General features: G+C 39.5%; 2 protein-coding genes across 2 annotated transcripts; one reads left to right on the top strand and one right to left on the bottom strand.

Annotated features, from left to right (window-relative positions):
- Window positions 1–31251: 31251 nt before the first annotated feature.
- LOC131515414 (probable fibrosin-1) lies at window positions 31252–42530 on the top strand. The gene is given in 7 exon segments (XM_058736154.1): window positions 31252–31357; window positions 31360–31449; window positions 31452–31781; window positions 31784–32104; window positions 32107–32459; window positions 32461–32539; window positions 42364–42530. Coding segments are annotated over 7 exon segments (1446 nt in total).
- Window positions 42531–51436: 8906 nt separating this feature from the next.
- IL17A (interleukin 17A) lies at window positions 51437–54721 on the bottom strand. Its single transcript, XM_058732606.1, has 3 exons — window positions 54695–54721; window positions 53382–53584; window positions 51437–51908 (listed from the first exon to the last, which is right to left on the bottom strand). Exons 1-3 carry the CDS (start codon window positions 54719–54721, stop codon window positions 51671–51673), a joined length of 468 nt encoding a protein of 155 aa, XP_058588589.1. The 3' UTR covers window positions 51437–51670.
- Window positions 54722–72089: the final 17368 nt, after the last annotated feature.

Raw genomic sequence — 72089 nt, 5'->3', positions numbered from 1 at the left:
ACTTGGTTCCCAAAACTTTGCGTAAACCTCCAAACTCTGTTTCCCCTTGTCACCATAAATGCAGCCGGTCCCATGATTGGGTCCCTAAGCTACATGACAAGGGGGGAATGAAAGGGCGGGCCTACGCCACCCGACTCCATCTTGTTCTGTGTCCTTCACCTTGACCACACCTCCTCCCCTTGAGTAACCCCCCCCCCCTCACCTGCCTAACAGGACTCGGACCCTTCCCCAGCCAATCGGCTGAGGCCACAGCCATTACCTCACCAACTGCCCCTAGGCCCCAGTAAAACCTTTGTGCTTTTGAAACTCGCTCTCTCCCCGGTATCTCACCACTGCATCGGTGCAGGTAGGGGATTGAGCTCGAGCTAGCTCGAATAAAGGCTCTTTTTCTTTTACATCGGACTCGGCTCCCTGGCGGTATTGGGGATCACGAATTCTGGGCATAACACCAACCAGGTGCCCCACTTTAAATTAATTTGAAAGGAATAGAGGAAACTACATATTTAATACATTAAAAAAAATCCCCTTGGCCCCAAATATTCATTGTAGCCTACTCCACTGATGTCAATTGGAAGAGAAGTATTTTTTGATCCAGTAAGTCCCAGGAGTTGTACATGTTCAGCTGGACTTCCCTCAGGGTACAAAAGAACACACATTTTCTCCAACACTGAGACATTTTTTCTGGCACCCTGTTTGGTGCTAAAAGAATCACTGAAAAAGTGGTAGTTTCTGACCCTTGTTTGTGCATCTCCAAGTGACTACAAAAACCCAATCCCTCCTCCTTAAAGAGTAGCCAAGACAACAGAATTCCTTCAGTTAGTGAGAGAATTCAGGTTTGTGGTGTTGGCCCGAGGGTGGTGAGAAGAAACATTCATGTATGGGGGATTTTCCTTCATTTGTTCCTTATATTTGTGAATATGGCAATCAGGGGGGTTGTACTTACCAAGTCATAACTCTGCATCTTCTTATATTTGTGGGAAGATTAAATTGCATTTAAAAGTAATAGAACCTTACTTTTCATGTCTGGAGTACTAATGTGGCCCTGGGTGCTAACCTCAATGACAATTCCATTGAGGGTTATTAAACATAATGATAATAGCAGTTCATATATGCTGAGCGTTGGCTGTGTGTGTCAGGCACTATGCTGTTTTATGTGTATCTTAGTCTTCACGTGGCATGAGTTTGGAAATATCATTATCCTCATTTGACAGATGAGGGAACTGAGGAGTTAATTACTTGCCCAAGGTCACAAGAGCTAGTAAATATTAGCCCCAAGATTTAAACTTGCAGGGGGCGCCTGGGTGACTCAGTCAGTTAAGCAACTGACTTCAGCTCGGGTCATGATCTTGCAGTGTGTGAGTTCGAGCCCTGACAGCTCAGAGCCTAGAGCCTATTTCAGATTCTGTGTGTCCCTCTCTCTGCCTCTCCCCCACTTGTGCTGTCTCTCTCTCTCTCTCAAAATTAACATTAAAATTTTTTTTTTAAATTAAACTTGCATTTCTTGGACTAAAGACCCGCCACTGCCTAATCAATCATCTTATCACTCCATCTGCATGAAGTTGGATAAGTTACCTATGACTAAATGTTTCTTACATAGGTCACTGGAGGTTCTCAAGATTAACTCTTGATTTATGAAGAACATTGGAGATCCACTACTTCCTGCCTTTCCAGAAACACACATCTATTTACTAGTACCAGATGCATGATTTTGGTCTTGTTAAAAACTGTGATGTTTTTATCTCACTATCTCACTAACAGCACTCAGTGGGTGCTGATTTTGAGAGTTCTGCTCAGCGGTGAAGAGAAAATATTTTGAAACGAAGATTAAGTTAAAGAAAAAAGGATGACTCCAATTTGAGCATAAAGGTGTTCATGCTTTCTCTTCTCTTAAAATGGACAAACATCATGGCAGTATCAGAGATCACAGTGTCATGACTGAGCATGTGACCCTGGAGCCAGATGCCAGGCTACAGTGCCGGCTCTGGCATTACTAGCTGCACTAATCTTGGGCAAGTCGCCTAATCTCTCTTTCCCTTCCTTTTCTCTACTGTAAAATGGGGATCATGACAGTACCTACTTCACAGCATTGTTGAGAGGCTGGAATAAGGTAATGTATACAAGGTGCTAAGACTAGTACCTGGTATGGTACATGTGTTGTCCAGTATGTTATTAAGAGAGAAAAGTCACCCAGTATCATGCCACAATTACATATTGTTTTTCATATTTTGCTCTCTCTTCTGCTCATTTCATTTGCTGTCTCATTCTGCTCATATAAAGCTCCTTATACTGCTTTATACTGCTGTAACCACAACATGAATGCAATTTATATTTGTAATTTCTTACTTAACTTTACGTTTTATACATTTTCTGTGTTTCCATGTAGTGTTTACAATAATTTTTCGTGGCTTCATACTATTCTTTTAGGTTGATGAACCAAAATTAACGTAGTTATTCCTTTATTTTTGTACCTTTATTTCCACTTACAAAAATTAGATAATGCTTGTAGCTGTTTTAGTTGTTTTTTTTTTTTATTGTGAACTATATAATGTAGACAGAGAGTATATATATGTCTTTATATATTTACAGTTGCCTTCCATGTTAAAATTCTGTGTGTGTGTGTATTTTTTATCTAAAGCCTACCCTGGGCCAGTTATATAATCTCTTTGAACCTTGGTTTCCTCAACTGTAAAATAAGGATGACAATAAATAATACTTGTGTCATAGGATTGTGGTGTTGATTAAAAGAAAAAATGTAAATCATTAGAGGAATTCTGAGTTGGAACTAGCTGTTACTGGTCTTACTTGTTTAATACACCACCTTAAGCAGGGCCTATGGGTAAATGCTCCTACCTTTTAATTAATTAATTTATTTTGAGAGTGAGACAGTGGGGGAGGGGCAGAGAGAGAGAGGGAGAGAGAGAATCTCAAGCAAGCTCCACGCTGTCAGCACAGAGCCTGATGCAGGGGCTTGAACTCATGAACTGTGAAATTATGGCCTGAGTCAAAACCAAGAGTTGGACACTTAACTGACTGAGCCACCCATGCACCCCTCCAACCTTTTAATTCTTGTTTTCATAGTTAAGTAAATCAATGCATTTGACAAAGATGGATTTATGAGTTGGTCTGGGGTTGTGGCTGTCACAAAACTTACAGACTTCCTACTCCACTGGCTTACCTCTGTGGTTTCCTTACATGCTGTCTGTAGGTGACACACCACAGCCCTTTGCATGGCCTGAAGGCAAGGACCAGCCCTTGTTTATAGTGGTGACAACACCAGAAGCCATGTAACCATTTCCCACAACCACATTCTTGTGAATTTGACAGAGACCAGACCTGGGATGGGCTATGTGTGCTGGATGTTGGAGTGGGTTCTGAGTGCACCTGCCTTCCTCAGATGGGATACTTTGCTTGTGGAAAATTCCTAGTTTCCTGTGGTCCCATGCATCTGCCAATTCTACACTCCTGGGCTTTTCAGCATCTAAGGGAAAAAAGACACAGATTTCTCACAGAGCACTTGTCAATTGCCTAATTACCTTCTGTGATCACCCCAAACCCCAAGTGGGATCCATTAAGAAAGCAAAGTTTGCTTCCGCCGCTTGTTTTTGACTGTGCCTGCATAGGGGATGCCAAACTTCTCATTACTGTATTTGAAAATGTATAGAAAATATAATCCAGTATAAAGGGAAACAAATCCTTTGGATCTATGCTGCTTAGCTTTTGAAATCTACTAGTATAATGTGGGCTTAAGAATTTAGATGAGTCGAAGTTGTCATATGACAGTGAGTTTACTGGATGAAGAAATGATTGCATTACTCCTACTATACAGAAGGTGTACTCCTAATTATTCTCATTAGTACCAGAACCCCTTTTATAAAAGCTAAGACTTGTTGAGTGATTACAATACAATGGAGTCTCTTCTAACACATGCATTTTCTCATTCAATTGTCATAATAACGCTGTGATTTCAGAACTATTAATCAGTGTCATTGTACAGAGGAGAAAACTGAGGCACAGTTTGAGTGAGTACCTTTATTTTTTTTTAAGTTTATTTATTTATTTTGAGGAAGAGAGAGAGCGAGAGTGAGAGCAAAAGAGAGCAAGCAGTGGAGGTGCAGAGAGAGAGGGAGAGAGAGAATCCCAAGTAGGCTCTGTGCTGTCAGTGCAGAGCCCCATGTGGGGCTCAATCCCATGAACCATGAGATCATAACCTGAGCCAAAATTGAGTCAGATGCTTAGCTCACTGAGCCACCCAGGCACCCTGGGTGAGTACCTTTCTTGAGGTTATGACTCTTGCCTTTGGTTGCTAAACTACATTGTCTCTCTATCAGAGATCTGCCAAGAATCACTTGCCTGTACTGAAGTCTCTCAACCATGGAATCTTCTCAGAGGATCATTCTCTGCGAGTGGTCAAAGAGAGCATGTTAATTTCAATATTTGCTTACTCATACAATTATAGAATTTTTATGGGAAGCTCACTGAAAATACAATCAAGAGATCCTTGACTTCACCAGTTTCCATAAATACCTCAAACTGTAATGGCCTCTATCTTGTTTGTGTGGAGGAAGTGGATCCAGTCCTTTACCAGGGCCTCTTCCTCAGTGGTTTCTGGGAATCTCTGGGCAACATTCTCATTTCCCTCTAATTTTTCCCGAGGTTGCTTACTACCTTGGTGAATTGTTGGCTTTTGGACAACCAATCCCTGCCCCATTCCAATGCCTACAGGAGGAAACTTCTTTCAGGCTTTATCATTTTCTAGGGCTAGGCTATGAAAGGTTATGCAGCTTCCAACTGGTTCTCTTAAAATGCTAATTCTGGTGGAAGCCATTTGCCATGCAAGAAGCCCAGCTACCTTCAGAATGCCATGCTGGAAAGGCCGTGTGTAGATGCTCTGGTTGACCATCCTTGCTGAGTTCCCAGACAACAGCCAGCACCAACTTCCAGGCATGTGAAAGAGCCATCTTGGACACCCAGTCTAGCTGAGACTTCAATTCACTGCAGCGCCAGCCAATATCTGAATACAACCTCATAAGTAGAATCAGCCTCATTATTCATGGGGCCCAGTGAAAAATTAAAGCACACAATTCCTTGCCAAAAAATCATTAAGACTGTCAAGCAGTGCACTAAGCCAAGTGTGGGGCCCCTTTAAGAAGAGGGTCCTATGTAACTTCACAGTTTGTACCTGCACGAAGCCAGCCTGCTCACAAGATCTCAGGAGAGAACTACTCAACTGAGCCCTTCCTGAAGTTTTGTGATCAAAATAAAATGGTTGTTTTACACCAGAAAATTTGGGGGTGATGTATTACAGGGCCACAGTAATCACATCAGCCCCAAAGACAATTATTTCTGACTGTACCAGCCCAGCATTGTCGCACTTTCTAATCATTCATTTAGCCTTAAATTTGTGGGTCTAGGTATGCTGGTATGCTGGGCTATGCCTATGGTCCAATTCTATTTATTGTTCTGTCCTCCAGCAGGAGTTGAAAATTGTGTCTTTGTATCTTTGCTGCATGTTTTACTATCTCAACACCTGCTAATTAAAAACTCATAAGCACACACTTGTATAATCACAAGCAACAGTGCACAACAACACAGTAGATCAATCGTTCAAAAGGCATTTTTTTGCTGCAAAAGACAGTCTGCAGAGATGTGACTCTGCCGACAGTATAGACAGTATAGGTGACCTTTAAAATCACCTTTTACAAAAAACAATTTTATCCCCAGGAACCACATCTTCCCAAGTTGCTCCACTTTATATTTGCATAATTGAAAGACCTAATTGTGTGCATTTCTTAGAAAACAATGGGGAGTTCAAGACATTTGTGCAAGGCAAAATAAAATGCTTGCTTCTTGGAAATGCAGATTTTTTGGGGTAGTAGGCTAATTAATGACCCCCAAAGATATCCATATCTGAATCCCTGGAACTTGTGATTGTTGCCTTAAATGGCAAAAGGGCCTGTGCAGATGTGATTAAATGAAGGCTATTGAAATGGGGAGATGATCCTAGATTTTTACGGAAGACCCTAAATGTCATCACAAACATCTATATAGGAGGGGGGCAGAGGGAGATTTAACAACAGAAGAGGATAATGTGATAGGTGGAGGAAGGGCCACCAGACAAGGAATGTAGCTCTAGAAGCTGGCAGCAGCAAATTCTCTGGAGCTTCTGGAGGGAGCACAGCCCTGTTGATAACTTGATTTTGGCCCCATAAACTGTAAGGGAATAAATATATGTTGTGTTAAGCCTCCAAGTTAGTGACAATTTCTTGCAGCACTGGTAACAAACTAATAGAGTGCATATCTGATTGTTTATTTCTTCTTTGAAAATCTTTCTTGCATGGGAAACTCTTCATCAACTTGGGTGTTTGATTAGCCTAAAGCACTGTATTCCCGGGCTGGAAGAGGAATTATTAGGCATCACCTATTGGTGATCTCTGGGCCACTGTCCTTGCTGCAGAGCAGTAATCGAGCTTCATGGTGTCCAGGCCCCTTTTTAGCCCATTCTGGACAATTTGCTTAATCTCGTGGCCAACCCAGTTGAACACCATCTTCAGTGGCAGCAGAAGGGGCAGGTCTGGCAAGTGCCTCTGACTCACCCCTGTGGTGGGTTGGAAAGGAGACAGAAGGATGCTGTTTCGGGTTGACTGCTGTGTGCCCCATGTGGGAGATGCACAAAGAGCATTCTGGGACACAAAGTTGGCTTCTCACCATCTGACCGAAACAAGCAACTTCTTACAGTAACCTCGGGGGAAGGAAGTCAGTGTTGGTGGAGGACTCCTTCCACGAACTTAAGCCCAGATGTCTGACCTAGATTTTCATCCTCCAAAATGACCTTCCTTCTTTTGGTGGTTCAGGGTTAAACACAGTGAAGTAAACACTGCATGGCAATCATATTTGATGTAAAGATTATTTTAAATCCTTTGGCTTTATTAAACTCTTTGAATTTGATATATTAAAGGGCAATAGGGCAAAAAAGTTTGGGTGGGTCATTATTGTCTTTGCAGATGTGATATTTTTTAGGAAAAGCTGCCTGCTCCACTTCCAGAGCCTCTCACTCTTTGTTTCCATCCTCACGTGGGATAGTCAGCCACGGCTGGTTCTCAGGCTTAGCAAAACAGACCATTTTCTATGCGCTGTGGTTTGTGGGGGCACTGAGAAGGCATTCTGCCTCCAAAATAGGTCTTTGTGCTCTGCTTAAATCCTCTGTTTAAAACATCACTTTGGTTTTTTTTTTTTTTTTTTTTTTTTATACACACCTGTAGGAGGTTGACACATTGGGCTGGTAAGGTAGGTAAAATTTTCATGACATCCTCCCCAAACTCTCGTATGGGTCCAGCATTGTACCAATTACTGGGGAATCAAAGATCAGTAAGTTGTGTCTGGTGATGTTTTCCCACCTCTGGAGACTATTGCCAAAACTGATGTGAAAAAGAGCTAAGTTTGTTTTTTTTTTAATAAACCACAAGAAATAATAAGAATGAAAGAACATGACTATATATGATATGTAGGTAAGGAAAATAGATGTGGGGTTTTATTTGGATAAGGAAAGGTATGAAGGGTGGATCTTTCTTTCTTTCTTTCTTTCTCCTCATTTTCTTTTTTTTTTTTTTTGTAAAGAAAAAAAGAAGAGTAAAAAATTGTTCCAGGATGAAAAACATATAGAGGGCAAAAATTCAATGGATATAGAAATTGGTAGAAGGTTTGTGGAAAATGAATATTGAGAAAAGAATTTTATGCAGTCAAGCAAAGATTGGAATGGATTTATGTTAAGAAGAAAAAAAAAGAGAGTTTTAATACCAAAATTACACAGGTGCAAAATTAAAATTTGGTTTTCTCTCTGTTAAAAGGACAAAGTTTTCTTAGATTATTGGTCGGTTCTTGATAAGAAACTGTATATGAAGTTTTTCTTTACCTTTAATGTAATCTACCTAGAAAACAAAGATTCTGTTTTGTCTTTATCCAGTCTTTGATTGCTTAAGAAACTTAATAATATCTATTAAAGGAGCTAAGTTGTTTTTTTTTTTTTACAACAATGTGACTTTTTGTCTATGTTAAATTTCATAGGAAGCGTTGTAAAATAAGAAGTGATGTAGACTTTCTTTAGGGTATATTTGTATGAATTTTCTGAATCTGATATGCCCTGGTATCATGCTATCAGTCGTCATTTGAAAATGTATGTCAAAGAAATAACTAAATTCCCTTGTCAATTGCATTATAAGGAACTTTCATTAGATCCTTAACCATGGATGTTTTTAAGTCTTTTGTTATTTGCAGTTATTGCTTTACTCTGATGCTTTCACAAAAACTATTTCTGTAAAAGTGCTTCATCTTCAAGGAGATTCATGGAAAAGACTTTGACAAGTACAGGTTTCTGATAACTAAGATTGATTTGCCTTCGTGTAGGAGGGACACTAATGAACCTTTCAAGTGCTTCCCCAAGGCTACCTGCATAGTCTCATAGTATGTCATGGGATGGTAGCTCAAGATGTGTCCCTGTTCTCCATCCTGCATCAGTCAAATGGACCCATTGCATTGATGATGTAAGGTTAACATGTGAATATTTGCCTCTGTTGCAGGACAACACCCTGCAGACTTTGCTGGAACATCTGCAAGGGAGAAAATGTGCCATGAATCCGTAGAAAATTCAAGGTCTGGGCACTGCCAGTAAAGTTTAGGAGTTGTTTGGTCAGGTAAGATGCATGTTATTTCAGAAGCTGTGTTTGATAAGGTGCAAGCTTGTTCAAACCCTAAGAACATAATGGAGATACAAACCTTTTTAGGGATTTTAGGGGTTTATAGGTCTTTTATTCAATCAGGAAGCTGATGCCCTTGCTTGGATACAAGCTCTAGCATCTGACCCTTCAGAAGATATAGCAGACTGAGTTAATAGAGAGAGTGGCCACCACAGTGCCTGGGTGGGATGGTGTCTTTCCAAGGAAGCGAGACTGCTCTTGAAATACAGTGACTTGATTAATGCAGTAACAATATGTCCTGTATGTTCTAAACAATGTACAAGGCAACTGTTGAAATGGTCTGGGTTGTCCACTAGAGTTCCCAACTGGTGAGGGATTGGCAGATTGATCATATTGGTCCCCTGCCCACCCTGTGAGTGAGGATTTTAAATATGCCTTGGTTTGTGTGGACAAACTATCCAAGCTATCTCTTGCCACTGTGCAAACCAGGCTGCCACTAGTAGAAGATGGGTACCGTCATTGAATAGATAGCAATCAGAGGTCACATTCCAAAGGTCCTGATGTACAAGACTGGGAAAAAGAACAAGACATCCAATGGAGGTTCTATCTTCCCTATAACCAGCAATCAGGAGGGTTGCAGAAAGGACAAATGGGATATTAAAGTAGCAGATTAAATTACTAACATGTACAACCCCCTTGGCCTGGTGGATTAAAGTACTGTTATAGGATTTAATACATTTGAACGATCAACAAGTAGGGCTTGTCACCCCATATGCCAGATTTCAGATCCCTGGTAAGGCACCCAATACCATAAAGGCATGGAAGCCATGGAAAACAGCCATTGCCCTGAGTCTTACCTTGGATCAAGGTGCTATGCTGTTGAGAACAGCAAGCCCCATCATGCATGGGAAAGGCATAATCTACTAGAATTTGCATGGGATGTCCTGCTGGTATGGATGAGTTACTTCACACCCATGGGTGAGGGGGGACTACTCAGTCTCACTGGGATTCAGTTGTCCTGCTGCAAATTGGGCCTGTTGAAATGTACTATGTCAGGAATGGAGCACACACCATTGGAGGAGGAGAGAAAGTGGGGGTCCTGTTCTGACATATTCCACCCCCAGTCTATCTCCTCATGTCTGACAGGCTGCCTTCTCCATCTAACATGTATGGTGTGTACAACGAGGGCAGATTCCTAAAGCTGCCAACTTCCCTCTCCTCAAGGCCAGGTGGTCATGCTCTGTTTTCCACTGGTACTCTTTCTCTACCTCTTTCTCTTCCTTCCTTTCATTACTTTCTCTCTTTCTTCCTTTTTTGTTTACAACTTCTTTGAACTTGTGATCTTCAGTGTTTGAAGAAATTGAGAAAAATTACAACTGTAGTAATAACTTCAGAGTACTTCAGGGTAAGCCATGATTGTGAAGTATTTTAGTTTTTCTAGAAGTAGAGAAAAGTTTTTTATGTTTAATTTTTCTTTAGCTTTGGACTTGAAACTGATGCTGAGGGCAGGCAAAATGTCTTAAAAGGAAGGGGAAAGGTCTCCAAAGAGACTAGAACTGGAGTAGCTCTCTTTCTCACTGCTAGATTCACTCATTATTATTCAAGATGAGAATTTCAAGTTCATTGCAATAAAGAAAGCACATACATTTTTTTCTTCCCTTTCTCACTGGATATGAGAATTCCTGTGGTAAGCATCACTGTGGCAAGCCATCAACTAGTCAAGAGGGTATAGACAGTCTGGTTAACCACATAGCTTGCTAAGACACAAGCTAGACAGAGCCTAGAGAGGAGAGGGCTTGTGGGAGGTGCCTTGGCTGTGACACAGAGATATAGGCTAGCTTATCTGGGACAGTGAGGAGCTTTATGGATACTTTACTCAGCAACAATAGCTATTAAATTTTTTTTTAACGTTTATTTATTTTTGAGACAGAGAGAGGACAGAGTGTGAATGGGGGAGGGTCAGAGAGAGGGAGACACAGAATCGGAAGCAGGCTCCAGGCTCTGAGCCATCAGCCCAGAGCCCGACACGGGGCTCGAACTCGCGGACCGCGAGATCATGACCTGAGCCGAAGTCGGCCGCTTAACTGACTGAGCCACCCAGGCGCTCCAACAATAGCTATTAAAGGACAAAAGTTAAAACTTTTTAAGTTTAACTTTTTTTTACTATAATGTGTACTCCTCTGTCATTTCAGAAACTTTAGCAAATAATCTGAAACCCTTTGTTTTAAAAAAATTTTTTTTTAATGTTTATTATTTTTGAGAGAGAGAGAGAGAGAGAGACAGAGCACAAGTGGGGAAGGGGGAGAGAGACAGGAGACATAGAATCTGAAGTAGGCTCCAGGCCCCCAGATGTCAGCACAGAGCCCGATGTGGGGCTCCAACTCACGAGCTGTGAGATCATGACCTGAGCCGAAGTTGGATGCTTAACCGACTGAGTCACCCAGGCGCCCCTCAAACCCTTTGTTAAAGAAATATTAAACAGAGGCCTAAGCCCAGCTGTAGATACTGTATTCCTGATAGAAAAATATAATTTATAAAATAAAGTACAACCTGCAAATATCTTTGTTCTTTTCTAAAATTTGGCCTTGGGCAGGATGCCTGAGTGGCTCAGTTGGTTGAGTGTCCGACTCTTGGTTTCAGCTCAGGTCATGATCGAAGGGTCATGGGATTGAGCCCTGCATTAGGCTCCATGTGTAGCCTGCTTGAGATTCTCTCTCTCTCCCACACTTTGCCCCTCCCCACAACCCTGCTCCTGCTCTCTCTCCCTTTCAAAAAAAAATTGCCCTTAGACAAAATTGTTTGCTAATCATGGGCATAATGAAATGGTAGACTGAATGCATGGTTTTCAAATATAGATACAATTTCTTGGACACTGGGTGCTCAGTTGGTTAAGCATCCGAATCTTGGTTTTGGCTCAGGTTACGATCTCACAGTTTGTGGGACTGAGTCCTGCATTGAGCTCTGCGCTGACAGTGCAGATCCTGCTTAGGATTCTCTCTGTCCGTCTCTCTCTGCCTCACCCCTACTCGCATGTGCACACAGATACTCTGTCTCTTGCTCTCTCTCAAAGTAAAAAATAAACTAAAAAAAAATAAATATAAATACAATTTCTTATAACATAGATTCTGTTAAAATTTTAGCAACAGGTAATTTGAGGGTATATTCTCTAGCAATTGGCTTCTTTCATGTTAGCATGATGTTTTTAAGATTCATTTATATTGTTGTGTGTTAGTGGTTTGCTCCTTTTTATTGTTGAAAAGTATTCCATTAGTATGGATATGCTAATATTTACTTATTCCTACACCAGTTAATGGGCATTGAGTTATTTATAGTGTTGGCTATTATGACTAAAAATTTTACATTTAGGTCTTTCTGTGGACATACTTTTTCATTTTTCTTGGGTAACAACCACCTTGCAGTAGGATTGTTGGGGCTTATGATAAATGTGTTTTTAACTGCTAAAGTATTTTCCTTTTGTTTTAAATATTTATTTATTTTTGGAAGAGCACAAGTGGGAGAGGGGAAGAGAGAGGAGGACAGAGGATCTGGGCTATGCGCTGACAGGCCTGATGGCAGCAAGCCTGATGTGGGGCTCAAAATCATGAACTGTGAGATCATGAGCCGAAGTCAGATGCTCAACCGACTGAGTCTCCAGGTGCCCCTTACTGCTAAACTATTTTCTAAAGTGACTGTGTCACTTTGCATTCCTGCCAGAAACATGTGAGAGTTCCAGTTGCTCCCACATTCTTGTCAGCACTTGGTATTGTCAGTTTTTAAATTTTAGTCACTCTAGTGGGTAAGGGCATCTCAACATGCTTTTAATTTGCATGTCACACTATATTGATTTAAATATTGTGACACCAAAGAGCTCTGTGCTTTCAGAGGTGTTACTGCTTGCAGGGGCTTGCATGCATGAGTGGCCAATCCCATGTACCAGCAGTTCCATTTTAGATAATTCTTTGTCAGAAAAGTTGATTTTTCGGCTTTTATGTCAACTTGTCCCAGTCTTGTGAGGGTTCCTTTGAGCCTCTTCACAGAATATATGGCGTCTTGTCATGTGTCCTTCAGTGAGCAATCTGGTTCTGGTTTCATCCTTTATAAGTACAAGTCTGCCTTTCGCCTTTGTCTTTCTCCTGGTAGACTGGTATTAATCTTTATCCTGAACCCACCCCAGGTGATACAGGGTTTTGCTGGCTTCCATGTTTGTGCCACAATCACTCCACCATAGTCCTATATTGAAAGCTTCAGTCACTCATCTTTGATTCTCCTTACTGAAATGGTGCTATTCACAACGCCCAGTTACTCTGATTGATCTGCTCCATTAAAAAAAAAAAAAAAATCTTGGGATGGAGGTCTGAATAATAGGGTCCTGGCCAGCTGTGGTCAGATAATAGGGATTGGAAATGTAAATTTGAATGCTATCTTTATAAAGATGATGACTGATGTCACAGATCTTAGGAACATGTCCATATTTAGAGCACGAGACAAAGAAATGAAATTGGCATGGAGACAGAAGAAATTAATAGGGAGTTGAGGTAGAATGTCACAGAAACAAATCCAAGAGAGAGTTTTAGGAAAGAGAGGGTGTTCAGTAGGGTCAATGCTGCACCGAGGCTTAGAAGGAGAGAACGGAGAAGATGCTGCTGAATTTGAAATTGGGAGATTATTCGAGACTTTAGAAATTGCTGTGTCAGCAAAGCAGTACAGTCAGAAGCCAGAATTCATAGGATCAGGTAATGAGAAAGTGGAGGGAACAAGGACAGACATGTCTTTAAATATGCATGGCAGACATAAAGATACCTGCATCTGGGTCATCCTTTCCTTCTTTCAATAGGGGACAAAGTGGACATCTTTCTGTGCTTTAGATTCTAACTGCCTTTGCCTGAGGAACCTTATTCTCCTGAACTCTTTCCTCCGTTTTCAACCTCTGGTCATTTTCTCTGCTTATTGCTCAAGAATCTTCAGTCTTCAAAAAGCAAAACCATAAAAACTACAAATAAGTCACGGGTTCCCATGGTTACTACTCTATCACTTTTCTTTTTATAGCCATGCTACTTCAAAAAGACCCTTTTCTTGTGTTTCCACTTCTTCCCCTTCCATCCTTTCCTCAGACTCTTCTAATATGATTTTGGCTGCCACCACACCAAAGATACCTCTCCTTCTAGGGCTCAATGACTTAGTTTTTCATATCTAATGATGCTTTTCAGATCATAACTTAATTGACGTTTCTTGGCACTTGATTCTGTTGACTACTTCCTCATCTTTAAGTTCTCAATTCTGTGGGCTTCTCTCTTTGATTTTGCCTTTGTACATCTTGGGTTGCTCTCCTTCATGGACATCAGGTCCAGTTTTCAGCTGTTGGGTCCTTTCACTCTGTAACTTCTCTTCCAGAGACACCAATGAAAACATGGTCTCTGGTAATCATTTACATGCTCACGCTGTGCTTCGGATGCAACTGCTGTTGCCTGAGGGGCTTTGCTGTCCAAATTCCTCAAGCTCCGACCTTTGCTCAACTCATTTCTCCATTTTCCCACTGGACATTCTATGTACATGTCCCACAGATATCTCAGACCCAATATACTCAAAGTTAATCCACTGCTCCCATTGGCTCTTAACCTAATATTCTTCTTTCTTCCATTGCTTTTCTTACTGAAGGACATTACCACCCACCCCAATAACCAAGTCAGAAATCTGGACCCACCCTGTCTTTCTCCACTCCTGCTTATTTCTCCCCAGCTTCCCCATCAAATCCTACTGATTTTATCCTTAATGTTTCTCAAATTCACCACTTCTCTCCATTTCCACAGCCACTACTTATTTTCTCCTTCAGGAAAACAATATCTTTTTAATTACTTCTTCCATGCTGTTCATTTACTCACTTGATTTCATTCTTTAAACATATTCTGCAACTATGTTTTACATACAGAGTACCATTAAAGGGTGTAGTATCAGCTTCTAGTCAAGTGTTCTATCTTGCACACTTACTCTTGCCTGCTTCCTCACTAAAGCACATATTAGGAGTCTAAACCTTAATGTTTCTTTCCCCCACTCCCACCCCACCCATCCCTCAAACTGGCTACCCTGCACGTTATGAAATTCATCACTCTACAGGCTGGATTAGAGTCAGATATGTCAATCAGAGATTAAGTTATATCTCAGTAAAGTGCAGGTGGAATGGAAAAATTAATAGTCACTGGTGACTAAATGTGAGTCATGTACCCAACTCCAACAATCGTCAACACCTGTTCCCTCACCCCCTCTAAACTCTATAATCAGTTTACTGTCTCTTGCCTTTATGTCATTATTTCCCTTTCTACAAAGCTTAAATCCCAGGCCAATTATTACAGTCACTCCTTTTGCACATGACCTTAGTCCCTTGCCTCTCTCACTTGGTCATATTCAACTGGTAAAACCCCACCCACAGTTGAATTCAAGTCTCCATTTATTCTGTACTTGAACTTACACTGCTGAATGTGGGTGGAGAAAAATCTGCAATCCTGCTGACTAATCTCACTTTTAATTTATGAACGCTAACCTCAAATGGGTCTGTAATGCTGCCCAAACATCTGTTTGCTACCCTCTCTTCTACGTGGCTATTTTGTGTTTTCTCTTATCTCCTGGTGCCAGTTACCAGTTAATTGCCTCTCTTCTCCAAGTCTACCTTGATTGATATATTCCTCAAATCTCCAATACCTCCTCTACTGTCTTCCCTCTTGGTAGATAACCTTGCCTCTTATTTTATTCAGAAAAAAAAAAGCAATCAGAAGAGAATTTCTTAAGTCCTATACACATACCTGCCGACCTGCCTACTTTATTATTCCAGATGACCTGACCGTACTCCAGACTAAGACTGACTGCTCCCTTTATTCACTGGCTTTTGTTCTCTCACCCCTACTCAGGCTCACAGCTCTAGAATTTTTCCCACCAAATGTCCCTTTGTAGTTCTTGCTTTATTCAAAGTTCCATAGATCCCTTCCAAAGGGTAATGCCACTTTGTAAGATTCAATTAATTGAATGCAATTTAACATATTGTTGTATAATTATTTGATGTCATTATGACCAATGCTGCCATATTACTAAATCATTGTGTTTTTTTCTCAATTAAAAAATAAGGTTATTATTGCTTCTTTGATATCCCATAGCATTACCTCCAAAAATGGGGTAATGGTTGTACTGACTTTTTATAAATGGTACATGATTCAAATTCAAGACAAAGATTTCAGTTGGGCACAAGCAGGACGCCTTGCTTTTTGGAAGTAATGAATCATTCACTGGATTGTGATATTTCTGTATATGAAGTTCTTTAATATTATCTGATTTCCTTCAAGAAGTCAAACCACAGTCTGGCAGCCAAGACCTTTGTAAATACTTGTTTTTTATTCCTTTCTATTTCCCTAAAATTATTGGTAATAAAATCCTTTAAACAAAACAAAACTAATATTATACTTTTTGCTTATGCAGAATATCATTTTCTCTTTATCTTTTGACAGAGAGACAGACTGGAAGGTCATTCAAACTTTCTTCCAGCATAAGCTTTGATAATAATTCTTGTAATCATCCAATAAGATTCAGCCAAGGCCCTACTTCTCCAGGAAGGTACTGGGCAGATAAAGGTGAATGAGCCTGGGGTGCCTGGGTGGCTCAGTTGGTTAAACTCCAACTCTGGATTTCAGCTCAGACCATGATCTTGCGGTTTGTGAGATGAAGCCTGGAGTGGGGAGCCTGACTGGGATTCTCTCTCTCCTCTCTCTCTGCCCCCGCCCTGCTCTCTCTCTCTTTCTCTCAAAAAATGATAAATAAACGTTAAAAAAGGTGAATGAGCCAGACTTTTTACCTTTGTCTTCACAAGTAAATAGCACAGGATCAACAACACAGGTATCCTCAATAAATGTTAGTTTAAGACCAAATCTTCATTGTCATTATTGTCACCATAACAATCACCTACATTTGGCACACATCTGGGCATGTTTAAACCACTGTGCACTGTTACTCTTTCCAGGAACTCATGACAGTAAACTACCTGTAGCATTCCAGCATGCAACCTTTGATATGAGCCTTTTAAGGCTGCTTGCTTTTAACCACAGATAAGTATGGACTTCCCCTACATCACCATCAATGAGCTACATGCACTGAAAATTAACTTTGTCACCTCTGCTGTAAATTGCACACCTGGTGAGATCTGATGCTTGAGAATGTGAGGAAGCCTGAGGGCAAACAACCACCCTTGAAGTGTCCAGGCCTGTCTTGTTAGTAGTGATAGCACTATCCTTTCTTATTGCCTGTTTGTGACAGGCTCTGAACTTCTGAACCTGGGTTCTAAATGTGCCTTTGTAGTCTAAGAAACAGGAAACACCTGTACCATGACCCTGCTCACTGGCTCCCTCTCTCTCCTTTTCCCTCCCTCCCTCCTCCTTCTCTGTATCCTAAGCCTTTGATTACTTTTATCACTTCCTTTTCCAGATTTTCTGAAACTTTCCCAAGCACAGCTCAAATTCTTCATCCTGGGTGAAGATTTTCTTGGCCATCCCATCCAAAAGCGAAGTGCCTTTATTTTGAAAGTCTTTGACACTTATAATCTGTCCCACTAATTTAGTCTATATCCTGCCACAAGACCTCAATTCTTTTTTCACACTTAGCCTTCATCTCTACTCTACCTGACCCTATCAGACTACAGGTTCTTTGAGGATGGGAGTCTCATTGTTCATCTTTGACTATCTCTATAGCCCCTACAATGATGTTTTGCTCCAAATAAGTGCGCAACACAATTGGGACAGTAAAATACTTGATCCATATTGCTTTTTTTTTTTTTATCAGTAGGCTCCCCATCCATCATGGTGCTTGAAGTCACAACCCTGAGATTAAGAGTCATTTGATCTACTGACTGAGCCAGTCAGGCACCCCTCATATTGCTTTTGATCCGTGGTTCTGTGCATCACAGTTGTTACATCTGGGGAAAAAATGTCAACTGTGTTTGGTGACGCAGGTTTGCCTTCATGGAGAATAACCAAGAAAAGCTGTTCAGACGAAGAGGCCAACTGTTCTCTGCCTCTTTGTAAGCTCTACTTCACCACTGCCACTCTGAGATGCCTCCATTTGGTTCCAGCCCTTGTTGCCTGGGCCCCTCTGTGTGACTCTCTTATTCACCTCTCTCCCCACCAAGACATAAGAGCACAAGAGGTCCAAGATTTGGATCTCAAGGATGGATATTCCCCATGAATGTAAAAGGAAGAGCCACTGTTTTGCTGCACAACAGAGAGCCCGGGGTTTGAAGTGTGAGGGTAGGAATGAACAAAAGCAAATATAAGAATGTTTCTTAGATAATCTGTCATTCCTTCAGGACAGTCCATTTGAGGTTCTCAGGGACTAAGCCTTGGAACTTTAAGGAATGAGGTGCTATATTCACATAGGCCCTTTCCAATTTCAATCTATACCATACTTTGTGTTTAGGTCTGAGTAACTTGGCTGGGGACTGTGTGCTTTAAGACTCTGAGTGAGAAAATTTGGAAAAACAATTAGTTGTTGAGCTGCTTTTATACAAAAGTAGTGGGCTTGGAGCTTGCTAAGTTATGTCTGAATGGGTTCATTTGACTGATAGGGTGATTGAGGCTCAGAGAGCTTAAGTAGTTTACCTGAACTCATACAGCTAAATAAAGATAGATCTGGGCTAAAACTAATCAGCCAGGACTGTTTGTCCTTTAAGCCCTAGCACACAGTGCTCAGGGTTTATACACTTTTCTAAAGCCTAAAAAATGTTTGAGATGTGAAAAAGGGAATTACCTGGCTCCAAAATGCCAACTGGTATCTGGAAACTGATACCAGAAAAGTGAAGTTAAATTATATGCTTTCTTTAAAAAAAAATTATGTCTTTTTACAGATTCAAGTATCATGTCAATCAATCACATTTTATCAACTCAAATAATTATATATAGATTATGCTTGGTTGGATACAGATGAATTTTTATGGTTGGGTCTCGTGTGTGGTGAGCCTTCAAAAGGAAGGATGCCCAAGACTTAGGAAAGTTGTAAAATGGACCTATCTATGCACCCTAACCTCTGAAGAAGCTGTATCTTTTGCCCTTTTTGAAGAACTTTTACTTCAGACAAAGAAAAAGTGAGCAAGAGGGAAAAGAAGGAGAAGGAGAAGTAGGGAAAGGGGAGGGAAGGAGAGAAATAAGGGGAGGAGAAAGAAGAGGGAGTGGTAGGCATGATCTCCTTTAGGGAGGTGGTCTTATATTTCTTTTTTACTGCCATACATGCTTTGTTCAAAAACAGGCGCAGATTAAGCATCTAACAAATACTCCAAAGAATGAGAAAACTCATCAAACTGGTAAAAAAAAATTGTTACATTAAATATCCCATTCCTCCTATTGGAGTTTGATAGGGGCTGAGTAGAGGGCAGCATGCATGCTACAGACTGACCTCCAAATGGGACCCACATCCAAGCAGAAGGGAGAAGATGGGCCTTTGCAGAAGAGGAAAACCACCCCAGCAACAAGACCAAACATACAGCGGCACACGTTGACTCAGCTCTCTCTCAGTTTGGTCCATATACTCCATCACAAAGTTTGTGGGGGGCTCAGGATTTTCTGTTGACCACTTCTATATATAGTATAGCCAGTTGCCCAGCAAATATAAAAATAAATGCAGTAACAAGTCATTTAAGTTTATTGAGCCTTTTCCACACCCTAGGCACTATCACCATGCTAAGAGTGTAACAAGCATTATTAACGACATCCAGAATTACTAAAGCTGAAGCTAGGTGTTGACCAGTGTTGTCAAAAGCCAGTTCATGCTCATTATCATATGCTCCACTGCCTCTGGCTTTTGGGGAGTGAGAAAAGGCTTTTTTTGCTCCATTCACTGATGCCTGGGTGCCCACTATTTGATCATTCTTTTGGACTAATAGGGAAATGATGAAAATGTGGGAGGAGTGCATTAATATCTGTCACTGATATCTTAGTATGGATTAGAACCCCCTTTTAAATGCAGCTGAGAGAAGGGTAGAGAGAAAATAGAAAGGGAGCTTTGTTGGGAGAGTAAAACAAAACAAACATGGGAAGAGCCTCCGTTTGTTTCACGTTCTATAAGCCAGTTAGGATTTTAAATATTCTTCCCATTGCTCCCCAAATCATTGGATCTATTCTGAAAATGTCAACTCTTTGAAGGTTACATTTCTTCATCCAAGTTCTTCTCGCACCAGAAATGGCACATTGATCCCTTTGAAACCTCATGTCTTGATGTGTTTTCCCATTGGAAATATGGTCACAGCACAGGAATTGCAGCTGGAGTCTGTTGATAAAGCAGCAGTAGAAAGTGATCATTAAATCAAGGAAAATTAGCTTTCATCTCATTCACGATTTTGTCCAGGGAAGGTCTGCTGTGCATCTATAAGACAGGGCTTCTTGGTGGACACTGAACATTTTTCAGAGACCAAGACATTCTCAACAGATACCTCTGAAAAGTAGGTATTCCTTCCAACATGAAGTTTAGCCTAGTGCACTGTGGTAACTGGTGAGAGTTATCAGTCAAATTTGGAGGTAAGGTAGGCTGGAGAGACCCCTTTGAGACTTAGGAATGTGGGAAGCATGGATTTCCCCAGGTGTCTTGAGACTAGGTTCCAAGTAGGATCTCTGCCTTCCCGCAGGGAATAACATTTTTTTTTTTTTTTTTTTTTTTTTTTTTTTTGCCAGCAGTTGTGGGCATGGCCTTTCAACAATACAGCCTGAAGAGGAAGGCTAACAGGAAGGTTGGCTAGGCTCATAGCTCAAGTGTCTATGGCATTTCTTGACCTTTAAGATGGATGAAGGATGGTTGTGAGGATTAAATGTGGTAACCTAAGGAGCACCCTTGGCACTTGTCTGGCATATTGAAAGGGCATGTATGTGTGGGACTTTTTTACTTCATCTTTCCACTTGTCCTTCCTGGTGTAGTCATAATGCTTTTATACCTGAAGAAAACTTGCTTGCAAGGTCGGGCATGGAATGGAAACTGGAGAAAAAAGAAAGGAGGAGGAAATGTTTCTATACGTCAAGTGTTGCTGAGGGGTGTGGGATAAGATGAAGACAGAAATGGCCATGGAATTTGGCAACACGGAAGTCATTGGCAACAGGAGCTGTTTCGGGGAAATGATGGGAGTGAAAGCTTGATTAGAGTAGGTGATGTAATATTAAAAATCTTTTCCAGTGTGAGAGGTGGAAAACTATTACTACTTTCTTAGCATTCCAAATTGTGATATTTTGATATTTAAAATCTTCTGAACCCAATTCCCTCCTGTTTCCCCACCCCCATAACTTGTTTTTTGATCTTGCTGAATTTTTCATTTCAGACACCACAAGACTGAGCAAGTGATGGAGATGTGGCAGTGATGACCTTAATTTGATCAAGATAAACAGTCTGTTTGGCTCATTTATGCCTCAAAGTAGACTTACTGAGACTTCGGCACGAAGACCTCCTTGTTAGTGGTTTGCAGCTCAAGATACATGGCTGTGGTCTTCATTCCAGGAACCTGATACGACAATGTAAAATGGATGAAAGCATATGCTTAGCGCAGTGTTGCTTTGTGTGGGTGAGATATTTTCCCAGATGTTTTGAATATGAGGCTTTGTTTTTAGAGTGAACTATTTGCTAGATTTTTAGGTTTTTTTCCAGCTCCAGTGGGTCCTCTCCTTACTGTTTCTTTCCTTGGGGGTATAGCCACAAGGGGGCGCAATGGGCCACAACCAGGGTGGTCTGGATTTTTGTTGTTGGCTGTTGTTTTTGTTTCTGTTTTTGTTCCTGTGAGGATCCAGGTTTCAAACACTGACTCTTTCTTAGAGCCATTTTCATAACATTTCATATATTCCATTCATTATACTATTTCCTATCACATCTTGCCTTTCGGCTAAGATCAAGTGCATTATACTATTTTATTAAACATGAAATGACTTATCTAAATGACCAAACAACCATTGTTTTTGAAGATTCCAATTTACAGATCATAAAGGTTCTAGTATTTAAAAAAGAAATCGATGTTCATTAAACATCTGAAATTACAAGAAAACATTAAAATTATCCATCCCCCAGGACCCAGAGTAATTCCTGTTAGTATTTTTATGTATTTCCTTCCTGTTTTTTATTTTTTATTTATTTTAAATTTATTTTTAATCTTTATTTTTGAGAGAGAGAGAGACAGAGTGTGAGTTGGGGAGGCACAGAGACAGAGGGAGACAAAGAATCCGAAAAAGGCTCCAGGCTCTGAGCTGTCAGCACAGAGCCCTATGCAAGGCTGGAACTCATGAACCACGAGATCATGACCTGAGCCAAAGCTGGACGCTTAACTGAATGAGCCACCCAGGTGCCCCCCTTCCTGTTTTTTAATGTCTTCTTTCAAATAGTTGAGCTATTTTCTCTCTCATCGTGATATTTAGTCCAGCATTTAATAACTTTTCAAAATGTATGTTTATTTATTTATTTAAAAAAATTAAATATATATATTTTTTTATTTTTTATTTTTTTGAATTTACATCCAAATTAGTTAGCATATAGTGCAACAATGATTTCAGGAGTAGATTCCTTAGTGCCCCTTACCCATTTAGCCCATCCCCTCTCTCACAACCCCTCCAGTAACCTTCAGTTTGTTCTCCATATTTATGAGTCTCTTCTGGTTTGTCCCCCTCCCTGTTTTTATATTATTTTTGTTTCCCTTCCCTTATGTTCATCTGTTTTGTCTCTTAAAGTCCTCATATGAGTGAAGTCATATGATTTTTGTCTTTCTCTGACTAATTTCACTTAGTATAATACCCTCCAGTTCCATCCACGTAGTTGCAAATGGCAAGATTTCATTCCTTTTGATTGCTGAGTAATACTCCATTGTATATATATACCACATCTTCTTTATCCAATCATCCATCGATGGACATTTGGGCTCTTTCCATACTTTGGCTATTGTTGATAGTGCTGCTATGAACATGGGGGTGCATGTGTCCCTTCAAAACAGCACACCTGTATCTCATGGATAAATGTCTAGTAGTGCGATTGCTGGGTCGTAGGGTAGTTCTATTTTTAGTTTTTTGAGGAACTTCCATACTGTTTTCCAGAGTGGTTGCACCAGCTTGCATTCCCACCAACAATGCAAAAGAGATCCTCTTTCTCTGCATCCTTGCTAACATCTGTTGTTGCCTGAGTTGTTAATGTTAGCCATTCTGACAGGTGTATGGTGGTGTCTCATTGTGGTTTTGATTTGTATTTCCCTGATGATGAGTGATGTTGAGCATTTTTTCATGCTCGGTTGGCCATCTGGATGTCTTCTTTGGAGACATGTCCATTCGTGTCTTTTGCCCATTTCTTCACTGGATTATTTGTTTTTTGGGTGTTGAGTTTGATAAGTTCTTTATAGATGTTGCATACTAACCCTTTATCTGATATGTCGTTTACAAATATCTTCTCCCATTCTGTCGGTTGCCTTTTAGTTTTGCTGGTTGTTTCCTTCGCTGTGCAGAAGATTTTATTTTGATGAGGTCCCAGTAGTTCATTTTTGCTTTGGTTTCCCTTGCCTCTGGAGACGTGTTGAGTAAGAAGTTGCTGCGGCCAAGGTCAAAGAGGTTTTTGCCTGCTTTCTCCTTGAGGATTTTGATGGATTCCTGCCTTACATTTAGGTCTTTCATCCATTTTGAGTTTATTTTTGTGTATGGTGTAAGAAAGTGGTCTAGGTTCATTCTTCTATATGTCAACTGTCCAGTTTTCCCAGCACCACTTGCTGAAGAGACTGTCTTTATTCCATTGGATATTCTTTCCTGCTTTGTCAAAGATTAGTTGGCCATATATTTGTGGGTCCATTTCTGGGTTCTTTATTCTGTTCCATTGATCTGAGTGTCTGTTCTTGTGCCAGTACCATACTGTCTTGATGATTACAGATTTGTAGTATAGCTTGAAGTCTGGGATTGTGATGCCTCATGTTTTGGTTTTCTTTTTCAAGATTTTTTTTTTTTTTTTAGCTATTTGGGGTCTTTTCTGGTTCCATACAAATTTTAGGATTATTTGTTCTAGCTCTGTGAAGAATGCTGGTGTTACATTGATGGGGATTGCACTGAATATGTAGATTGCTTTGGGTAGTATTGACATTTTAACAATATTTGTTCTTCCTATCCAGGAGCATGGAATCTTTTCCCATTTTTTTGTGTCTTCTTCAATTTCTTTCATAAGCTTTCTATAGTTTTCAGCGTATAGATTTTTCACCTCTTTGGTTAGATTTATTCCTAGGTATTTTATGGTTTTTGATGCAACTGTAAATGGGATCGATTTCTTGATTTCTCTTTCTGTTGCTTCATTGTTGCTGTATAGGAATGCAACCGATTTCTGTGCATTGATTTTATATCCTGCAATTTTGCTGAATTCATGAATCAATTATAGCAGTTTTTTGGTGGAATCTTTTGGGTTTTCCATAGAGAGTATCATGTCATCTGTGAAGAGTGAAAGTTTGACCTTCTCCTGGCCGATTTGGATGCCTTTTATTTTTTTGTGTTGTCTGAGTGCAGAGGCTAAGACTTCCAATCTTTGAATAACAGTGAATGTTGAATAACAGTGGCAAGAGTGGACATCCCTGTCTTGTTCCTGACCTTAGGGGGAAAGCTGTCAGTTTTTCCCCATTGAGGATGATATTAGCATTGGGTCATTCACATATGGCTTTTATGATCTTGAGGTATGCTCATTCTGTCCCTACCTTCTTGAGGGTTTTTATCAAGAAAAGATGCTGTATTTTGTCAAATGCTTTCTCTGCATCTATTGAGAGGATCATATGGTTCTTGTCCTTTCTTTTATTGATGTGATGAATCACGTTAATTGTTTTGCCGATATTGAACCAGCCCTGCATCCCAGGTATAAATCCCACTTGGTCGTGGTGAATAATTTTTTAATGTATTGTTGGAGCCGGTTGGCTAATATCTTGTTGAGTATTTTTGCATCCATGTTCAACAGGGAAATTGGTCTATAGTTCTCCTTTTTAGTAGCGTCTCTGTCTGGTTTTGGAATCAAGGTAATGCTGGCTTCATAGAAAGAGTTTAGAAGTTTTCCTTCCATTTCTATTTTTTGGAACAGCTTCAAGAGAATAGGTGTTAACTCTTCCTGAAATGTTTGGTAGAATTCCCCTGGAAAGCCACCTGGCCCTGGACTCTTGTTTTTTGGCGGATTTTTGATGCCTAATTCAATTTCCTTACTGGTTATGGGTCTGTTCAAATTTTCTATTTCTTCCTGTTGCACTTTTGGTAGTCTATACGTTTCTAGGAATTTGTCCATTTCTTCCAGATTGCCCTTTTCATTGGCCTATAATTGCTCATAATATTCTCTTATTATTGTTTTTATTTCTGCTGTGTTGGTTGTGATCTCTCCTCTTTCATTCTTGATTTTATTTATTTGGGTCCTTTCCTTTTTCTTTTCAATCAAACTGGCTAGTGGTTTATCAATTTTGTTAATTCTTTCAAAGAACCAGCTTCTGGTTTCATTGATCTGTTCTACTGTTTTTTTGGTTTCAATACCATTGATTTCTGCTCTAATCTTTATTATTTCCTGTCTTCTGCTGTTTTTGGGTTTTATTTGCTGTTCTTTTTCCAGCTCTTTAACGTGTAAGGTTGGGTTGTGTACCTGAGATCTTTCTTCCTTCTTTAGGAAGGCCTGGATGCTATATACTTTCCTCTTATGACCACCTTTGCTGTGTCCAAGAGGTTTTGGGTTGTGGTGTTATCATTTTCATTGGCTTCTATGTACTTTTTAATTTCCTCTTTAACTTCTTGGTTAGCCCATTCATTCTTTAGGAGGATGTTCTTCAGTCTCCAAGTATTTGTTACCTTTCCAAATTTTTTCTTGTGGTTGATTTCGAGTTTCATAGCGTTGTGGTCTGAAAATATACACAGTATGATCTCGATCTTTTTGTACTTACTTAGGGCTGATTTGTGTCCCAGTATATGGTCTATTCTGGAGAACATTCCATGTGCACTGGAGAAGAATGTATATTCTGGTGCTTTAAGATGAAATGTTCTGAATATATCTGTTAAGTCCATCTGGTCCAGTGTGTCATTCAAAGCCATTGTTTCCTTGTTGATTTTTTGATTAGATGATCTGTCCACTGCTGTGAGTGGGGTGTTGAAGTCTCCTACTCTTATGGTATTGCTATCAATGAGTTTCTTTATGTTTGTGATTAATTGATTTTTATATTTGAGTGCTTCCACAGTTGGCGCATAAATGTTTACAATTGTAAGGTCTTCTTGGTGGATAGAACCCTTGATTATGGTATAATGCCCTTCTGCATCTCTTGATACCGTCTTTATTTTAAAGTCTAGATTGTCTGATATAATATGGCTACTCTGGCTTTCTTTTGTTGACCATTAGCATGACAGATGGTTCTCCATCCCCTTATTTTCAATCTGAAGGTGTCTTTAGGTCTAAAGTGGGTCTCTTGTCAACAGCATATAGATGGATCTTGTTTACTTATCCATTCTGTTACCCTATGTCTTTTTTTTTTTCAACGTTTTTTATTTATTTTTGGGACAGAGAGAGACAGAGCATGAACGGGGTAGGGGCAGAGAGAGAGGGAGACACAGAATCGGAAACAGGATCCAGGCTCCGAGCCATCAGCCCAGAGCCTGACGCGGGGCTCGAACTCACAGACCGCGAGATCGTGACCTGGCTGAAGTTGGACGCTTAACCGACTGTGCCACCCAGGCGCCCCTACCCTATGTCTTTTGATTGGAGCATTGAGTTTGTTGACATTTAGAGTGAGTACTGAAAGATATGAATTTATTTCCATTATGATGCTTGTAGAGTTGGAGTTTCTGGTGTTCTCTGGTCCTTTCTAATCTTTGTTGCTTTTGATATACATATATATATCAAAAAATATATATATATGTATACATATATACACATATATATACATATATACATACATATATATACATGTATACATATATATATACATATATACATATTTTTTTTTTTTTCATCTTTTCTCCTCTCAGAGAGTTCCCCTTAAAATTTCTTGCAGGGCTGGTTTAGTGGTCACAAACTTCTTTAATTTTTGTTTGTCTGGGAAACTGTTTATCTCTCCTTCTATTTTGAATGACAGCCTTGCTGGATAAAGAATTCTTGGCTGCATATTTTTCTGATTCAGCTCACTGAATATATCCCACCACTCCTTTCTGGCCTGCCAAGTTTCTGGGGATAGGTCTGCTGCAAACCTGATCTGTCTTCCCTTGTAGGTTAGGGACTTTTTTTCCCTTGCTGCTTTCATGATTCTCTCCTTGCCTGAGTATTTTGTGAATTTGACTATGATATGCCTTGTTGATGGTCGGTTTTTGTTGAATCTAATGGGCATCCTCTGTGTTTCCTGGCTTTTGATGCCTGTGTCTTTCCCTGGGTTAGGAAAGTTTTCCACTATGATTTGCTCACATAACCTTTCTACCCCTATTTCTCTCTCTTCCTCTTCTGGGACCCCTATGATTCTGATGTTCCTTTTTAATAAGTCACTGATTTCTCTAATTCTTAAATTGTGCTCTTTTGCGTTCATCTCCCTCTTTTTTTCTGCTTCATTATTCTTTATAAGTTTGTCCTCTACATTGCTGATTCTCTGTTCTGCCTCATCCATCCTTGCCGCCGCTGCATCCATCCGTGATTACAGCTCAGTTATAGCATTTTTAATTTCATTCTGGCTGTTTTTTACTTTTATCTCTGCAGAAAGGGATTCTAATCTATTTTCAACTCCAGCTAGTATTCTTATTATCATGATTCTAAATTCTGGTTCAGACATCTTGCTTGTATCTGTGTTGGTTAAATCCCTGGCTGTCGTTTCTTTGTGCTCTTTCTTTTGGGGTGAATTCCTTCGTATTGTCATTTTGAAGGGAGAAAAGGAATTAATGAGGTACAGAAATTAAAATCAAAAAATTAAAATAAAAAAATATTAAAATTAAAAAATTAAAAAGACACACATACAAAAAAAAATTGAATAAATGATGCTAGATCCTAGGTGTGTTTTGGTCGGGGTGTTGAAAGTGGTTCGACAGATTAGAGAAGAAAAGGGGGGGAGAAAAAAAAAGGGAAATCATTTCAGAATTAAAAAAAATCAATACACTGAAGTAGACTAAAATGAGATGATGGGAGTGAAAGAATTTGAAAAAATACACATAAAGGAAAGAATATAGTAAAAAAAAACTAAAGAAAAATAGTTTTAGTAAAAATTAAAAATAAATATTATTTTTTTCTTTTTCTGTATTCAAGAAAAAGAAAAGAAATGAAAAAGAGAAACAAAGATTAACAAAAAAGAAAAAGAAAAAAAGGAAATCGTTTGAAAATTTGAAAAAGTGAATACACTCTAGTAGGCTAAAATAAAATGATTGAAGTAAAATAGAATTTGAAAAAATTTACATAAAAGCAAAAAATATAGTAAAAAATTAAAGAAAAATATTTTCAATAGAAATTGAAATAAAAATGAAGTTTTTCTCTTTCTGCATTCAAGAAAAAGAAAAGAAATGAAAAAGAGCAAGAAAGAAAAAGAAAAAAGGAACCTCTGAAAACTTGAAAAGGTGAATACACTGAAGCAGACTAAAATAAAATGATGGAAGTAAAATAGAATTTGAAAAAATTTACACAAAAGTAAAACATATAGTAATAAAAATTAAAGAAAAATATTTTTAATAATAATTGAAAATAAAAATGAATTTTTTCTTTCTGTATTCAAGACAAAGAAGTATAAAAGAGAAAAAAAAAGAAATAAAGAAAATTGAATAGAAGGACTTGCTAACAGATTGAAGTAGGACTGAAATTGCTTCGTTTTCCCCTAGAAGTCAGACTATGTAGCTCATTATAGTCCATAAATTAAGCTGGCGGTGAGATTTGTGTTCTTGAAGAGCTAAGTTGGCCCAGTTGGGCGGGGCTCAGTGTAATGGCTCCGCTCTCCACTAGATGGCGCTGCTAGCATACTGTGGTGGATTGTTACGCGCTCGCTCGTAGGTGCGTATGCGCATGCGCGGGAGAGGTGAAAATGGCCTCCCCCACTACAGTCTGTTCTCCCGGATCAGCAATCTCGCACCTGTCCTGTCTTCAGCTTTCGTCTACTCCCCGCTTTTTCACTCTCTATGACCAAGCTCCAGGCAGTACCTCTCTCCCAAGTTTTGTCTCAGATGCAGCTGTTTTCCCCGGCCCCTTACCTCTGAAGGACTGTGGCTTTGACCCATTCTGCCCCTCTGCGGGAGGGTCTCACCAAGCAATGGCCGAATGAGCAATGGCTGAATGTCGGCTGCACCCAGGAACACTTGCTGGACCCTGCTGCTGCCGGTGCCCCAAGACTACGGCCAGGTGCCAGCCCGCCCCCCAGAAAGATCATGAGATAGTGTAGAAGCAGTGTTTCAGGGATTATGGAAAATCACAACACACATCTGGCACCAGGCTTCACCCTTAACGACCTTGTTCTGCACCAGCGAATGTGGCCATTTTCTGAGGTCTCCTGGGACCAGGTGGCTTCAACAGTCTCCACCAAATGTCCTTCCAGCATTGGAACCACTTTTCCCCATGTGGCCTGAGAACTTCCCAGACCCCACTCTGCTCCTGGGGATTCGCCCTTCCCACCAGAGCACCACCAGGTATGGAGCTGCGGAGTTGCAGACTGCGCTACCCTTGTTTACAGTCTCAATGGAATGTAAACCCTCTCCTTTCTCTTTTCTCCCTTTTTAGTTTAGTCCCTGCGGCTGTTTCCAATTTTCCACTTTCTCTCCAGCTGCTTTTGGGGAGGGGTGCTTTTCCCATATTCTACCTCCCTGTGCAATCTCCTTCCTCTCTCCGCTTGCAAAAGCACCTCCCTTCCTGTGCCTTCTCGCTCCCCAAGTTCACCTCTCTGTGCCGCATGCCTGCTGAATTCTGTGGTTCAGCTTGTGCAGATTGTCGTGTTAATCCTCCAATCAGTTTTCTAGGTGTGTAGGATGGTTTAGTGTTGGTCTGGCTGTATTTCATGGACGCGAGACACACACAAAACTTCCATGCTATTCCACCATCTTGGATCCTCCCCCTAAAAATATTTTAGAGAGAGACAGTGTGAGCAGGGTAGGGGCGGGTGGGGTGGGGTGGGCAGAGTATCCAAAGTGGGTTCTGTGCTGACAGCAGTGAGCTGGATGTGGGGCTGGAACTCTGAGCTCATGACCTGAGCCGAAGTCCCACGCTTAACCAACTGAGCCACCCAGGGCCCCTCCCATTATCTTTTAAAAACTTTTCATCGTGAAATGCATCATCTATGCAAAAGAATGAATAAAATATATGTGTACAATTGAAAAAATTAAATAAAAACAAACAAAATCCAAACACCTGAAACTGTACTACCCAAGTTCAGCAGTGAAATATTGCCAGGAATCAGAGCTGTCAGCACAGGGCCTGATGTGGGACTCAAACCACAAACTGAGATCATGAGATCATGTGAGATCATGACCTGAAGTCTGGCGCTTAACCAACTGAGCCACCCAGGCACCCCTCTCTCTTGCTTTTTAAAATTGTTGTATCACACTTATGTGATCTGTGAGATCTGTGAGATCATGACCTGAAGTCTGGCGCTTAACCAACTGAGCCACCCAGGCACCCCTCTCTCTTGCTTTTTAAAATTGTTATATCACACTTATGTTTGCATCCTTAAATGATATATCACTCAGTTTTGAAAAACCAAGGGGCAAACACAAATCTAACTGGTGAGAGGCAACATACCCACTGTTGTGGGAGGCTCCCAGGAGCTGTGGAATCCTTGATCTTGGTCATGGTCCACCTTCAGCTTTCCTGAGAGGTTGCAAGAACACCTGGGGAAGGCAGGAATGAGACTTGGGAAGTTCTGAGAGTTGTGCGGGGTGGGACCAGGGAAGCAGAGCTGGCCAGATGCCCCGGAATCCAGTGCAGAGTTGTATTTGAGATGCTTGTGCTCATTGAGGGGTCTCATTTCCCAGACCCTTACAATCCATGAAATAGGAGACTGGGTTCTTGAATCTTCACCTGGAGCAGGCATGCATGGTGACCAGGAACATTTCACTTGGAGGGTTATGAGATGTTTTAGTCTACTTGGGCTGCCATAATGAGATACCAGAGACTACATGGCTTATAAGCAACAGAAACTTATTTCTCGGTTCTGGAGGCCGTCATCATTTTGCTGTGTCCTCACATGGCAGGAAGGGTGAGGGAGCTCTCTGGGGCCCTCATGGCCTACTTACCTCTCAAAGGAGGTACCTTACCTCTCCATCTCCATATACCATCACACTGGGGATTAGGTTTCAACATATGAATTTTGGGGGAACCCAAACATTCAATCTACAGTGTGTGAGTGAGAATAAACTTCTGTTCTACCATAAGCATTCTGGATGGGCTCCTCTGCTATTTAGCCTACCTTAACTGGTAGTACAGATACTCCGTGTCCAGCAAAAAGATAGTCAAGGTGAGCAAGCTGCTCTGTATTTTCTGTTTCTGAGACTACCATCCCCAATCTCCAGTTTGCAAAGGTAGAGCAAAACAGACCTTTTAGTGGCAGGGAGATAAGCATCTTAAACTAATCCAGTGAGCAAGGCAAGGAGACACAATGCATACACGGCCCAACTCCCTCAGTGCCCGGCCTACCGGCCTACCTATGGGCTTTGCTCTGGCTGTCTCCTTTGGCACCCTGCAGGGGGCCTTCCAGCCCAAGAGCATGAACCTGAGCTGCCACCACTGGCACGACTGGGGCCAGTGCTAAGTGGGCTTCACGGGGTTCCCCAAAAGGGGACACAGATCCCCAACCATTCCGACCACCTTTAAGGAAACCAGGGAAGTGGCATGCCACACACGAGGCTTACATGATCCTGAAACACCAGGAAAAGATGAAGGGTGACCCCTACAAGCTTGACTTTCAGAACAACCTCTTGCCCTGCCTTCCCTGGCTGGATGGGGCCCTGCACCCTGGGCAGGAACTCTTCCGCCCCACCACCTCCCTCTTCACTGCGGCTGGTGCCATCTACTCCGCAGCCAACCCTTTCACCGCAGCTCCCAGGGCCCAGGGAAGCTTTCTGAGCCCCAGCACCCACATTGATCCCTTTGGGCATCCCACAAGCTTTGCCTCATTGGCTGCCCTAACAGGGCCTTTGGAGGCCTGGGCAGCCTCACATTCAACTCCAGCATCATCTTTGCCCAGAAAGAAAGCCCAGGGCCTCCACCAACCTTCGCCTCCCCCCCAGACCCATGGGGCCACCTGCACCACAGTCCTCTGGCCTTTCCTGCTTGGGTCTGGCCCCCTGAGGCCGCCTGGACACCAGGCTCACACAAGGAGCAGCCTGTGGAGCAGAGAGAGCCCTCTATCACCAAGGAGGAGGAAGACAGGGACCTCCCCTTCTCAGGGCCCCAGCTCGGAGTTTCTCCTGCTACTCCCAAGGCCCGGGCTGGCGAGGAAGGGGACAGGCCGCCAAGGAATCGGTGCGGGTAAAGGAAGAACGGAAGGAGGAGTCCGCCGCTGCCACCATCGGGTCTCAGGGCCTTCACCTGCTGTTTGAGAGGCCCCGGACACCCCCCTTTCTGGGCCCTTGTCCCCCAGAGTGCTGTGCTGGCTTCCCGGAGCCAACCTGGTTGGCAAGCCCCCCTCACCTTGCTAGGCCACCCCACTTCTATGAGGCTGGCGAGGAGCTGACTGGACCAGGGGCCATGGCTGCCACCCACCTCTACATTCTGGAGCCTGCCCACCCCCTGCTATACAGCCGCTTGGCTCCGCCACTGCCACCTACTGTGGCCCTGGGAACCCCTCACCTTCTCAGCAAGACCCCCCCCAGGAGCCCTTTTGGGGACACCACCTCCACTTGTGCTGGCCCACAAGTGGCCCCTGGCCCAGCCCAGGCTAACAGGTAAGCGAGGGGGAGGGACAGGGGCAAAGCTCCATCCCACTTTCCTTTTGATAAGGTCCTAGAGCTGAGGTTTCAAGCCAGGGCTAGAGGGCAGAGGTCATGACCTCACCAGCCACCTCTGAGGTCATGGAACCTTGGAGCAGAAGCCCCAACCCCCACAAGATCAAGCATCAGATGGACCTTGGAGTCACTGGAAGGGCAGAAGTCACAAGCCTCTAGAGTGGTGTGTGTGTGTGTGTGTGTGTCTGTGTGTGTGTGTCTGTGTGTGCACGTGTGTGCATACACATGAGAGATGAGAATGGGAGTCATTTCAGAAGTCATAGTTCATGATCTCCTGAGGTACACCATCACCCCTTCTGAGGGCCCCTAGACCCTTGGCCTGCCTCCCTAAGGGCTCACTAAGCCACAGGGCAAAGTGCCCCCACCCTCCCACCCCTTCACCTACCACCCAAGTTCTCATGCTCTCCCAGGACTGGGGGAGGAGGGGCTAATGGAAGGGGGGTTCCATGTATATATTTATCTCCCCTTCCACATAGCCCCCCCAGACCTTTTGTACATTTTTACAGTGGTGCCCCTCCTAATAATCCCCCTTCCTTTTTAATTAAATCCTCAGATTAGTAAATATATATGTATGAAATATAGATATATGATACCTATCTATATGAAATATAGATATGAAATGTATGAAAATACATGTATGAGATATATATGAAAATATATGTATGAAATATATAATGTAATCATAAAAGTTATTTAGCAAATATGAAAAATCATTTTTCAATATAGACTGACATTGAATATTACATAATATTTGTATATAAAGTCTATTTTTTCTGATAGAAACATAAGATTCCAGTTTTCATTAATTAAAATATTTATTCTTTATTTTCCAGCTTTCAATATATTCATGTTTGAGGTGTGTTTCATAAATATATATGGCTGAGTTCATTTTTAAAACCCAATTTGAGAATTTCTAAATGACATCAGCCATATGGCCAAATGAGACATTCATTACTCATATCCCACACTCAACTAAAACAATTTAGCATCCATCCGTGTACAAAAGTGACTTCGTGGGAGCCATTGATTCAGCGCCATATACCAAGGGACCCAAGAAGAGTCTCACCCACTAATATGGCAGGTATTACACATGAATACTTTTGTTGATGTGCTGTGTGATGTTGATTTGTGAATATTGAACCAATCTTTCATCCCAAGAATAAATCCCACCTGATCATGGTGAATGATCTTTTTAATACATTGTTACATGTGGTTTGCTAATATTTTATTGAGGATTTTTGCATTTTTGTTCTTTGGGGATATTGGCCTGTAGTTTTCTTTTTTTTGTGTGGTGTCATTTTGTGGTTTTGGTATCAGGGTAACGCTGGCCTCGTAGAACATATTTGGAAGCCTTCCTTCCTCTTCCATGTTTTTTGTAATAGTTTGAGAAGAATAGGTATTAACTCCTCTTTATTTCTTTAAGTTTTATTTTATTTATTTTGAGAGAGAGAGGGAGAGCAGGGGAGGGGCAAAGAGAGAGGGAAAGAGAGAATCCCAAGTAGGCTCTGTATAGTCAGCACAGAGCCACCTGTGGGGCTCGAACTCATGAACCGTGAGATTATGACCTGAGCTGAAATCAAAAGTCGGATGCTTAACTGACTGAGCCACTCAGGCGCCCCTCTACCAGACATTTAAAGAGGAGTTAAGGGGTGCCTGTTTGGCTCAGTTGGTTAAGTGGCTAATTTGGTTTCTGCTCAAATCATGATCTCACAGTTCATGGGTTTGAGCCCCACATCTGGCTCTGTGTGGTGTCAGCACAGATTCTCTGTCTCCATCTCTCTTTTCCCCTCCCCTGCACTCTCTCTTTCTCAAAAATAATAAATAAACATTAAAAAAAAGTTTCTTAAAAAAATAAATGTCTGGTCCTGGACTTTTTGTTTCTTGGTAGTTTTTTTATTACTGTGATAGAGCACATTCTTCTTTTTAAATCAAATTATATTTGTTATTTTTTTTTCAGGAATAAAATTTAGTGATTCATCACTTACATATAACACTCAGTGCTCATCTCAACCAGTATCCTCCTTAATGCCCCTCACTCCTTCAGCCCTTCCCCCACCCAACATACTGCCCGCAATCCTTAGTTTGTTCTCTGTATTTAAGAGTCTTTTATGGTTTGTCCCCCTCCCTGTTTTTTATTATTTTTGCTTCTCTTCCCTTATGTTCATCTGTTTTGTATCTTAAATTCCACATATGAATTCCATATATGAGTGAAATTACATATATTATTTGTCTTTCTCTGACTGACTTATTTTGTTTACCATAATATACTCTAGGTCCATCCATGTTGTTGCAAATGGCAAGATGTCAATCCTTTTCATCGCTGAGTAATATTCCATTATGTATATATACCACATCTTCTTTACCATTCATCTATCAATTGACATTTGGGCTCTTTCCATACTTTGGATATTGTCAATAGTGCTGCTATAAACATTGGGGTGCATGTGCCCCTTCAGATCAGCACTCCTGTATCCTTTGGATAAATACCTAGTAGTGCAAATCCTGGGTCATAGGGTAGTTCTATTTTTAAGTTTTTGAGGCATCTTCATACTGTTTTCCAGACTGGTTGCACCAGTTTACATTCCCACCAGTAGTACAAAATTGTTCCTCTTTCTCCACATCCTTGCCAACATCTGTTGTTGCCTGAGTTGTTAATTTTAGCCATTCTACAGGTGTAAGGTGGTATTTCGTTGTGGTTTTGATTTGTGTCTCCCTGATGATGAGTGATGTTGAGCATTTTTTCATGTGTCTGTTAGCCATCTGGATGTCTTCTTTGGAAAAGTGTTCATGTCTTTTGCCCATTTCTTCACTGGATTATTTGTTTTTTAGGTGTTGAGTTTGATAAGTTCTTTATAGATTTTGTATACTAACCCTTTATCTGATATGTCATTTACAAATATCTTCTCCCATTCTGTCAGTTGCCTTTTAGTTTTTCTGATTGTTTCTTTGCTGTGCAGAAGCTTTTTATCTTGAAGAGGTCCCATTAGTATATTCTTGCTTTTGTTTCCCTTGCCTCAGAAGACTTGTCAAGTAAGAAGTTGCTGTGACCAAGGTTGCCTGTTTTCTCCTCTAGGTTTTGATGGCTTCATGTCTCACGTTTATGTCTTTCATCAATTTTGAGTTTATTTTTGTGTATGGTGTAAGAAAGTGGTCAGGATTCATTCTTCTGCATGTTGCTGTCCAGTTTTCCCAATACCATTTGCTGAAGAGACTGTCTTTTTTTCCATTGGATATTCTTTCCTGCTTTGTCAAAGATTAGTTGGCCAGAGCACATTCTTAATTTCCTGAGAAAGGTTGCATGAGAGGGAAATTATCTGAGACCTTGCATATCTTCCTTCATAACCCAGCTTCATTAGGTATGTTTATGTCAGAAATGATTTTCTGTGGGAAATAAGCTTAGGAATTCCCTGAGCCTGCACAGATGGGTTAACAAGGCGTAAAGAACTAGAAAGCCATAGTATGTTCACACCCAAGTTTGGGTAAACAAGATTAGGTAAATAGGTATAGGTAAGGTGGGGCAAAGGCCCCAGTATAGGACAAAGGTATATGAGGTAAACAAGATTAGGTATTCAGGGCGGAAACACCCCCAACTTAGTACTATAGCAGAAAGCTTCTTTCACAGGAAGGAAGGACCAAATTAGGTAAACAGGTAAATAGGGCTATAGACCGCTGCAGGGCAAAGTTGCCTAGAGCAGAGCTAATTAGCAAAAGAAAGGTGCCTTGTTGACCCTGAGATAGCTTGCTCCGTCTTTCTAGTCCACTAGACCAGTTTAAGTAAACAAAGGTGGTGCTTCACATCTGCTGTAAACAACCTTCTATCTGGCACCAGGATTTTGTTTTGTATTAACCCAAACCCCTAACACTGCATATTTTCAAAACCCCCTTTCCCTCACGCCCATGAGTTAATGTTCAGTTTCATTTTCTCTTTGTGTATGCCCATCATCATGTTGTAAGCCTTCTGATCCTGATAAAATGGAGTAAGGACCCTTAATCAGGGCTCTTGTCTTCTCCCAGACATCAGCCACTCTTGCTTTTTAATCCTGTATCCCGCTTTCTTGCTGGACAAGAAAGAATTCCAGACCCAGAGTCTACGACAATTTTCCTTCAGAATTTTGAATGCATTATATGTTGTGTTATACATTCTAGAGTCACGTTTGAGAATTATGAAGCCATTCATATCCCTGGTCCTTTATATTTGACCTGTTGTTCTCCTAGGAATCCTGTAGAATTTTTTGTTTTTAGTGTTCTGAAATTTTACTAAAATGTGCCTTGGTGTGTGTTTTCATTCAGACTGGGCAGTTGGTGCGTCCTTTTCTGACAACTCATACTCTTCAGTTCTGGGAATTTTTTTTCTCATATGTTTTCTTACTGATTTCCTTTCTTTCTATTTGGATATGGTTTTTCCTGGAGTGGTTCTTTTCTTATTTTTTTTTCTCTATTATTTTTCAGCGTTTTGTGCTACTTCCTGGGAGATTTTCTCAAGTTTCTCTTCCAATATTTTATTGACTATTTTATCTTTGCTATCATGGTTTTAATTTCTAAGAGTATTTTTGTAATGTCCTCTTTAGTTCCCTTTTTAAAGCAGGATCCTATTTTAATGCCATGGATGCATTATTTTCTCTATCTGAAGATACTATATATTTGGATGGGTTTCTTCTTGCGTATTTTCAGTTTCCTCCTAACTGCTCTTTTCTGTTTGTTTATATTAGCATGGATTCCATGTTAGAGGGATTTTTTCAGATGTCTGCATGAGACTAAGATAAAAGCTGGTTGGAATTTCAGTGGGTAAATTTCTGGAATTTCACTAAAGGATGATATAGGTGGGTCATTTCTGGGGACCCTCTCTGAATATCTTTAGACTTTTCCTTTTAGACTGGTCGGATTCCTTGATCTTCTGCCAGAAGGTAGACATTTTGTTTTTAGAATTCTGGAAACTGAGGGGAAAGAGGTCTTAGGATGGGATGTTCCTCAGCATTCAGAACTATATGATCACTTAATCCTGGTTTTGGTCCTACCACACTCTCACCTGTGCTGGTAGATCCAGGTCCAAAGACCCACTCACTATTTTACCCTCTCAAGAGATAAGCTCCAACTTTCCATTAGGATTGGGAGGACTGTTTACCTAGCAGCTGGAAATTGGGAAGAAAAGCCAAGGATCAGCTGCTGCTGAAACAGCTTTTCATACAGACCTCCTGAGTCTACCACTTCCTCCCTGTACTCCCAGCTCTGGGGGATCTGGTGCTGCCTGGGCCTGAGCCTTCTGAGGATTCTGGGATATTAATTGGATTGGTTCTCAGCTTCCTCTCTGCCAGTTTAGGATTTTTCTCTCTCAATTTTATAAAATCAGCTATCTCTTATCCTCTGCTTTGTATTTTTCAAATTGTATTGTTTTTGTCTGTTGGGTTTATGGATTTTTTGTTTGTTTGTTTTAAATAATCTCTTTGTTGTAGTTTTAGTGCAGTTTCAAGACAAAGGAGAATTAGATATTTAATCCACCCTGTTAACTTAGAAATCTCTATTTCAGTAAAGCTTATGAGCTCTTCTGCCATAGTGATATTTGATAAATATTCAATATTTAATTGTATTTTAATTTTTCAGTATATAGAAAATTTTAAATGTTTTTAACGTGACATGTACACAGTGTAAAATTTTTGACAGTATAGTGAAGCATAACGAAAATAAAAGTTATCTGTAATCTCAGTGGCTAGAGATATTTTTTCAGGTTTATACTTTGTGACTATTATTTTTTATATTTTGCTCTATAATCTGAAGTTCTTTTGGATATAGGATATAAAGTAAAGCTATGTTTTGATTTTATTTCTCTTCCAAATAGTCAATAAATATATCCAAACCTATTAACTAAATAATTTCCCACTGTTACTAATTTGTGATGACAGTTTACTTTTTCCCATATATTTTAGATTTTTGTATATGCCATGATATATTTCTGGGTTATTTAATTTGTTTATTGATTTTTCTCTTTTCAACCACAATTCTTCCTTAGAACAGTTTTATAAATTTGTTATGTTATCACAAAAGCCTTATCAGAATTTGATTAGACATAGAAATAAGTTAGGTACAGCATGGAGACTATATAGTTAACGATACTATATTGTATATTTGATGTTTCTCACCACACACACACTGTAACTCTGTGAGGTAATGGATGTGTTAACTAACCATGGTGTGGTAATCATTTTGCAATATATACACATATAATATCATGACGTTATATACCTTAAACTTACACAATGTTATATGTCTATTATATCTCAATAAAGCTGGGGAAAAAATAAAGAAATTAAGAGATAATTGTTTTCTTTTGTGGATGTATATAATATTCCCATCTATGAATATTGTATTTCTGACCACTTATGTAAGTTATTTTTAATAATTCATGGATATCCTATAGTTCTCCAAGTCTCTCTCAGATTACAACAAGATTGACTCTAGGTATTTCAGGGTTTTGTTTTTCCACAATGAATTATATTTTATTTTATTGTATTTTGGAACTTGTTATAACCATCAGATAGAAAATCTATTTAAAAAAATATTTTGTGGTTAGCCAGTTTCTGAGCATTGTCCTTACATTTAATGGGTTTTCTATTGATTTGTTTATTTTTTTCCCCCTAGGTATATAATTATGTCCTCTGCAAATACTGATGGCTTTATGTTTTCCTTGCCAGTTTTATGTTTTCCTTGCCAACGTTTTGTTTCATTGCTGGACAGAATATCCAGACAATGTTAAATAGCAATAGTGTCTTTATTTTTGGAGCGAGAGAGAGACAGAGTGTGTGTGTGTGGGGGGGGTGACAGAGAGAGAGGGAGATACAGAATCCGAAGCAGGCTCCAGGCTCTGAGGTGTTACACAGAGCCTGATGCAGGGCTCAAACTCACAGACCATGAGATCATTACCTGAGCTAAAGTTGGATGCCCAACTGACTGAGCCACACAGGCACCCCTACATTTAATTCTTCTTAATTTTATTTTTCTGATTTGATATTAGTTCTGATTTCTTTTAGTATGTATTTGCCTGATGTCTTTCTTATCTATCCTTTTATTTTTAAACTTTCTATGACATTTGGTTTTAGGGCTAATTCTTATTTCCAAGGTATATTTATATTTTTAAAAACCACATTTGAGACTTTTTGTTCTTTAAGAGGTGAATTAAGAACATTTAGTCATATTGTCTCTTATTTTATGCTTTCTTTGTATTGATTTTTTTTTTTTATATTTTCCTGTTCCTTTTGCTTTTGGCTTTTGCTTTTTGATCAATATTTGGTTTGTCTTTTATCCTTTGCAGAGACTTACAGGGCTTATAGTTTGTTTTACATCTACTGATGGCTACCTTTAAATTTTAACCTATTTATTAAATTAAGTGACGTTTAAATTGTGTTATGTGTCTGGGGTGCCTGGATAGCAGTTGGTTGGGCATCTGACTTTGGCTCAGGTCATGATCTCATGGACCATGACTTTGAGCCCTAAGTCAGGCTCTGTGTTGACAGCTCGGAGCTCGCTTGGAGCCTGCTTCAGATTCTGTCTCCTTCTCTCCCTACCCCTCCCCTGCTCATGCTCTCTCTCTCTCTCTCTAAAAAATAAATAAACATTTAAAAAAATTTTAAAAAATTGTGTATGTGTCAAAACCAAGAACGGAGCAAGAACTTTGACTTCACTGTAATGAAGCTGAGGGATTTTGTGCCTTTCTGCTTGTGTCACTCCTTTTTACCCCTGCTTTTACACTGGGCTCACTGAATCTCGGATTGCAGATCCATGGGATGATGACTATCCGGGTCATTTAGATATTGATGTCCAATTATTTAGGTGGTGATTATTGTATTGTTATTAGCTTACTATTAATTAATTAATTAATTAATTATATTTCATTTTTACATCTTGTATCTTCTTCTTTTTTTTTTTTTAAGTTTATTTATTTATTTTTTAGAGAGAGTACAGGGGACAGGTGCAGAGAGTGAGGGAGACAGAGACTCTCAAGCAGGCCCGGCACTCTCAGAGCTGAGCCCGATGTGGGGTTTGAACCCACAAACCATGACCTTGACCTGAGCCAAAACCAAGAGTTGAACTCTTAACTGACTGTGCGACCCAGGTGCCCCATTAGCTTACTTTTCAGATACTTTACTTTCTACAAAACAATCTCTTTTGGCTTTTGGATACATTTAAAAAACATTTAAACCATTATTCAGACATAATGCAATGTATACCTAGTTTTGATATTCACAGAGGGTCCAGGATACCAGGAATGTAAGGACAAAGGTGCCCATTCTTAAATTCTTAGCTTTGGTTCATCTCTCGATCAGCTAAAACATTTCTTTTTTTTTAATGTTTATGTATTGAGAGAGAGAGAGAGAGAGAGAATGCAAGCAGGGAAAGGGCAGAGAGAAGAGAGAATCCCAAGCATGCTCCACAATGTCAGCATAGAGCCAGACGTGGGGTGCAATCACCTGACTATGAGATCGTGACCTGAGCCAAAGTCAAGAGTCGGCCACTCAATCAACTGAGCCACCCAGGAGCCCCTAACGTGTATTTATGAATACTGTTTTTACCAAGAAGAGTGCCCACATTTTCCTCTGTCCTCACATACTTGAGAAAGTCTTTCTGTTAACTTTACAGAATGTTATTTGAAAGTTTTTGGTTGAGTCATTTATTCTTTTATGTGACAATTATTTATTGAGAAACTTCATGTGCTAAACATTGTTCTTTTTTTTTAAGCAAAATTTATGTCAGCCATTACATACATATGGAGAAATGTACAACTCATAGATGTAGAACTCAATAAGATTTCACAAATTTATCAGTTGGTGGTCAAAGAAAAGTTGCCTGAGCAAGCACTGTGTGACCTATACTTTCTCTCCCTCAGTGTTTTGTAGATTTTACTTCATTATTTCCTGGTGTTTTATGTGGGAAAGTCTGACATCAAAATAATTTTGATTCCTGATTTGGTATTTTATATTTTCCTCCTGGCTCTGAGTCTTATACCTTTTTTATTCTTAAACAAACAAACAACTAGTTCAATATATTTGAGTATGGTCTCTTTTAATTAATTTAGTCTAAACCTAGTTTTCAGATTCACTTTATTATTTTTTTTAAAGTTTATTTATTTATTTATTTTGAGAGTGAGAGAGAGAGTACCAGCCCAGGAAGGGCAGAGAGAGAAAGAGAGAGAGAATCCCAAGAAGGCTCCAAGCTGTTAGTGCAGAACCAGGCACAGGACTTGAACTCACAAACTCATGACCTGAGCTGAAATCAAGAGTTAGCTTCTGGGGTGCCTGGGTGGCTCAGTCAGGTAAGCATCTGACTTAGGCTCAGGTCATGATCTCACAGTTTGTGAGTTCGAGCCCTGTGTTGGGCTCTGTGGTGACAGCTTGGAGCCTGCTTTTGGTTCTGTGTCTCCCTATCTCTTTGATCCTCCCCTGTTCATTCTCTCCCTCTCTCTCTCTCTCTTTTTCTCTCAAAACTAAATAAACATTTAAAAAAAAAAAGTCATCCACTTAACCATCTGAGCCACTCAGGTACCCCTCAGATTCACTTTAAAAAAATTTCCCCAAACATGGAATCTTTTATCCTATTAAAACTTTCTTTATTATATCTGTTTAATCTGTCCGGGTTTCTTATTTGTTGTTCACATATTTTGTCTCTGCTCTCTATCTTTTATTACTACTATCAATTTGTATTTATAATCTATTTGTTTCTTTGGTACTCTTCATCTGCATTCCCAGAGAACATATCAAATTGGTCTTCTCCAACAGTTGTTCTCAAAGGCTGGTCTGTAGATGGTTACCAGACAGAATGTACCCCCTGGGAGTTTGTTAAGAATAATTTTTCATACCTTATCTTCAGAGATATTTACACCCTTTTAATAGTGATGAGAAATGGGAAGACCAAGAAGGAAATTCCAGATAAGAAAGAAGCATAGGCAAAGCCCCAGATGTGGGAAACTGTTATGCATGGCATTGAGTACTGGTGGTGGAGAGGGATAAAATGCTTTGGATCCTGGTGAGAGGTGGGCTGGGCGAGGTTATGGAGGATCATTTATGTCATGCAAGAGAGTTTGTGCTTTGTCATAAGGCATGGGGGAGTTGCTGAGAAGTTATCAGCATTGATAAAACATTTTATTCTATCTAGGTTTGCTGAAGGTCAAATAAGTTCACGTTATCTCTGTTCCAATTTGTTAGCAAAAAGATGACTTAAAATAATGGTTAATTTTGTCTGTCTCAATGTTTTCGTGGTTAATTGTTAAGATTGCTTTCAAAGTCTTCAGTAATCTGGAACTTTACAGTTTTTCTTGCATGATAAACAAGATTGAATTCATTGGACATTCTAGGTCTTTTCCAACAGGATAAGATGTTAAAGCATTGATTACCAAACATATGTTTGTACTTTTGACTTCTTATCACAGAGAAATTAAGGATATTTTGGTCTGTTGGAAAACCTGCTTTGTGCTTGATTCATGAATTTGCCCTCTAAAGATTCTGGTGTAACAGTTTACAATTGATTACTACTTAGTTTCCACTGGCGACTAGGGTTTCTAAGAGTTAAAATTATGCTAAATGTAGTTAAAACTGATGGAGACAAAGGAAACAACTCTATGTAAAAAGTAGGAGATGTGTAAGAAAGATATAAGGAATGGGAATACATTTTTGACGAAGGTAAAAGAAAGTAATTTTGTCCTAAGTGAGATGGATTGTTTGGAGAGAAATGACTGGGGACAAAATTTGAATGCAAAGGAAAGCTGTAGAAGGTTTGTGACCGGAAATCATTTGAAAAGAATTTTATGTGTGGTCAGGATGGACTCATTTAAAATGGATTTTATTTTATTTTTTTTAGGATGGACTAGGTTAAAATGGATTTTTTTAAAAGATTTTTTAAAAAGTTTATTTATTTGAGAGAGAGAGGGAGAGAGAGAGAGAGCACAAGTGGGGAGGCAGAGAGAATAAGAGAGAGAGAATTACAAGCAGGCTCCACACTGCTAGCACAGAGCCCAATGGGAGGCTCAAACTCAGGAGCATTAAGATCATGACCTGAGTCAAAATCAAGAGTTGGAGCTTAACCGACTGAGCCACCCAGGTGCCCCTAAAATAGATATAAGTGTAAAATTCTGCTTTTCTGTGTTAAAAAAAAAAAAAGTTTTCTTGGATTGTTGGTCTGTTCCTGAAAATGTAAACAGAGGTCTTTTCTCTTTTGTCAGCCAGAAAACCAAAGCTTGTGTTTTGTCTTTGTCAGGTCTTTGATTACTTAGTTAAAATTTCTCAATGTTAAAGGAGCTAAGTTTTGCTAACAACTATATAATCCTACATATTTGCCTTTGGAATCTCTTATTGCCACCTTGGTTAAATAAATAATTAAGGTTTAAGTTTTATAATGATCTATAATCCTCTTCAGGCATGTGCTTTATTTTTTTTTAAATTTTTTTTAACGTTTATTTATTTTTGAGACAGAGAGAGACAGAGCATGAACGGGGGAGGGGCAGAGAGAGAGGGAGACACAGAATCTGAAACAGGCTCCAGGCTCTGAACTGTCAGCACAGAGCCTAACGTGGGGCTCGAACTCACCGACCGTGAGATCATTACCTGAGCCGAAGTCGGACGCTTAACCGACCAAGCCACCCAGGCACCCCCAGTCATGTGCTTTATAGCTTTCTAAGGTTTTAACAAACTTTTCCAAGATTTAAATTGTAATGAAGTCTTTTTGACCAGTTAGGTCTTTTTTTGGTATGTTAAGTTACTCTGGAAACACTGACAAACAAATAATGGTAAGCTTTAGGGTATGTTGTTTGGGTAAATGCTATAACTGCTCAAATATATGTGCAGTTCCTAAAGTCTTAATATGTTTTGGTGTAAGTGATATGCCCCGATTCGAGAGACCCCCGAAAACAAACCACCAGAGTCCAGAGTCAAAGCCAAGTGGCAAGGGTCGTTTATTGCAGGTTCGAACCCGGTCCTCCGCGCACTCGTTGCCGGTGACACTAAGAGGCCCCGAGCAAGGATCTTACAGCTTCTTTTATAGACAGGCACAAACAAGTTAGGGATATTTTTTTGAGGTTACAGAGCTGTTATTGGTTGACATTTAAATTTGAACGCTCAGCAGAACTTGATTCGTTCCCGCCTTTATTTCAAACCACAACCAGGGCACGCCCTGGCTGGTTTTGGGAATGGTGGGGGGTGGGGAGGGAGGTCTTTTCTTTGCAGTTGTGAGTACACCTGGTAATTTTTCTTAGTCTCTCATAAGGTCATCACTTGATATTCTGATTATCGAAGTATTATGTGTCACAGAAATGACTGGATTACCTCGTCAATTACATCATAATGAACTCTCATATTACATTGTTACCCAAGTACATTTTTGAGTCATTTATTTATAGTTACTGTTCTGAAGCTCTTACAAAACGTGTTTCATCTTCAAGGAGATTTATAAAAAGGACCTTTAAGATAAATACAGGAACTTGAGATCTTTAAAATCCTTAAATTAAAATGAGTAAGAATTTCCAGAACTAAAAAACTGCATTCACTGAACAAAAATTAGGAATATTGAACTAAATGAACTGAGGGGGACACCTGAATGATTCTGTTGGTTAAGTGTCCAACTCTTGGTTTCAGCTCAGGTCATAATTTCACGATTTGTGAGTTTGACTCCCACATCTGGCTCTCTGCTGTTAGAGTGGAGTCCACTTGGGATCTTCTGTCCTCCTCTCTTTTTCTGTCCCTCCCCTGCTTGCTCTCTCTCTCTCTCTCTCTCTCTCTCAAAAACAAATAAAATAAAAATTTAAAAAATCAATGAACTGAGGAAGATTATAGTTTTTGTGACACTTGCTTTAAAGTATTGCTGGCTCTCAGAGGGGCGCCTGAGTGGCGCAGTCGGTTAAGCGTCCGACTTCAGCCAGGTCACGATCTCGCGGTCCGTGAGTTCGAGCCCCGCGTCAGGCTCTGGGCTGATGGCTCGGAGCCTGGAGCCTGTTTCCGATTCTGTGTCTCCCTCTCTCTCTGCCCCTCCCCCGTTCATGCCCTGTCTCTCTCTCTGTCCCAAAAATAAATAAAAAACGTTGAAAAAAAAAAAAATAAAGTATTGCTGGTTCTCAGAATAGAGAACCCAGAAATGCACCCACAAATGGATGGCCAACTAACCTTTGACAAAGCAGGAAAGAATATCCAGTGGATAAAAGACAGTCTCTTCAGCAAATGGTGTTGGGAAAACTGGATACCAACATGCAGAAGAATGAACCTGGACCCCTCTCTTATACGATACACAAAAATAAACTCAAAATGGATAAAAGATGTAAACATAAGACAGGAAGCCATCAAAATCCTAGAGGAGAAAATAAGTAACAACCTCTTTGACCTCAACCACAGCAACTTTTTACTTGACATGTCTCCAGAGGCAAGGGAAACAAAAGCAAAAATGAACTATTGGGACCTTATCAAGAGGTCATTAAGATAAAAAGTTTCTGCACAGCAAAGGAAAGAATCAGCAAAACTAAAAGGCAACTGATGTAATGGGAGAAGATATTTGCAAATGACATACCAGATAAAGGGTTAGTATCCAAAATCTATGAAGAACTTATCAAACTCAACACCCAAAAAACAAATAATCCAGTGAAGAATAGACACTTATCCAAAGAAGACATCCAGATGATTAACAGACACATGAAAAAATGCTCAACAGCACTCATCATCAGGGAAATACAAATCAAAGCCACAATGAGATACCACCTTACACCTGTCAGAATGGCTAAAATTAACAACTCAGGCAACAACAGATGTTGGCAAGGACGTGGAGAAAGAGGAACACTTTTACACTGCTGGTGGGAATGCAAACTGGTGCAGCCACTCTGGAAAACAGTATGAAGATTCCTCAAAAACTTAAAAATAGAACTACCCTACAACCCAGAAATTGCACTGCTAGGTATTTATCCAAAGGATACAGGAGTGCTGATTCAAAAGGGGCATGTGCACCCCAATGTTTATAGCAGCAGTATTGACAATAGCCAAAGTATGGAAAGAGCCCAAACGTCCATCAACTGATGAATGAATAAAGAAAATGTGGTGTATACACACACAGACACACACACACACACACACACACACACACACACAATGGAATATTACTCAGCAATGAAAAAGAACGAAATCTTGCCATTTGCAACAACATGGATGGAACTAGAGTGTTACACTAAGCAAAATAAGTCAGAGAAAGAAAAATACCATATGATCTCACTCATATGTGGAATTTAAGAAACAAAACAGATGAACATAGGGGAAGGGAAGCAAAAATAAGATAAAACTAGAGAGGGAGACAAACCATAAGAGACTCTTAAATACAGAGAACAAACTGAGGGTTGTTGGAGGGGTGTTGCATTATGGGATGGGCTAAATGGGTGATAGGCATTAAGAAGGGCACTTGTTGGGATGAGCCACTTGTAAGTGATGAATCACTAAATTCTATTCCTGAAATCATTGTTACATTGTATGTGAACTAACTTGGATTTAAGTTTTATTTTATTAAAAAAATTTTTTAATAGTGTTTTTATTTATTTTGGGGGAGGGACAGAAAGAGAGGGAGATACAGAATCTGAAGCAGGCTCCAGGCTCTGAGAGGTCAGCACAGAGCCTGATGTGGGGTTTGAACTCATGGACCAGACTGAGAGATTATGACCTGAGCTGAAGTCAGATGCTTAACCGACTGAGCCACGCATGCTCCCCAGATTTAAATTAAAAATAAATAAATAGATAGATAGATAGATAAATAAATAAATAAATAAATAAAGTACAAAGAAAAATAAAGATAAAAAAATAAAGTATTGCTGGTTCTGTAATGTTTGCTCTTCTAGATAAAGAAAATTTTCTTTTAAGATATTTGTGACACACAGAAATGTGATAAAGTATTTATTTGTAAACAAACTGAAGTGTTTAACTTTTCTGTCTACCTAAACCCTCTGAAATTCAAAAACTCTTAAGTGAGTATTCTTTCTTTCATGGCCATTACAGTTACTTGCATAAGTTCAATAAGAATATGTTCTCCTTGAAACAGGATACCATTGGAAATACTGGTTATTTTACCAAGTCTTTGGAATGTTATTTGAGAGACATGCATAGACTCATTTATGACCATATAGCTTTAGGGAATGAAGATTGACTTTTTTGAAGCATCAAACCAAGAAAGCCCCTTGGAAATGTTGGCCTGATACCTTGCTTAGAATTCCCAGCAGCTTTACCAGGTGAGTAAAGAATGTCACTTTGTGGCAGGTGCAGGGACCTCAGCATATTTAGGGACCTTGAGAAGAGGAATTCGTCTAAATCAGCAGGTATTTCAGGCATGTATGATGGCAAGTACTTCTCTTGCTTTCTGGACTGGAGAGGCTACTAAACATTTAATCTAGATTCTTTATAAAAAGTTTCAGCAAAGCAAATTGTGGAAGATCTATATGAACAATTGCTGTTCTTGCTGAGCTTATGTAAATAATTATGCCAAGTTAAAACTTGACTTGTTTTGCAATTGAATTAGTCTTGATTTGGCTATCTCTGGAAATGAGGGTTTTTAGGGAGAAAAGGTATGCACCTTTATGGATGTTAAATTTTAGTTTTGATTGTGTATAAATGTTTGTTTGCCTAAACTGAACAACCTGAGGTAAACTTCAGAAAATTTGTCACAATAGCACAGGTATGGACAATCTTCTTGCTTGTTATTCTGTGGGGATAATAACAGGACCCCACGGGCATATGCGTATTTAAACAACTGAAAAATGGGATGGATTCCCCCAACAATTGTATATGAAAAGCCTTTTCTCACCATAGATCTATCAATAGATAAAGACTATTGGAGGTCGGGTTAATTCATAAATTTCTAAGTGAATATGCAAACCATATCTTCCCTAAACCTGATCTGACAGTTGCTAGAAACCCACCCCATATAAACCCAGGAAGCATGGTTCATTTAAAGGATTAAACGTTTAATAAAGCAGGGGATTTAATTCCAAAATGGAAGGGCCCCTACCCGTTCTTATTATGCATTCCCACTGCATTAGAGTTAGAGGGGCACTCTTCATGGGCTCATATCAAGAATTAAACTTGTACCTCCTTCACAGGAAATCAATGAACAAACTAATGTGCCTTCTTATTCCTGTGAACCTCAAACTTCTCTTCAAACAAAAATAATGGCTGTACCTTTCTTTTCCATTCTCCTTTCTCCAATTTATCCTAATAATTCCTTCTTACAGTGGGCCATTCAAAAGGATCACCACAGACATTTGAATTACAAACCAGAAAACCCCATCTGATTCCTTCTACCTGTTCCAACTCCATCCGAAAAGCTTCAAGCCTGACATCTAAGAATCTTCTCATTGGCAGACACTGGGTTTGTAATTTACTCTATCCATTAACCTATATTTTTCTTGTTTCTGTAAAAGTACCTCTTATTAATTACCTAATTGCTTACTAAACAAAACAGAGTCTGGGGGTAGTCTTATCAGTAGCCTAATCTCCAGGAATTCCCTATTGTCTTAATGTTAATGCTTTGCTAGAGAGAAAAACTACTTTAGCTTGACAATAGCTAGGCCTCTGGTAATCTGTGAGTTTTCTTTAGGATATGAAAATCCCTTTAAGAAACTTCCTCTTGACTTTATCTCCCCCAACTCCATAGTATATAACCAGTGCAGCTTTCTGCCCATGGGTGCTGTCCCCATGCTTTAATAAAATCACCTTTTTTTGCACCAAAGACATCTCACGAATTCTTTCTTGGCTGTCAGCTCTGGACCCCCACTACCACTCCAAAACCCCATCAGTTGGACTGGCCTGAGAATTTCCAGAGGCCTCCAGAAGTAGGGCAGTGCGCTGGGCTATGATGCGGGGACAGGGTGATGAAACCTGAAACTACTCTGGAATTGAATATGATTCAGTTTTTATTTTACTTGGGCTCATCATTTCTCATACTTGAAGTTTGTTTTGCCTCCATTGGCTTTTTTCTGTGTCCTGGGGAGCGATGGATCAGAGGCCAGGAGCAGGAGGTTAGTCCTGGGGTGTGGCCTGAGGAAGAGAAAAATATTCCTCTCTAGATCTCTAGTTGGCATTAATCTTCAAAAGAAGCCTGAGTCTGGGGAGAGATTGGAGATTCTAGTCTGGAAACATGTCTTCTCCCAACACTCCCTCCTTCCTGTCAAACTGTCTCAGGATTCTTGACCTCAGTGTCCAGGGTGACTGGTCTCACCGTTTCCAAGAATCAAGAGGTAGACACACAATAAAATGAGCAGCAGGCAAAAGTTTATTAGAGTATAAGATTAGAAAGTAAGATTGTATGAAAGCCCTTTTTGCAGAGAGGGAACATTCGAAAGTGAATGCCTGTGAACTATAGGCAAGGGACTTTGTTTTATAACGTTCCAGTCAACCCCCCTTCCCTTCTCCCTGTTCCTTCTCAAGCTCTACCCTTATTGCCTAGGTAACTCTAAATGCTTAGTTATTCCTTTTTAATTAGCTCGTTTCCATTGTATGAGGGGTAGTCTGTGGTATGAGGGGTAGTCTATGGCCATACCGTTACTTGTGGGTCATATGTTTTATAGTCTACTAACTTATTTTTAGTTAGGTCTTTTGTCAAGTTCCTGAGGGGATTCTGAGGGGGAATAAGTAGTGTCAGTTACATTCTTTTTTTTTTTTTTTCTAAATGTGTTTATTTATTTTTGAGACAGAGAGAGACAGAGCATGAGCAGGGGAGGGGCAGAGAAAGAGGGAGACATAGAATCTGAAGCAGGCTCCAGGCGCTGAGTGGTCAGCACAGAGCCCGAGGTGGGGCTCGAACTCACAGACTGTGAGATCATGACCTGAGCTGAAGTCGGATGCCCAACCGACTGAGCCACCCAGGCTCCCCAGTGTCAGTTACATTCTTAAGAAAAACCTTAAGCCTGAGGGAGTTTGCTTTTGGTCAGAAGCTCCCAGCATGGTTTTAAAATATGTGTTTTTCTCCACTTGGGGACCTCAGGTCATAACCTTTCTCTTTCTGCCTATTTTATCCTAAGTTTTCCTGTCCTAAAATCTCAGGTAATAGTTTTGGGAGGGTCTTGTCTTTTCTCGGTAAGATCTTTAATAATGACAGGCCCTTTTCCCAGAGCTATTATTTTTATTTGCTAAATTCATTTTGGAATGTTCGTGTCCACAGCATGGGCTAGTAGTACGAGAGCCTCAGTCCTCTATTGTCTGGAAGGCTTACAAAATTGAGTACTTGAACTTGGGGTAGATGGGATGCGATTACTCAAAGGCATGCTTTGTTTTGCTCTTTCGGCAAATTTCCATACTCTTTCAAATGGGAAGAGCTGAGCTCTCTGGAGTACGGTTAATGAGAAAAAATAAGGAAGCAAATTTTCTTCCCAAACTTTATTACAAAAATTTTTTATTACAAGGGTTTAGCAGAGCAGAGTCAGAGTTTGCCATCTCTCTTGTGAAACCTCAATAATTTACAAAATTAAGTTAATAAATATGAAACTAGGTTTTTTTTTTTTCCAGCCATCTCATGCATTCCTAAGACACAAAGAGGAGAAACTCCTATATCCATATGTAGTACAAAATCAGAAATTTTTCAAATGCCATTTAACTCTCTGTAGGATTTCCCTAGACAGAACAGGTAATCACATTATTTCACCTTTCTCTAAAGATTTAAGAAACATAAATAGATCCATAAATAGTTCATATAAATAAAAGTTTTACCTTTTAAATAATAAATTCCCAAGTCTGAAACCTTGTCTTAAATAAAATACAAAATAAGGCATGTAATTCATTAAAATGGAATCTTCTACCCCAAAGTTATCTCAGGGTCTATTAAATACACAAATAACTTAAAGCCCTTAGAAAAGCAAACAAAAAGTAAATTTTTAGTCAAAACTCCCATCTTTAGGGAGAGGGAATGATTGTTCAGATTCTATCTCTGGACAAAAGTGTTACCTCTGAAACTTCAATGGATGAACTAGTTTAAGTTTTGCTCTTTCGGCAAATTTCCCTCATGAGTTTGGTCAGAAATGGGGCTGGGTCTACTCCCCAGAAAGCCTAACTGGTCTGGGAGCTGGGGCTAGACAGGAAACTCTTATACCACGTGGCGAACAATGGGGGTGACACAGGTGCAGCCCACAGTCACCAGCATCTTCTCCAGCCGGAAGGAGTGGGGACAGTGCCGAGACTCCCTTCGCAGAACCAAGATCTCCTGCTGGATGGGGACGGAGTTCATGTGGTGGTCTACCTTCCCTTCAGTATTGACACAGCCCCAGTGGAGGCACTTGGCCTCCCAGATCACAGAAGGGTATCTCTCGGGGTCCTCATTCCGGCTGCAGGGAGACAAATGCAAGGAAGAAAGTGAATACCTGGTAAAGCAGCAGGAAGGAAATCAACTAGGGATAGACAAAGGGAGGCAAATTCACAAGGTGACAAATTACAGGCACTGCAAATTCCCTGAGTGCTGCCAGTCTGAAAAAAACAGTTTGGGGAAAACTTAGATTTTTAAGCATGTGAAATGTTAAGGAATAGCATGATCAGTGTTTCCCAGTTTCTTTGAAGAATGAACCAAATAAGATAGGCTGAGACTGCAGAAAGGATTTAAGTTTGATACAAAGGATGATTTCTTAAGGTAAATCTGATAGACAAAGACCAACGGAATCATTTAGAAATAAGATAGCCATTAATCTCACTTCATGAAGTCTATCTTTGAAACAGGGAAGGCATCAAAATTTTATCTGACAGCACAGTCATGGAACAGAATCCAGAGCTGACGTGAAGGGCTGGAAACAAAAGCTGAAGCCCCTCTAAACCCTTCTCCCCCTCTCTCCTCTAGCTGAGTGAATGACCTGCTTTGACTTTTGAACTATTCTTAGTAATGGGAGGAGAAGAAACCCCACAGTCAGGTGAATCTTTAGGCACCATGTAACTGAGGCTTATTTGCATAAAATCAAATCACTAAAAAACATTTTGTATCTAATCTTTATGGGGTCAAATATTAGATATACTAATGATCAGCAAATATAGGTCTATTGGTGATGTAAATCAAAACTATCTAACTCAAAAAGGGGTGGAAATACCCACCATGTTATTTTCCCCACTAGGATTCAAACTATCTTAACCCATTGCTAATATGACCAAAAAAAAAAGGAAAAAAAAAGGTACAAAAATCCAAGTTAATTACTAGCAATTTTCAACCAATCATTTAAATGGTAGTTCTGGTAAAAAGAATTTAAGCATTAATCTTCTATGATACATTTCTATTTTTTTAAATAAATAAACAATAGGGGCACCTGGGTGTCTCAGCTGGTTAAGCTTCCGACTTGGGCCCAGGTCATGATCTCACGGTTCATGACTTCAAGCCCCACATCAGACTCTGTGCTGACAGCTCAGAGCCTGGAGCCTGTTTCAGATTCTGTGCCTCCCTCTCTCTCTGCCCCTCCCCCACTAGCACTCTGTCTTCCCCTGTCTCAAAAATAAATAAACATTAAAAAAATTTTTTTAAATAAATAAACAATAGACTTAGGGTGTCCTAAATATTAGAATAAGGACCGCCATTAATTTGGGTGGGTTTTTGGTGTCAGTGACAATGAAATCTAATGGATAGGTGTTCTCTGGGAGAGGTGGTCCTGCGCTCTGTCAAAGAAGTCTATAGAATGTCATTTGAGAATCATTGCTTTGCACAATGGCCCTTCCAAATCTGACTCATGATTCTAAGTAAAATCATCCTCAGGGTGATGTAACTGGCAGTCTGATGTATAAAAGATAGAACAATACAGAGATTTTTATCTGGCGCCATTACGTACTGCAGGCTCCACGGTGAAGTGGATCGGCGGTAGTAATCCAAGGGCCTTCTGGAACTTTTATTCCCGTTAAGAATATTCAAGTTGACCTTCACATGCTGAGGAAAATTCTTGTCCTCGGTAGTTAGGCATCCTGGATTTTGTGGGAATGCTATTCCTGTCCTCACTATAGCCATCAGACAGAGCAGCAGCAGCAGTGATGGGAACTGAATGGGAAAGAAGAGAGAGGTGGGAGATTGGATTAGCATGTGGTTTTTGTTAACAAATTGTGATGATTATTGTGTTCCTAATCATAGAGAGCATACTATGTTCTAGGACAATCTATAATAAATTTTCAGATCAGTTAGATGAAAAACTGGTATGACCAAAGGTTAAGGTTAAGACCACGGAGTGTTTACCAGTCTTGAACAGTCTTCCTTGGACTCAGAAAAGACACGTTTTTACCGATTGGCAGTAATTTTAGTAAAAGATGGCAAGTCATCACGCTGTAGGTACATGCATCTCTGTCAGGTCACTGGGGTAATAATGGCCTTGAATTTCTGGGAGGAAATTGTCTCCTGAATGATTGTTCTCGGTCCTAGCATTCTGTGAAATCCTATGTGAAGTCAAATGTCCCTCTTAAAAGAAAGGGCTGTAGAAAAATGTGTGTGGTATCAGTATTCACCTGAGAAATGCTGGGCAGAGACATTCAACCCCAAACTGGCCCCCTCTCTTCCTTACGTTTTCTTATGTATATTTTCCAGTTTTTCCAAATGTACATATATTGATTCTGTAATCAAGTTGGGTTTCAAAAGATGCTTTAAGTTAAATATTTCAAAAATATAAAGACTATTTGCTCTGAACCATAGTAACATGTGTCTCTATTAGAATAAATAGGTTTGGTGTATGAGACTATGGTGTAATAACAGGATAATGGGAAGGAAATTCAGTCCTGCAACTAATTAAATCCTCAAGGATGGCCTTCCATTTTATTTTGGAATAAGAAAAATGCTGTGGCAGAATTCTATCAAATCCCTTGTACTCAGAAAAGCAGACTTATAATAAACATTCCTTCTCACCACACAGCATCATGTGACACTTCTCATGTGGTTTAGCCCCAATCTAGCTATCTTTCAGTTTTAATCTCATCTTTCAAACTGATGTGTATCAGTCCTTGAAAATGCTATAAAGTGGATGAGTATCTACCAAAGCTTTCATTTCCTATCCCATATATGCAGTATATCTCCATGGTTAGAATCCAGAATTTCATGGCTGCATTCCAGAAATATTATCTGGTCCAAATAAGCAAGAGCATTGTATGTCAGTGCAGGACTCACCATGGATGAAGTTGTCCCAGGAGCCATTGTAGTTTCTTCCACCTAGCTGGAGAAGGATGAGATTGTGCCTGCTGCGAGATGGATAAAATGTAGCGCGAGCTTCTCCCTTTTTATAGGACTTTGCTCCTCTGTGGTCACCTACGTTGGTGTGTTGAAATGGGTTCAAGGGTGACACCATTTTAGTGAAAAGTTCCATCCTCAAATGAGGTCAGAGAAGAACCTCCCCTTCATGACGGGTAATATCTACCTCAGAAGAAAAACGGAAAGGCAAAAATTCATGTTTCGAAAGATTCATGTCTTCTCTTTGGTCTTCAAGGAACTGTTACTTGTCAGAAGCTGAACAAAGATGCTTTACTTATGAGCTGATATCATTTATTTATGGCCATATATGAAGGTGCCATAAGAGCTATGCTTTATTTTAATGGCTCATGGGAAAATAAATGTTTGACACAACGTTCAAGACTTCTGGTATCATGTACCTTGCTTTCCCATTTGATAATTCCTTTCCTCACCAGATTCACTACCCAGATATTGTGGAGGCCATTGTAGAAACTACTCAAGGTCTCACCATATAAACAAACAATTGAAAAATGAATAACTAATTTAATGATAGGAGGATATATTATTTCATTACATTAACACCTGCTTTGTTGAATGTTTACTCTGATCAGGAAACTAATAATTAGGTTCAAGAGACATGAGCTTTACTATTAAAGGCATGTCTAACACTGCATGTTACCAAGCAACTTGTTAACTTGTGCAGTTCTTCAGGAGGAGTGAGATAGATATGAAGGGTGAAGGAGTATAGCCATACAAAGGAAGGAGTTGAGAATGAAGATAGGGCCTGAAGAAAGGTGATGGAAGTAGAGATAAGGATGGCAATGGAGAGTAGAGAATGACAGGAAGGGAAAGGAAGAAAGAGGAAGGATAAAAATGAAAAAGAGAAGGAAATGGTTCTCTCCTTCCTTTTCTCTTCAGTCTAAATTAAATGACTTCGATTTCAGGTCCTTGAGAATAGCTCTCCCTTAGGAACAATAAAGACTAGCATGGGGATGATAAAGATGAGGGGTCATGGGGTACAGATGTGTCTGGCCACATGTCATCCTCTCTCTGCCCTCTCTACCCAGTGAAGTGAATGATGGCTCCCAGGTCCTTGCAGCTGGTATCTCATATTATACATGATAATGTAGCAGTGCTCACTAGCAGTTCTAACTCAACAATTGGGGTATATAAGAAGTCTGCTGGACCTTGGGCCTGTTTGCCCTGAGATCCATTCCTCCTTGCTCTGCTCTATTCTGTGTCTCAGAGGATTGACCCCAAAAGCTGTTTTCTTACTCTTCTATCAGCTGATTTCCAACTAGATTCAGCCAAGGGGAAATTGGACAGAAGAGTGGGAATGGGGAGAAGGAAAGGGGGGAAGAACAAAGGGTACTTACTATGTGTTCTGGAGCAGTGTTCTTTTTATCCCTCTAGCCTTAGGATGGTAGTAGCCTCTGATATCAGTCTCCGTTATTATGGTAACCGGTTCCTTGTATTAAGTTTCTTCTATTGCAAATGCCTGAAGTCACTTCTGTTTTCTTGGTAGACCCTAAGTGATCAGTAAGGGAGGCCACGAGCAGCTGATCTCAGTGGCAACAGTAGATGAACTTGATAAGTGAAGCAGATACAGATAGAAGACGAAGAAAGATACAGCTTCTCCTGATTTCCCTAGTTCTGGTGTTGATATCATCATCTATTCTTGAAGGCATGGAGTCACTATGAGCTTTCCTGTTCATCATCTATATGTGATCAGGTAGCAGTCTCAGAAGCTGCTGTGTCTTTCACATCTATTCCCTATTCTCAGAACTGCTCCATTCCTAACTTAGACTCTTACCCACTTGAACTATTTTAATAGTCAACTTTGGTCTTCCCAATTGCTGCTTTATACCCATCTTCAACATTCCTGCAGTAATCCTCAAAGCATGGTTCTGATTGTGCCTTTTCTTGTCCCATTAGCTTGCATACAGAACAAAATACAAAACCTTGAGCATTTTAAGTAGTATTTGAGTTAGTGTTTGAGATGTGCAAACTTTGTAGCTTTGCCTCCCACCATGCTGTATGAACTGGGCTCATGGGGTCCTGATTGTCTTCCTTCTAATGTCTACATGCTTTTTTGTTAAGGTATTATCTCTAAAATGCTCTTCTCAACCTCAAAATGTTGCTAGTCCTTCCAGAACCTGTTCAAATGTGTCTTGTAGGTCTGGAGGTCTTTCTTGATTTCCTTAGTTGGAATGAACAACTCCCATAACATATAACTTATACATACATCTCTAGTCATTTTTGCTTCATTTTGTACTGTGTTTTATTTGGCTAGAGAAAGTATATGTAAGACATATATCTATTTCCATTTTTAGATGATGCTGTAATCCTTCAAGGTCAGTCAGTGTATTATTCATCTTTGTAACTCCGATGGTACCTAATATTGAACTTTATGCAACATGAATCTTCACAGATTGCTTTTATGTTGCTGGCTTCTCTCTGGTTCACAGCCATTCATACATGTTCCTAGTGCATTTTGCATGTCATTTGTTTACATATCTGATTTTCCTGCTAGACTGTGAGCTACCTGAAGACAAGTAGCCATGATATTTGTCTTTGTATCACCTAATATGATGTCTAGTAAGTGGTAAGTGTTCAATATTTTGACTGATTGACAATATGAATAATGTTATTTGGGTAGTTCAAAATCTTGAATATTTTTTTTGGGACCCAGCTGCATTCTAATTATCATATTGAGTTAAGGCCTTGAACTCTCCATCCTGATCTGTTTATAATGTGACAAGGTTATGGCATATTTTGGGCCACCCTAGAATGGAGAATTTCTTGCTTTTTGCTTTCTGGCAAGGATGAAGTGGAGGAGAATATGCTTGCTGCCAATTCTTTTGGTTGCTGGCCAAGGGGGGAAAGCTGACTCTAGCTATTCTCCCTACTTCCTGCCTCCCATACCAATGAAATCCAGCCTGTGTGCCATCATTTGAAATGCCAACTCTTTTTTTTTTTTTTTTTTTTTTTTAACGTTTATTTATTTTTGAGACAGAGAGAGACAGAGCATGAACAGGGGAAGGGACAGAGAGAGAGGGAGACACAGAATCGGAAGCAGGCTCCAGGCTCTGAGCCATCAGCCCAGAGCCTGACGCGGGGCTCGAACTCACGGACCGCGAGATCGTGACCTGAGCCGAAGTCGGGCGCTTAACCGACTGAGCCACCCAGGCGCCCCTGAAATGCCAACTCTTAAAATAAGAATGGGGAGGAGCGCCTGGGTGGTTCAGTCGGCTAAGCGTCCGACTTCGGCTCAGGTCACCATCTCACTGTCTGTGGGTTCGAGCCCCGCGTCGGGCTCTGTGCTGAGGGCTCAGAGCCTGGAGCCTGTTTCGGATTCTGTGTCTCCCTCTCTCTGACCCTCCCCCATTCATGCTCTGTCTCTCTCTGTCTCAAAAATAAATAAACGTTAAAAAAAATTAAAAAAAAATAAGAATGGGGAAACAGGAGCACCTGGGTGACTCAGTCAGTTGAGTGTCTGACTCTTGATTTCAGCTCAGGTCATGATCCCAGGGTTGTGGGATCAAGCCCCGCATAGGGCTCTGCTTTGAATGTGGTGCCTGCTTAAGATTCTCTCTCCCTCTGACACTCTCCTCTGCTCTCATGTGTGCTCTCTCTCTCTCTCTCTCTCTAAAAAAAAAAAAAAAAAAAAAAGGGAAAACAAGGTAGGTTTTCACAAAGGTGTAAAAATGATTATTTTGAAGCGGTGGTTAGAGCTGGGTATGCCCAGTCTTGAGTAGCACTGGTTTCCCAGATGCACACTTGAGCTGAAAGCCTGTGCTTCCTGGAGGAATGATCAGAAGCACAAAGATGGTGTGAAGAATGGGGAGGGCCCTTCCTCTGTATTTGTCTACAGAGGCAGCTGGCTCAGGTTTGGGTTGCTGTTGAGATTGGGGGAATGCTACACAGAGAATTAGGATGCCTAGGACACTGGACAAGAAGACACTTGTGTGTTCAATGGCTCTCCCATTAACTACCCATGCCTTTGGGTATCTCATGTCTTTGAGGCTTAGTTTCCCTCTTGATAGAATGAGTTTTTATATCAGGTAATCTTTGATTATTTATGAATTTTCAAGGAAAATCCAAGGAAATACAAGGAAAATAGTAGGAGAACAAATAAGAGCAGTAAATTAGGGGTGATTATTTTGTTTCATGATTTTCTTCAAGTTTCTCAGTCTTGCTTCTTTGAAGACTTGGAAACCAGATGTCCACAACACATGGGGAACTATAAATTGGGAGTTGGGACCTGGATGAGGAGAAGATCAGCTGCTGGAGACTGAACAATATTCCTGGGAGAGAAATGTGCACTTGAGGAGATGATATTGAGGAAAGGTTTGTGGGCTTCTTGACTGAGGAAAAAGATTTTCAATGCTCCTTGACATTATTAGGACACAAAACAGTATTTCTTTCTACTTATAATAGAGAATAATGCAAGAGGTATAAAAAAAATTTTCTTCCTTTTGCATTCAGAAGAGAGTATTGTGGAGTCTTCTGTCTAGATGTAGTGGAAAATTGAATCTGTCATTAAAAAATAAAATAAATGAGCTAATTTTGAAAAAATTCTTAGGTGGTGAAGTTACCATTGAAATACCATTGGGCTTTTTTATTTTTATTTTTTTGAGTATAATTGACACACAATGTTATATTAGTTTCAGGTGTACAACATAGTGATTCTACAAGTTTATATAAATTTATACCTTATGCTATGCTCAGCACAAGTATAGCTACCATCTGTCACAATACAGTCTTTATTCTTTAAAAAATTGTTAATGTTTATTTATTTTTGGGAGAGAGAAAGAGTGCGAGTTGGGGGAGCTGCAGAGAGAGAGCTGTCACCAGAGAGCCTGATGCAGGGCTCGAGCCCACAAACCATGAGATCATACCTGAGCTGAAGTTGGAAGCTTAACTGCCTGAACCACCTAGGCGCCCCATGATATAGTCTTTTTAATTTCTATTCTACAGCCTATGTATGTATGTATTTATGTATTTATCTTAAAACTTTTTTAAATAGTTTATTTAGTTATAGAGAGAAAGAGAGAGCATGGGCAGGGGAGTGGCAGAGAGAGAGGAAAAGAGAGAGGGACAAAGAGAGAGAATCCCAAGCAGAGGTCTATGTGGGGCTTGAACTCATGAACCGTGAGATCACAACCTGAGCTGAAACCAAGAGTCAGATGCTTAATTGACTGAGCCACCCAGGCACCCCTCTATAGACTTTTAAAATAAAAAATAACAATAGTCTGTCTCAGTATAGGAGGGGGAACTGTGCCATCATTAGTGATAAGTGTGTATTATAATTTAAAGGCAATGGCTATTCAAAGAAGTGCATGCCATTTTATTTAATGCCCTGCACATCAATAGAAAGACTCCTTTTCTCTTGATTTTGATCTGAGAGAGGGAAACAGTAGCTGCAGAGAATCCCGTTGAGTTTTAAATCTGGAGGCTGATATTGTAAAAATGGTCTAGCATACAGCAAGCAAAATCAGACACTTAAAATGAAGATATGATATTAAGGGAAGAGAATGTTTGCAATAGGGAGTCATCTGGAGGGTCTTGGAGAATTGCCAAAGTCAGGATTTAACTAAGATCCACGTTTAGATTTAGCTTATCAAGGTCTAGATCATCTATCCCCAACTTCAAATATTAATGGTGCTATGTATCAGAGGCTCAGCTTTGAGGTTAAACTGTTGTCTTGTGAGCACCAGGACTCACTACATATGAAATTAACATGACTTATTAAATAGGAAATATTAATCTTAATATCAGCTTGATAGTATTGTTGTTTCTCTCCAGCATAACACAGTTAGGTATGCACAATGGCTGTGTTTCTGAGGGCCATCCTGAATGATGAATTTTTGGGTGGGAATACTGTAGGGGTAGGTACAGGCTTCCTCTGGCATCCCTGGTGGGGAAATTTCCTCTCCTTAGATGGCAGGGTGGATTGTAAGAATGATTGACAATGAGGTCAGGGCCATTGTTAATGGGTTGGTGAGTGCTGAGAGATGAGAGGCAGAATCCTCTTCAACATTTGGATTCTATTTTTTTTTACGATTGGTCATTCCAATTCTTGATGAGTTGTTCTTTCCTAATGAAGATACAAGTGAACAGCTCCTTTGAGTAACTTATTTTCTTATTTTCTTGGTTTTTGATGTTGCTCCATGTAGTCCAGACCAGACTATTTTTATATGAGGAAATCAGATCACAAAACTGTTTGAACATCTTTAAAAAATAAACCTAATCTATATGGTCAAAAGAACATTGAACAGCAATTACATTATCCATGTGAAATATTTGATTCTGTTCCTGTAACTTCCAAATACTGCATAATGACTTTATCATTTATCTCATAAGTGAGACTTGCTCTTACACATCTTTTCCATCCCCAAAGCACTGAGATAATGCCTGGAAGCTCTGTAAGAGACCAAGCCATGTAAGAAGGAAGACACCTCACCTCACATCATCTTCAAACAACCACAGTCTATCAGTGTTTCCCCAATCCCTACACTAAAATGCACAATCACACACATCATATAAGTGTGTCAATTTCTCCTTTGAGTAATAACTACTAACCTCATGGAAACCAAGCCTCTTCCTTAGATGGGTTTCTCACCAGCCTTTTACTGAAACACTGATTTAAAGTGGGTCAGAAAACTTTCCATTTCTTTTCAAACAAATAAATTTAGAATTCTATAACTGTACATTAGCAGGCACATGCAAATTTGTTTTATGTGTAGCCTTCCCTTTGGTCATGCTGACTTCATTTTATACCCTGAGAATTAAGGTCAGTAAATGACTGAAGTTTCAAGTCTGAACGGATGTCACTGAAAAGTAAGGTCTAAAATTAAACAAGCAAACCAAAACCACACACACTGAAGGTGGGCTACCAAGATATCACCTTTATTTTCTTTTCAGAAATTTTGAAGTTAACGTGATTTAGAGACAACCACAGAATGTATTGAAAAGGAAAGATACAGTGTATGAATTGCTAACTGGTTTTTCTTCTTTAGGGAATACAGAGGATGGTATGGTGAGGTGGCTGCTCCATGAATTGGAAATATGGTAAAATCAATACATAATGGTGCTGCATCCCTTATTCCAAAATCCTCTGAAGAATTTGAGATGATTTATAACAAAAATTCGGGTAATAGAGTACATAAAAATATGAGTCAGGCCCATGGAACAGAGTCAAAAGCCAAGTTCCAGGAAAAGAAAACCCAAATTCATAGTCCATAAGTCCAATAAAGACCAACATGGTTACTCTAGTTGAGGTTTTCATTTGCCTCTGAGCTTTCTGGCAGCCAAATAAAAAAAGTAGATATGCTCAGTTAGGTAGTTCCCATTGTGAGCAAGGAAGAAGCTAGCTTGCTAATTTCTTAGAGGAGATGGAGGTTTTCCTCTCGTTACATTTTGAAGGAAAATTTTTGTTTGGGGTTTATAAAGGACAAGTTTTTGACATTAGACATTTCTATAATCAGATCTCAGCTCCACATTAGTAGCTGTGTGCCCTTGGCCAAATTATATCACCTGAGACTCAGTTTCCATACCTAAAAAATGGGGATAACAATAAACCATGACTCATAAGGAGTTGTGAGGAGTGAATTAGATAACATTTGCGGGATAATATATGTGCGTATTAAGTGCTCACTGGATGTTGGTAAAATATTAACCTTATCAGAATGTCAAGGCATGAGAATCTGTCAGAATTTGTCAAAATTTTGAGAGAAGAGAGGCACTGGTTCTGAGGGATACTAGTTGTCTGATCATTTGAATGTCCACTCTGTGAGGAAGTCGGGGAATTTCTTCAGGGTTCCATATGGCCGGGATGAAATAGCCATTCATTCAACAAAGTTTCTTGAGCACCTATTATGTGCCAGGCACTGTGCTAAGCTCTGGAGACACAGCAGCGTACAAACAGACAAGGACCTGCTTTCAAGGGGCTGACATGCAAGGTAATACAGGCCCTTATTCACATTTTGTATTTACCAAACTGTTGGCTAATAATGAAGTAGGTTTTTAAGGTACTTAGATAACCTTGAAACCAGTGCCCTGGATAGTAGACATAGGCATTCTGATTATTGAAAAGGAATAGTTCCTGCTACAAATTATTAATCTGTTCTTCTGGTTTACATATTGTACTAACAATGAAGGAATTTCAAGGTTTACATATACTGTACGGAACTTAACTTAGACCTACCATCCTGTATATATTTACCTATGTATTTTCTTTCTTCCTATCTATTTATCTATCAATCGTATACCTTTCTACAAATATACATTCACATGCAGTTCTTTTCAGACCATGAATGTGATATATGTTCATTTGTTATACAAAATAAAGGAGTGGGGGAGGGAAGAAAAACAAAAAGAAAAATGTAAAAATTAATCCATAATCCTAATTATTAGAAATAAGCTTTTGGAATATACAAAAATTGGGATAATTTTAAGTGTATTCTAGTTTTTTTTTTTTTTTGTATTGTTCTAGTTTATAAAAGTACATTTAAAAAACTATAAATAGTTGGGGCACCTGGGTGGCTCAGTCAGTTGAATGTCAGACTCTTGATTTTGGCCCAGGTCATGATCTCACAGTTCCTGAGATTGAGCCCAGCCTTGGACTCTGGGATCCGCACTGACAGCATGAATTCTCTCTCTCTCTCCACACTCTTCCCACAAAAATAAATAAATAAACCTAAAAAAAAAAAAAACCTATCAATATTTTATTTTATGAAATTGGGCCACATTATAATATTGTTTTGTAATCTGTTTTCTCACCTTATAATGTATTCTAAACATTTTACCCTCTTTTAAGCTTTTGTGTGTATGTGTGTTTGAAACAGATTGACTTACATCCTGAGAAATGAATGAACAGCAGGCCATTTAACCAATTGTCTATTGTTAAATATTCTAGTGGCTTCTAAGTTTTTATTATTTCTTTCATTTCTGTACATCATGTAGTCATTGCAGTAACAACTCTAAGACCAGGGTAGAATTCCTGTGGAGTTCTACACTTCCAAAGTTACTGCATTTAGCTGAAGACCACTATTATCAGGATGTAAAAGCAAAGAAAGAGAAAGACCCACAGGCTTATATATACTTGGTTGCAAAAGTGGAGTGACCTTTGTGAATTCATAATACTGGCAACTTACAATTGTTTTTTAAGTTTATTTATTTTGAGAGAGAGAGAGAGAGCGCAAGCAGGGGAGGGGCAGAGAGAGAGAGGGGAGAGAGGGAATCCCAAACAGGCTCTGTGCTAACAGCAGAACCTGATGTGGGGCTCGAACTCACACACTGTGAGATTGTAACCTGAGCTGAAACCAAGAGTCAGACGCTTCACCAACTGAGCCACCCAGATGCCCCTACAATTGTTTTTGATGATGGCTTGACCCTGAAGGAAGCAACTCCAACTCAAGAGTTAAAAAAGTAAAACAACTTAGTGACAAGGCTCAACAGGATGGGTTCAGAAAACAAAGCTTGCGCTGTACTTACAGTAGAATGAACAGTGTAATGATAATGGGACACATTCAATATTTTAATGGTTAATATCATTAAACTAAGGTTTTATTTGTTCAGGTGTCACTGAGTTGCAATTTTCTGGCTTGTATTTTCCTATGGCGGAGAAAGGAGTGAATATTTTGGGTCAAAATACTTTCTTACCAATATTTCTTTGGTAAGAATAAATAGAAATTGTGCTGATATTAACAGCTTTATTAAGGAATGTATGCTATCTTCTGCATAAGAACTTGAATATAATGTGTTGTAATCTATTCACAGATGGATGACAACCAAATGTAACAATAAAAATAATGCTGAAGATAAATTGACAGAGATCTATAATGTTTGTTAAAAATTCTAGGTAATGTTACAAGGGCAATAGCCAATAAGACATCAACAGAAATACTTACAACAGAAAGGCCTATGACAGTAGGAAAAACAAATGGTCTGACACTTGGTGTCAAATAAATGCCAATGATTACAATGTCACAGAGCAAGAGGGTTTTTGTATTTATTCGTTTGTTTTACTTAATTTCTAAAGCAATCCTACAGGATATTATTATCCAAATGTACAGAAAAGAGAAGTAGGTTTGGTAGGTTTCAGTAACTAGTCCAAAGTCATCTAGTTTGGAATTCATGGCCCTAGATGGGTCACAGATTCTCAAGTGGCTGATTCTCAAGTCTGTGTGGTCTCTTTACTATGACAAACTGAAAACAGTTATAGTGAAACTTTTTTTTTTTTTGAAATTTTATTTTTTTTAATTTTAATTCCTGTATGATTAACATACAGTGTTATGTTAGTTTCAGGTGTACAATATAGTGATTCACCAATTCTATACATTACTCAGTGCTCCTGAGGATAAGTGTACTCTTAATCACCTTTACCTATTTCCCCATCTCTCCATCCTCCTCCCCTTTGGCAACCATCAGTTTGTTCTCCATAGTTAAGAGTTTGTTTTTTTTTTCGGTTTGTCTATTTTCCTTTGTTCATTTGTTTTGTTTCTTGAATTCCACATATACGTGAAATCATACGGTATATATCTTTCTCTAACTTATTTCACCTAGGATTATACCCTCTAGATCCATCCATGTTGTTGCAAATGGAAAAATTTCATTCTTTGTTATGGCTGGATAATCTTCCATTATTCATTCATCTTCTTTATCCATTCATCTATTATTGGACACTTGGGTTACTTCCACATCCTGGCTATTAATAAATAATGCTGCAATAAACATAGGGGTGCATGTATCCCTTCAAATTACTGTTTTCCTATTCTTTGGGTAAATACCCAGTAGTATGATTACTGGATCATATAGTATTTCTATTTTTAATATTTTGAGGTACCTCCATACTGTTTTCCACAGTGGTGACACAGTTTACATCTTAACCAACAGCACACAAGCGTTCCGTTTTCTCTACATCCTTTTTTCTTGATATTGAAACATTCTAAAAACTTATTCTGCAACTGACTTTCCAAATTTCCAACTTCCCAAAAGTCACTTTGTTGTTTTTGAACTTTCAAAATTTTGAAGTTTTAAAAATTATCAAGTTCTCTTTTGTTCATCTATTTGGAGGTATCACCTCTTTCATTTACCTTTGTCTTTTATCTCTGTTTTACGACAACCCATCTCTGTCTAGAGCTATGACTGTGTCTAGATTAAGATTAAGATATTTCTGGGGCGCCTGGGTGGCGCAGTCGGTTAAGCGTCCGACTTCAGCCAGGTCATGATCTCGCGGTCCGTGAGTTCGAGCCCCGCGTCAGGCTCTGGGCTGATGGCTAGGAGCCTGGAGCCTGTTTCCGATTCTGTGTCTCCCTCTCTCTCTGCCCCTCCCCCGTTCATGCTCTGTCTCTCTCTGTCCCAAAAATAAATAAAAAACGTTGAAAAAAAAAAGATTAAGATATTTCTAATATATATCTATTTTATGATCTCCCCAAAGTGGATATTTCCATAAAAATAAACAAGGGAAGGGATAGAGAGGTGTATATATTTCTTTCACTGAGGATAGTGCTTAATTTTCTGGCTTGATTAGAAGATCAGTAAACTTTTCTTTTCCCTAAAAAAAGGTGGGGGGTGGTTGGAAAAGTACAATTTAAGCATGAGAAACACATTTTATATGTTGACTATGGATCAGATTGTTTTTCTGTTTGATTTGAAGAGCTAGTACGTTAGAGTCATTATATATTTCAACTATGGAGAAAAACTTTGCAGCGGTCAGGGTTGAAAACGTTAGACAGTATTGAGTTAAACCTCATGAACTTGATGCCTGGTATAAGATGATAGTAAATGAAGAACAATTAATTTTGAAAAATGCCTGATGTGCATATTATTAAAATGTTTGGTTAAGATTCAATTTTATTTATATACCATATGTATTTATTTAGTTTGCTAATGAATTTTAAATTCATTTCAAATTATTCACTATTAATACAGTGATAAATATTAGATCTTTGCTCAACTACATATTATTGTTATTATAGGTTATATAAGGGTTTTTGTATGATTGTCTATATTTTATTAAGAAAATTTGAAGATTATATGGCTTCTTTTTTATTTTTTAGAGTTTACTTATTTATTTTGAGAGAGAGAGGGAGAGTGTGCATGCAAGCAGGGGAGGGGCAGAGAGAGAGGGGGAGAGAGAATACCAAGCAGTCTCCACGCTGTCAGTGGGATCTATCAAATCTTGGCAGGGATGCCCCCGGCTCTTTGAGCTTTATTATTCCTGCTCAACCTGAATGATAATGATTGTTTTTATTTCATTTTGTTGATGACATTATTCTTTTTTTAAGTTTTTATTTGAATTTCAGTTAGTTAATGTACAGTGTAATATTAGTTTCGGGTGTATCATACAGTGACTCAAACATCACCTCGTGCTCATTACAAGTGCCCTCCTTAATCTCCATTACCTGTTTAACCCTCCTCTCATGACCTTCCCTCTGATAACCATCTGTTTGTTCTTTATAGTTAAGAGTCTGTTTCTTGATTTGCCTTTCTATTTTTCTTTCTCCTATGTTCATTTTTTCCCCTTAAATTTCACATATGAGTGAAATTCAGACTTATTTCATCAGACTTATTTCTCTTAGCTAGCATAATACTGTCTAGCTCCATCCATGTCATTGCAAATGGCAAGATCTCGTTCTTTTTTATGGCTGAGTCATATTCCATTGTGTATATACACCACATCTTCTGTATCCATCCATCAGTCCATAGACACTTGGGCTGTTTCTGTAATTTGGCTATTGTATATAATGCTGCTATAAAGTTGATGGCATTATATTTTAAGTATATGTATATACTTTATATGTATGTATATATATTATATAATTTACATATGTAATGTGTGTGTGTATATCTATATCTATATTTTATGTATAAATATTTTTGGTCTATTTTCACTAGATTTAAACTTATTAAGTTGCAGTTCTTAGCACTATACAAAACATATATGGTAGATGTCTAATATGTGTCTGTTTATTGTCTTCTCCCTAAGACCATCTCCCTGCCTGCAAATGCAAGATGCAGACCTATTATCTATTACTTTTAAAAATAGCTATATGTTTTATATAAGTCTATAGAGATCTTGCTGAACTGATGTGGTTTTTAAACTTTTTTTTTGATAAGATCTGCTGCATGAAGCATGGAGACCAAATGTGGTGAGCTTAATACCTGAAAGTGAGACATAGGGAACCAGGGTCGTATGTGGGCTCAACAGAGCATCTGCTAGATGTGATGAGTAAACAGCCATCAAGGAAGTGGTTAAGAGACCATTTGACCGAGGTGAGAAACTCACTTATCTGCCTTTGTGCTTGTTGCCAGAAGAGATGTTTCAGCAGGGTGCCTGGTGTAATACATAGTAAGCCTCCAGAAATGCTTTGGTTTGGGAGCCAGGATCTCAGCAGAAATATATTGCCCACTGGTTGTCCTAATTTATTAAACATCTCCATCCATCCACCCATCCCATCTACTCTCTAATAAATATTTATTGAGCAATTATTGTATAAAAAGCATCAAGGATTCATTTTAGAAGGAGTACTGGTTGAGACACAGATACACAGAATTTACAAATACATAGGAAAGCTTTGAGTTAGACATATCTGGACCCACTTCATTGCCTACTAGCTGTGTGACCTTAGTCGAGTTACTTAACATTCTCTCAAGTCCCTTATTTTTAAATAACAATATTTAAAAATAAGCCTCAAGTCCCTTATTTTTAAACAACAATAATAATAATGTGTCATAAAGTTATTGTAAGGATTGGAAGAGATTCTACGTGTAATGTGTTTTGCACAGAGCCATAAATATTATGCATTATTATTTTTAACTATCACAATCATATTCATCATCAACCACAATTAATTTCTATAGGAGCTCAAACTTTTATGCATTGTGAAATAGATAGAAAGAAGCTAAGTTTTGCCTGCCACAGGTTGTAATTCTAAGGGAACTGCTTCATGTAGGATGTGTCCATAAAATAACAAGATATTTGAAAAAAGAAAAGATTGTCAGAATGTTTTGCCTAAGTGCTGCCAAATATAACTTTATTTATGCTACTGTATCCAGATGGGCTCATTTTTTCACTTTCATCTGAAGATTTGGACAGTGAGTAAACATGGCCTTAGACTCATAGTCTTACCAGAATGGAAAACAGAACTAAACCAGAGAGCTTCTCCAATCAATAGGTGTTCTTGAAAACTTGACTAAATATGTGTGCTTTATATAAACACATTCAGAGAAAGAAATGTTATAATTTCCTTTTGAAATGTATCCTTATTTCTTTTTAAAAATTATAATAATAATAATAATAATAATTATTATTATTATTATTATTTGAGAGAGATAATGCACAAGCAGGGGAGGGGCAGAGTTAGAGGGAGAGAGAATCTCAAGTCAGGGCAAAGCCCAATGCAGGGCTCAAACTCGCAAACCATGAAATCATGACCTGAGCTGAAATCAAGAGTCGGATGCTTAACCCAGGCACTCCTATCCTTATTTCTAACCAAATTCCCCACATCTGTAAATTTGATTAATTTGTTTTGTTTTATCTTTAAGGAATATCTTCCAGATTAATGAGGTCCAAAACTTTTCATTGCCTTTTTCAAGTCCTGTCACCAATTGCAATTTGTTACTAACTTGTGTTGTTTTTTTGGTGTCCTTCTGCCATGTTATAGGAGAAGTTCTTTTCACACTTGTTTGGGCCTTCATTCTCCTATGCTATTCCAATGGTCTTTGCTTCCTACTGTGGACCTCCCTGTTTCCAGACCTGCCCTCTTATAGCCCATCACGCTCACCAAAACCTCATCCGTCTTCCTTAGCTATTGCTATAATCAAAGCTTTTCCTAGTGAGGTTATTATAGGATAGATGAAGTCTATTGTACATCTCTGTTGTACATCAAGATCCTTGACATGAGGAACTACCCTTCTTGTCCAGCTCTGTCCTTTGTCATTCCCAGCTCTGCATCTGTCTGATAGTTTTCTGTCTTACAAACAGTGCTCCCATTCTTTCAGCAAGTCTTTGCTCCTGCAAATTACCTCTGAAGAAACTAGACAACCTCTTACCTTTTGACTATTTGTATGGCTAAATGGTTAGAAAACTGCACAGTTAGTAATGTTTAAACTTTTGCTAGCAGTTCATTATAGGAGAGTTGAGAGGATAAACGGAGGACATAGGGTTTAAGGATGATCATCATCTCTGTTTTCACATGAGCTGTGAACCATGTGGCTTTCTCAGATCAGAACCTGGGAAAGATGGGAGGTTCTGAAACAGGAATTCTTAATTTAGGACCCGTGGATTTCTAGAAGTCTATGGATGGGATTCAAGAGACCTGTGAACTTACTAAAATTACAAGTAAATGTTCATGTGTATGTGCATGCGTTTTCAGGATGGGGAGTTTCCATCACTTTCATTAAGAGAAACAGGACATTTGACAAGAAGCCTTGGGTAGGGGTTTGATTGGTCAAAGGAAGGTAGAATGAAGTTGGGACTGAGATCTGCCAAGACGAAACTTGTTACCTTGTGACACACCATGGTGATGCATTCTTTGCTTGACTACTATGGAGACAGGTGCAGAAACTAAGTCTCTCTAAAGTCTGAGTCAGTCATTAGCACTGCTCAGGAGAAATCTGTATAAAATTATCCTAAGTTTATTTTTTTTTAAGTTTATTTATTTTGAGAGAGAGAGACAGAGAGAGAGAGGCAAGGAGAGAGGGAGAGAGAGAGAGAATCCCAAGCAGTGGGATCCCTCATTGACAGTGTGGAGCTAGAAGCAGGGCTCAAACTCACGAGCTGCAAAATGATCCTAGAGCCTCCTGAGTGTCAGACTGCTCAAGATTTAGGCTCAGCTTGGAAAAGGGCTTTTCTCAGTTACAGAAGTCAGAGATTAGGCAACCACAGCTTTGGGCCAATTCAGAGCACTGATTTTGGAGGTAGGATGGAAATGTCTGGTTCAGGGATGCAGGGGCCATGTGGAGTATGGGAGAGATTAAGAACTGAATTTCAGAAAAAAACAGATCTTCAAGGCCACTCAGAATGGTTTCGGGTGGGAGTATTCTTTTAGGTCGCAAGAACAGTGACCTCTATGTATGTAGAACATTTTGTTGATTAAGAAATGTGTGACTAGAGTTTCGCTATCTAAATTTCCTGTTATCTTATACGTTCAACATTTTTTCATGTGTTCCTTTTATTTATGGTAATTCTTCTTTTAGTGTTTGGTAAAAATGTTCTGAAGATGTGAATCCAAGGGGCACCTGGGTGGCTCAGTCAGTTAAGCGTCTGACTTTGGCTCAGGTTATGATCTCACAGTTTGTGAGTTTGAGCCCCACTTTGGGCTCTGTGCTGACAGCTCAGAGCCTGGAGCCTGCTTCGGATTCTGTGTGTCCCTCTCTCTCTCTGCCCCTCTCCCACTCACTCTCTGTTTCTCCCTCTCTCTCTCAAAATAATAAATAAATATTAAAATTTTTTTTAAAAAGTGAATCTAAGCTGTTTTGAAGAAGAGGAAACTTAGGAAAGTGATAGGGTGTAGTGGGATGGGTAAGAGGTACCATGTTAGCTGGGTAATGGGGAGCACATGGTGCAGTTAGTGAGAACCCTCTTTCTGCAGCTCTGATGGGCAGATGTGGGTCATTCCCCTGCAGTGCTCCCACCCCCAAATACCCATCTATAGCCTAACTGTCCTTCGTATATTCAAATTCATGATACTGTAACTCCTTACTGCACCTCTGACAAATCTCTTCCTCTTTCTTTCTAGAGCATTGGTTCTTAATCATAAAGTAGATTTGGGGACTTTTACAAAATAAGCCCTCATCGTACAGTCCAACTGATGACACATATTGTGTGTATCACTTGTTAAAAAAATGATTTGACATTTATTTGTGTGCAGTTTGTTTTCCTCAGTAATACCCTAAGTTCTTCCAGAAGTGTTGTAAGTCAGACACGTGGGTTCAAATCCTGGCTCTTCTGCAGTCTATGCAGTATGCAAGCTTGCTAAACCATGGTTCTTCATCCATAATTGATTAATTGCTAATAGACGGTAATGTGGCAAACTCACTACAGGCATTTAAAAATACTAGGTACTAAGAAGAATTGAGTTGGTAATATTTAAGGGTGGAAAGAATATACTTAAGACTGAAGTACCTGAAACAATGTATTCTAAATTCCCCATCTATTAAATATCATAAAAAAGTAAGACTTTTTTTTTTTTTGAAAAGAGATACTTCAGAACTCAATGAATCCAAATTAACTAAGTGGAATTCTTTGGTAAATTAGATCCTGTGTTAGAGCTTTAAGGTATAAGAGAAGAATGGCTAATAGATTTCAGGCAATCAAGTCTAATTA

This window comes from Neofelis nebulosa, chromosome 6 (genome assembly GCF_028018385.1).
Source record: "Neofelis nebulosa isolate mNeoNeb1 chromosome 6, mNeoNeb1.pri, whole genome shotgun sequence".
Lineage (NCBI taxonomy): Eukaryota > Metazoa > Chordata > Mammalia > Carnivora > Felidae > Neofelis > Neofelis nebulosa.
Note: the sequence above shows the minus strand (reverse complement) of the source record. Positions and strands in the feature narration are given on the sequence as shown.

Bases quoted from the DNA above. Each gene is read 5' to 3' on its own strand.
- IL17A (XM_058732606.1), bottom strand. From the start codon at position 54,721: ATGGCTCCTGGGACAACTTCATCCATG. The intron at 53,585-54,694 runs GTGAGTCCTGCA...TTTCCCATTCAG, and splicing joins CTGGGACAACTTCATCCATG to TTCCCATCACTGCTGCTGCT. The intron at 51,909-53,381 runs GTACGTAATGGC...GTCTCCCTGCAG, and splicing joins ACTTCACCGTGGAGCCTGCA to CCGGAATGAGGACCCCGAGA.